Genomic DNA, 72089 nt, shown 5'->3' with positions numbered 1-72089 from the left:
GCCTCCCCAACAGACTCCACCCACTGGGCGAGTTCCTTCTGCTCTGCGGCCGCCGCGGCCTTGTCCTCCACACCGCAGGCGCTGCTGGCCTCCTTGGCAAGGTCCACCTCCGCCGGCCTGGCGGCGATGTAGTCCAGCTCCGCCCGGGTGGTGTCTTGGACGAGCCGCGGCTCGTCATGGACGTACTTCTCCTCCAGATTGTCGAAGAACTCCTGCACCTGCTCGTCCGATGGCACGGCCTAGTTGGGGACGAGGCCATGCGCGTTACAGTCCGGCATCATAGCGATGATGTCGTTCCGGCGTGAGTTATTGCTCAGCAGGATCACCCCTACCGACAACCCAAACAAGGGCCCCTTGGCAACCTTGCCGGCCCTTGTGGCCTTGTCGGACCTCTCAGCCCTGCTGTTGCGGCCCACGTCGAGATGGAAGAGCCGCTGCCAGAAGTGTGTGTGCGCCAGCACGGTGAAGTTGTGGTCGAGGCCGGAGCGAAGCCTCATGATATCGGCCGCATTCATGAAGAGCCAGGCCGGCCTCCCCTTGTTATGCAGCGGAGCGATCCGGCGGCGGATGAAATCCGCCCCGATCGATCATCTCAAGGGTGAGCCCAGCCTCGGTGAGGCGGAGAATCCGGGTGATGGAGACCTTGAGCTTGTCGTCCTGGGCGTCGACATTGCCCCAGTCGGTCCTGCCAACCGGCGGCACCTGGCGAACCCGCCAGAATTCCTGTGGGTCGTCCTCCTCGATCTAGCACCACCGGCTCCGCCATTCTTCCCACCTCTCCTTCTGGGCGCTATCTGGGTACGCGGCCCCTTTGGACCTCAGGATCAAGGTGACGCAACCAGAGATGGTGCCTCTCCTCTGGATGCAAGGGTGAAAGTAGTGGCAGAAGAGCGCCGTGTTGGGGACGACTCCGACGAAGCCCTCACAAAGGTGGGCAAAAAGAGCCATGCACGCCACGGCATTTGGGGTAAAATCCAAAAGGTGGAAGACAAATGTGTGCATGACATCATTGAAGAAATCGGAGGAAGGAGGGCAGAGGCCGCAAGAGAAGTAGTCGATGAAAAACGGGTACCGATTCGGGGTGGCCTTGGCGTAGTTTGTCGGATTTCGGGTTCCGGCAGACCCTTGAGGTTCGAACATCGGGGTGCGCACGGAGATCTCTCCCCTACCGATCTACGCCCAATCTTCTCGCATGATCTAAGCTGGAAACAACGAACAACGCATCGGACACGAGGTTTATACTGGTTCGGGCCACCATTGTGGTGTAATACCCTACTCCAGTGTGTGGTGTGGTGGATTGCCTCAGGGGCTGACGATGAACAGTACAAAGGAAGAACAGCCTCGCGAGAAGTGTTCTTGGGCTGGTGCGATGAACTGCTAGGGTGAGTTCAGTCGCCTCTCTCTCTCTGCTAGGGATCTACCAGATTTCTAGCTGTCCCTCTCTCTCGATCGGTGGATCGATCAATCTCTGTCTCGATGTCCTCTACTCTATGGTGGCTAGCTCTATTTATAGAGGCACTGGGCCTCTCCCCAAATAATGAGCGGGAAGGGCGCCAACAATTGGCCATTTTGAAGGGGAACAGCTAGTACAAGTTATCATGACCAAAGGTGTTCTTCAGCTGCCAAAAGTACTGGCGATGACGCCGTCTTGGGCTCCACGGTGACCTCCGTCCTGCCGCTCTGCTGGTCATGGTCTCGTTGCACCGAAAAGGTAACATTTGCTTGATGCCTTTGCCTGTGCTTGCACCCTTTGCACCAAAGAGGAAACAAGGACACTGCGCAGGCCGGCGCCCGTCTGGCACCTGCCTGGTCTCGGTCGTCATGGCTTGCGTCATGGGTTCCTCGCAAGGTACCCCTGCCTTGATCTCTCTGCCTCCTCGCGAGCCTTCCTGAAGAGGCTGCCTTTGAGGAAGCTTCCGGTCATCCGCCCCACGAGGCTTGGCCCCTCGCGAGGGTCTTGAGCTTGAGTTGATGAAGATGGGATGCGCTGGGCCCCCACTTGAGCCACGCCGCAGGCCGCAGGCAGGCAAGTCTGGGGACCCCCGTCGCCAGAACGCCGATAGTAGCCCCGGGCCCAAGGTGCGCCCGGGCTTGACCTAGCGGGGGAGCGGAGGGGCAAGCACGAAGCGGCGTGGGCCCCAACAGCCTGCGGCCTTGGGCGCCGCGTGGCGACTGATTGGACGTGGGTGTATGCACTTCCCCACGATGCCTGGGCGACCGCACGACTTGACAAGTCCCTGCATGTAGAGAAAACGGTCATGATTACCTGCGATCGTGGTGCTTGGCGGTTATCCTCCTCTAGCTATAAGTACGGGGCTGGGCGATCCCCTCAGTCCATCCCTTCTTGCTGCTCCTCTTCTTCTTCTTCTTTGTTCTTGCTCCTCCTTAAGGCAATGGCACCAACCCGCCGGTTCTCTGCAGAAGAGAAGGGAAAGGCCCCCCGAGAGGGTCCTGACCCACTTCCGCCAAAGAAGTGGCTAGCCCTCCGCCAACGAGATGAGGGTGCTCAGTAGGAGGCACCGAGGCCCTGGTACGAGCGGCCGCTACCTGGGTTTCCCCTACCCTTGCACGCCCGCGTCGTAGGTCCTGGGGCAGAAGGCGTCGAGCGACATCGACGGTGCCGCCGTCAACGCCGGAGAGTCACGGTGGTGCGCGTTGTTCCCCCTGGAGTCCATGTCGAGCGCTCCTCTCGCGAGCTCGTGCTCCACGCCGCCATGCCTCCAAGCTCTTGGATCCGCCTCCCTCCTTCCTTCGCCTTCGAGATGCCGCTGAGCGGGGCTCTGGAGCTCTGGCTGCAGCATGCCGACTGCGGCACCCTTTCGACCGGAGCGGAGGTCGCGGTCGTCGCTCCGAGCAAGGTCTTCATGACCCGGGTCTGGGGCGAAATCACCCAGATCTGTCGGACGGTAGGCACCATCGTAATTCATCTTCAATACGACGGCGCCTCCCTGATGTTCTTCAAGGTGTTCGATGCTGAAGGACGCCGGCTGGAATGCTGTCCCAGGGAGAGCGGCAGGGGCGACGAACTGGCGAGGACCTGGCCCGCACATCGGCCCTCCAGCAGCTCCTTAGGCGGCAGCGGAGGAGCTGGGGAATCCTGCGGCTCCCCCGAGCTCCTCGCGACTCCGGAGATGAGCGACGATAGCTACGAGCCCCCGAGCTCCCTCCGTGCTCAGAGCGGGGCAGCTGCATCCAGCCACCGTCGCCACTGATCTGGATGGGGTTGGTGCTGACGTTGGGTGGCCCACTGTTGATGATGGCGTCCCCTGCGGAGGCGCGGGCGATTAGCGTTCCTTAGGATTAGTACTTTTGTTCCCGGCGAGGAATCGAAGCAACACCCCATGGGGGTATGTAAGGTGCCTGCCATGTCTTTTGTGAACATTATATCCTTAATATGAATCAATGCGAGGTGCTTGTTCTGTCATGGCTCGGCTCCCCCTTTCTATCCTCACGAGGACTTGGCGCTCTACGCTGACAGGTCCCAGTCCCGAGGCAGGCTTCAGTCGTCGCTGGTATGCCAGGTCGTGATGCCGTGGTCAAGGCCAGGAGGTGAGCGGCCAGAGGTCCAGTAAGAGCCCCGAGTCGCGATGCTCGGGACGTCCCCTTTAGCGCTCAAGCAGCCCTCACTAAGCGAGAAAGGAAGGCAACATCGCCGTGAAAGAGCCCCACTGGGCGAGGGTTTTGCGCTGCGTTGGTCCAACTCTTGCAAGGGCGTGACTTATCTCTTGTGTTTGGTGTAGTTCCTCAATGAAGCACCTGGCTCGAGCGGTCATAGCCGAGGCGCTGCTGGGTTAGGTCCTAACGAGCTTCTTCCCGCTCCCCCGCACTTTCCTTAATGCTCTACGTCCTCAGGTCCCAGCCCTCGGGCGAGCTCAGCTGCCACTGGTATGATAGGTCGCGATGTCGTGGGTCAAGGCCAGGGGGTGAGCGCTGGAGAGCCAGTAGGAGCCCATGAGTCACGATGCTCAGGCGCCCCCCTTTTAACGTTCAAGCGGTCCGTGCCGAAGAGAGGGAGAGGCAGCTCGTGACGTCCCTAGTGTTGCTCCTGGAGAAGGTCCTACACACCAATCATAAAGAAAAACAAGACCTGTTGTTACGGTTGCCAGCCAACCTTTGGTCGCTCCGGGGGAGTGATTGGGGCACTGAGGGCCTGGTGAGGTGGTGCCTTGCGGGGCTGCCGTGGCCAGAGCTCGACCACTCAGATTTATCGGTGTTGTAGGGACGGACCCATGCGCAGATGCCGTGCCAGAGCGAGCGGCTCCATAGGTAGGCGTCAATTGAGCAGGTGATTAGGTCGGATACATTAAGCATGCAGGAGGAAATTCATTTTAAGTAGATGCGAGAAAAGCAAATGCCGCTGGTCCATGCCCGAGCAGCTCGGGAGTGATGCAGCCCGAGGGGCTCCCCCAACAATGTGAGTAAAGAGCATAGGCAAAACGGATACATGCCGCAGGGACGGACCCACACGACCTGGGAATGATGCGGCCCTGTGGGCGCTCCCAGCTAAAAACAGAACTTAGAAAGATGTCACCTGGTGTTGTTGAAGACGAAGTGATGTTGAAGAAGTGGGCGCTGCGCGATGATGACGTCGACCCTCATGAGCCTCCTAGGCCCAGGACGCTCGGGAGGCTCCGGAGGTGCAGGTGGGTCTCCGAGCACCATCTCCATCTCCGCCAGGACTGCACGATGCCTGACTTCCTGAGCCTCTTGAATGCTCCTCTGCAGGCGCTGGTGAGCGGTGACTACGTTCGGCAGGCCGAAAGGCATGCGAACGTAGTTGTGGGGTGGACCTTCGCAACGCCCCACGCACGAAGGCCAGAGGCGCTCCTGAGAGGTGGCTCGGTTGAGCCCTGGCACGTCGATGCAGACGCGCAGCCCACCATCCTCACCTGGATGTGGGGCCACGGTGGGTAAGCGGTAGCTGCCGCGCATGACTCTTGACTCCTGCAGCTCCTGGGTGTTTCTTGAGATGAACTCCTGTGGGTTCGGTCTTCCGTGCCTTGTACCTTCCTGAGGGAAACGTGCCTGGAAGCACCCCTCCAAGTGGTGCCCGAGCGCCTCCCTCGTGACCTTGGCAAGGTCGATGGCTCTCCAAGAAAGAGCCCCCAAGCCCTGCCTGAGCAGGGCGCCGGGCGCGCCTTCATATGCAAGAGAGGGTGGCGCTCCCTGATCGGGCGCAAATCTTGACGTAATACCCCAGGAGGCGCCTGCCTCCTTGTGGCTTGGGCCAGGCGAAACCTTCTTCTTCTTAAGGGTCGCCTCGGGAAGTCTTCCGTTTCTGTGGTCTGGGTCTTCGATTGCTGCAGCTTGGAACACGTGCTCAAGTGAACACACTGCGTCCCTTTCCTCACAGGGCACGGTGATGACTCCACCGCTTCCTAGCATCTTGAGGACATAGTATCCATGGTGAGTTACTGCCATGAACTTGGCCAGGGCTGGGTACCCGAGGATGGCGTTGTATGGCAAACGGATGTGGGCGACGTCAAAGTCGATGAGCTCGGTGCGGTAGTTGTTGCGCTGCCCGAAGGTGACTGGAAGGCGAACCTGCCCTATCGGAATAGTGGAACCATCAGTGACTCCTGAGAAGGGCTTGGTTGCCTGAAGCTGATCGTACATCACTTGGAGATTGTCGAACATCTCGACGGACAGGACGTTGAGTCCTCCTCCGCCGTCAATGAGGGTCCTAGTGACATGCACGTTGCTGATGACCGGGGAGCAAAGCATCGGAAGGACTCCGGCCGTTGCTGCGCACTTGAGCTGATCTGCTGAGCTGAACGTGATGGCGCACGCAGACCACCTGAGTGGGCACGTGGCCTCAACCTTGGGGAGGACTGCATTCACCTCGCGAGCGAACTGCTTGAAGACGGGTTGTGAGGCTGGGGCCTGCGCGCCACCCAAGATGCAAGCGATTGTGCGCGGCTCCTAGAAGCCCCCAACCCCCTTGTCTTGATGTTGGTCTTCGTTCCTTCTTGGTGGTGGTGGCAGAGGAGGAAGGCCTGCGTTGCCGTGTGGGTGATCCTCACGAGGCTGATCTCTCCAGCCTCCCTCACAAGGTTGGTCCTGCCAGCGATCCTCGCGAGGTCGGTCACGCCACCCTTGACAAGGGCCACGGCGTTCCCATCGTCCGCCACCTCTTCCTCCTCCTCGGCCATAGCCCCTGTCGTTGCGCTCGGGGCGTCGGCCGACACGTCCATCTCTCATGGCGCTGAGCTCTTGACATTCGTTGGTGTTGTGGGTGTGGAGGTCGTGGTACACACAGTACCGGCTGCCCTTGGATGACTGAGGCTGATCCCTGCCTTGCTTGGTGTCTGGTTCCACTACAAGCATGGCAACGCCCTTGCGCTTCACGTCCTTGGCCTTGGGTTTCTTCTCTTTTGGGTTGGCAGCCGGGAGTTTGAGGAGGGAAAGGCACCCTTCCTCAACCCTGGCGCACTTGGTCGCCAAGTTTAACAGCTCCAGGGATGTGCACAGGTCTTTGTGGATTGCTAGCTCCTCCTTCATCTTCATGTCTCGCATGCCATCGGAGAAGGCCGAGATGATGGCTTCTTCAGTCACCTTGGGGATCTTGAGGCGAGTGTTGTTGAAGCACTTGATGTATTTCTGCAGGGTTTCCCCTTGGTGCTGCTTGATGCGGCGCACATCGCTCACGGCTGGGGGCCGGTCACGAGTGCCCTGGAAGTTGGCGATGAAGCGGGTGCGCATCTCGTCCCAGGAGGAGGTCGTGCCAGGATCCAGGTTCAGGAGCCAGGTGCGGGCCCCATCCTTGAGCGCCATGGGAAACCAGTTCGCCATGACCCTTTCGTCTCCGTTGGTGGCTTCGATGCATAGCTCGTAGAGCTGCAGGAACTCCGCGGGGTCCGCCGTGCCATCGTAGCGAGGGGGCAGGTCAGGCTTGAACTTTCCTGGCCATGCGACACCCCGAAGCTCGGGGGTGAGGGCGCGGCAGCCGGCAGTGGCCACCGGTGCCCTTTGCTGGTACTGAGCTTGCTATTGGGGATTGCCGCGCGCCGCCGCTTGAAGCGGGGCGGGGTCTTGGCGTGGAGGTGCAGGGACGCGATCTTGGTGCACCGGTGCTGGGAGCGCGTGAGCACCTTCTCAGGGACGAGGGATCTCTTGGCAGCTCCTTTCTTGCTGCGCAGGCGCCGGACGCGGAGGGTCTTACCCTGGGGCTGCGCGCCTTGGAGCCAGGGCGCCTTCTAGGGGAGGAGGTGGTGGAGGCACCTCCTGATCTTTGCCTCCCGCGCAGAATGGAGGGCGAGGCAGTGAGAAGGACGGCAAGGGGGAGTCCCCTGCTGCACTGACGAGCTCGGGGATGCGGGCGAGCCAGTCCTCGTAGAGGTCGTCGACGGGGCGGTAGTGCAGGAGCTCTCTTGTCAGGAGCAGCGCGGCGTGCGCATCCGCGGGGGCGCGACGGGCGTGGCACGGCGAAGCGGCTGGAGTTGGCGGCGGTGTGGCGGTGTGGCCCTCCCGCCGTACTGAAGGATGCTGGGACGAGGCCTGCTGCTCGTTCCCCGCTGGACCGGTGGCGGCGTTAGCGGCAGGCGACGGGGAACGACAAGGGCGACCGCCGACGGGCGTCGTCTGGGCGACGCGGGTGGCGGGAGCAGTTCGGCGCTCGGCGCGAGCCCGACGAGCGTCAGCTAAGGACAGGATGGAAGATCACACGCGAACAGCGGAAGAAAGATTCCGGCGCACCCCTACCTGGCGTGCCAAATGTCAGATTTCGGGTTCCGGCAGACCCTTGAGGTTTGAACACCGGGGTGCGCGCGGAGATCTCTTCCCTACCGATCTACGCCCAATCTTCTCGCGTGATCTAAGCTGGAAACAACGAACAACGCATCGGACACGAGGTTTATACTGGTTCGGGCCACCGTTGTGGTGTAATACCCTACTCCAGTGTGTGGTGTGGTGGATTGCCTCAAAGGCTCAGGATGAATAGTACAAAGGAAGAACAGCCTCGCGAGAGGTGTTCTTGGGCTGGTGCGATGAACTGCTAGGGTGAGTTCAGTCGCCTCTCTCTCTCTGTCTCTCTGCTAGGGCTCTACCAGATTTCTAGCTGTCCCTCTCTCTCGATCGGTGGATCGATCGATCTCTGTCTGGATGTCCTCTACTCTGTGGTGGCTAGCTATATTTATAGAGGCCCTGGGCCTCTCCCCAAATAATGAGCGGGAAGGGCACCAACAATTGGCCATTTTGAAGGGGAACATCTAGTACAAGTTACCATGACCAAAGTTGGTCTTCGGCTGGCAAAAGTACTAGCGATGATGCCGTCTTGGGATCCACGGTGACCTCCGTCCTGCCGCTCTACTAGTCTTGGTCTCGTTGCACCAGAATGGTAACCTTTGCTTGATGCCTTTGACTGTGCTTGCCCCCTTTGCACCAAAGAGGAAACAAGGACATTGCGCAGGCCGGCGCCTTCCTAGCACCTGCCTGGTCTCGATCGTCATGGCTTGCGTCACGGGTTCCTCACGAGGTACCCCTGCCTTGATCTCTCACCTCCTCGCGAGCCTTCCTAAAGAGGCTGCCTTTGAGGAAGCTTCCGGTCGTTTGCCCTGCGAGGCTTGGCCCCTCGCGAGGGTCTTGAGCTTGAGTTGATGAAGATGGGCCGTGCTGGGCCCCCACTTGAGCCACGCTGCAGGCAGGCAAGTCTGGGGACCCCCGTCCCTAGAACACCGACACAGTTGGCAGGGATGACGCGCGTGGCTGGATGCCCCTTCTGCTCCCCCCCCGTCTTGCACCCCCACAGGGGTTTGAAGCTGTCTCAGAGCTTGAACACGTCGACCATCGAGGAGAAGTAGGCGAGCTGCGTCCGCTGCGCCACCAATGCACTCTCCGGCTGCTCCGTCGCTCCGGCATCCTTGGCCACTCCCTTGCCCTTGGTGGATTTGGGCGCCATGGCGGCTGGGGGAGGAAGAGACAGAAGACGGCGGAGATGTAGCGGCGACAAGCGAAGGCTAGAGCTCGAGAAGGAGGAAGGAAGGGGGCGGCGGCTCTGAGATTGGAGAAGACGCAGGGAAGGGGGTAAAGTGAGCAGCGCGCCCGCAGTTATTCCTTTTTTATGGGGGGGCGAGCCGCCTCCTTTCCCATTAACTGTGATATGACGCATGCTTGCGGAAACCGTCCCACGCATGACCCCCATGTCACGCACGACCCTCCATGTCGCGCGTTCAACGCAGGTCGTGGGGAAGCGCAACGGACGAGAAGCTACTGCGGTAAAATCCGCCCCACCTGCCCGCGCACCTTCTGGGCCTAGCCCAACAACGCGTCACGCTTATGTATGGCCCAGGCCCAGGGGCTCCTGTCGGTGTACAAAAGTAGGGGCTCTCCTTTTGACCCCTTTACTTCTGCGCGGGCGGTTAGAGCCACGCGCCGCGGCAACACTTAGCAAGGCAGAGGAGAGAAGCCGGAGAGAGGCCGAAGCACCAAGCCAAACAAGACAACGCCAAGGCCGAGAGCACAAAGAGCAGTGGGACAAAGCAAGTTCCCCTGGAAAGACTCTTGCCGGGGCAGCCTCAGCGGCCCCGACAAGACCCTTGCCAGGGCAGCTCGCCCAATGCCAGCGGAGCGCACCACCCTTGAGCCCACGGTTTCCAACACCATCAACCACGTTGGGCCAGGGCTCGGGAGGCACCTCCATGGTACCATGCAGATCTTTGTGAAGACATAGAAACACTCAGGATCATATGAGGACCAGAAGACGGCAATCCTCGGTGGGATCCTAGCCGAGGAAGTCCACAAGGCCCCCGGCAAGACCCTTGTTGTGGATGATAGCAAGGCCCCCCGCAAGACCCTTGTCGGGGATGATGGCAACGCCACAGCAAGACCCTTGCCGGGCACCCGGCAAGGCCTTTGCCGAGGGCATTAGCAGGGCCACTGCCAGACCTGTACCAACAAAGACTACCACCGTTGTTCACATGCAGCTGCCAGGCCAACCAGCTAGGCACGCACCTGCGCGGCAACATACAACTTCCAGGCCAAATCAGCAGGCACCTACGTGGCGGCGTGCGGACCTTCATGAAGGCCCTACCACCGCACCACCTCAGCTGCCTGCCTGTCTACATGGCACTGCATGCATCGCTAGCCTGGGCGCGTGTCGAAGCGAGGAGGAGCGGCGACGGACGGGACGAGCCTCCGTCCTGTCCTCGATAAAGCTAAGGGACACCTAAGTGATGCACTAAATGCGTCTTGTCCTGTAATACTGGCGATAATCTCACATTACTGTAGGCCATTCCACCTCCTATGTGACACTGTGGCAGCCCCTTTCGACTATAAAAGGAGGCCCATGCCGTACTGGAAGGGGATTCGACTCTTTTGAACTACACAGCACCGTAGCTAGTTCAAAAGCCCAACAACACTGAATACATCAACCAAAGCAGGACTAGGGTTTTACGCATCCTCGCGGCCCGAACCTGGGTAAACGATCATCGTGCTGACTGCTAATCCTGCTCTTCTCACGACCCCGCGCCCCGGCAACCGTAGTAGGGATTCTTGTGATCCCATAAGTGTCGTTTCCCACCGATAGAGAGAGGGAGTATATCGTAGGATGTGTCCCGTATGAAACAAGTCCCCTGGTTTGTCACCACGGAACATCAAGATGCATTTGTATGAGTAGTTTATCTTGTGAGAGAAAAGGATGAATGAGGGAAGGCCTCTAGAGATAGAGATAGACACTACTACTACCAATGTGCTGGCCCATGCAATGCAATGGATTCAAAGTAGTAGAATAATTCTTGTTCACGTGCTTGAAATATAAACACTCTAGTTTTGATATACATGTGTCAGCAGACATGACAGCTTGTCCATGGAAGTTGAACCACGGCGACCATAACGTTTCTTGTTTCTACCACTGCCACACCCACACGCGATTCCCACGATGCCGCTCCAACGCTACCTGTAATCACGACGTCCCCCAACGTGGACATGGATCCTCTGACGTGGCTATCACTTCCTTACCCTGCCTTTCCTTCACTGACTGGTGGGACCCACACTTGCGGGTCCCACATGTCAATGATAGAATGGTAGGATTGTTCATGTCAGGGGATCCTCATCCCCCCCATGTGCAACTCATCCCTCTCGGCCCCACCGCTCCTCTGCCTTTGTGTGCATGACATGCGGGCCAACTGAACTGCGGTGACTATCAACTTTCTACCACAGCCACACCTGATTGGACGCGATTTGCCTGCTCCGCTGCTGTGCTCCGATCCATACTCCCGCGCCATCGAATTTTCATCCAGCCTTTGTGACACATTTCATCCCAGGCATCAATCCTCAGCTGGAGTACTTCTGGACTACAGGTAGTACCCGCTGGTGTGGCTATCTACGCCTCATAACGCTCGGTGCCCAGTTGTGGCACCCTCGCCACGGCCACGCCACCACCGGCCGGTTCATCTGGAACAAGTGAGTCGCGAACCACACCACCACCATGACAATGACATGTGGGCCAGGCGCATTTAAGGACCGCATGTCATTGACTCATAGGCTGGGCACTAAGCCACTGAAGTTCGGTCCCGTGGGCCCCAAGAGGGAAATGTAAGTCCTGCGGCATGCCTTGTGGTGCTCCCGCAGTACGAGCTCGTGCCAAACCTGGAATTTCTTTCTTACTACTACCAACTACTAGTAAGGTACACGTGCATTGCACGCATGAGATTCTGGTGGTTTGTGCATTATGCTTCTACATGTGGAGTCTTCTAGATTCTACATGTGGCAAAATCTGGTGGAATGTAGATGATATCCAACGGCCAGTAGTGCTCAGATTTGCCATCTTTGTATCGTCGGATTGGCTTCATCCAATGACCAACTTTAAAATTTATGGTTTTTTTGCAGCCTAAGGTTGCCACGCCTAAGCTTAGGCATGCCACAAGTGTGTTTGGTTGCGTTCTCATGTCAGCATAGTTGTTCCCTCTTCATGCATGCTCAACTCAACACCCCTCTTCATGTATGCTCTCTTCATGCATGCTTCTAGTGTATTTGTGCTAGTCTAGTGTGGACTCTGCACCCTCCATACACTCTACCAAACACCCAAAAGTGGGTCGAGAAGGGAACTCTTGGGATCATGTACCCTTCATACACCCTACCAAACACACCAGGCATGTGTTTGGTTCATTGCTACACTTGTGGCTTGCCACGCTTTTCTAGCTACATGGTCCACATGTCATAGACTCAACTTCTTGCCACACTTGTGGTGGCCATTTTGTTAGCCACATTTTTTGTGGCAGACACACTTTGCCTAAGCTTAGTTGTGGCAAAGTTAGTCATGAATGAAGTTCAACCATGGAGTCTTCTAGATTCTACACGTGGCAGAATCTGGTGGAATGTAGATGATATCCAACGGCCAGTACTTCTCGGATTTGCCATCTTTGTACCATCGGATTGGCTTCATCCAACAACCAACTTTCAAAGTTATTCACACACTATATAGGGGGTATAGATATAGATGTACCGGCCCATTGCAAATGATCCAAAGTATATCTGTTTAGTGGAGTGCACTCTAAACACATTATCTATTTATTCTTCTCTAACCTTTCGTAGCCATGCAACCAAGCCACATAAGCTTCATGGGTGCCCCCACACCTTATTATTCATACTACATTGACTGAAAAAAGATAAATCACCCAAAACAAGATCTTCCCGTTTTTTGTCCCTACGATGTTATGCCGTGCACGTACCTACTAGTTGTATAGTGGTAGTACTAGTTGTATAGTACTCCCTCCATTTCTTTTTAGTCCGCATATAAGGTTTGGTCAAAGTCAAGCTTTTTAGAGTTTGAATAACTTTATATTAAAAATATAAACATTCACAATATGAAATCAATATTATCAGATGCACCATGAAACGTATGTTCATACTATATAGTTTTAGTATTGTAGATGTTCATATTTTTTATATAAATTTGGACAAATTTTGTGCAATTTGACTTTGACCAAATCTTATATGTGGAGTATAAAGAAACGGAGGGAGTACTAGAAACTTTGTACTAGTAGGATTAGATTAGTACGGAATGCTCCTACTCTATCAATGAGCCCCATCTGACACCAAATTTCTTGGCTTCCATGCTACAGCTAGATCTTCCCCTCGTTTCTGTTTTCCAACCCGGCTGCGGGTGGGGTGCGGTTTGCCAATAGTCGGTTTGCTCAATGACGGTCCCACATGAAAGTGAAAATGCTAGGCAACACGCCTTCCCTAAGCTATGTGTCGTGCCGGACGGGCCGTGCAGTACTCCCGATTCCCGGGCGTGTGTCGGGGGAGTGCGACGCGAAGGCGGCAGGCCTTTTCCTTTTACTAGCAATTTGCCCGTGCGTTGCGACGGATCCAAAGTAGTAGAATAGCAGTACTTGTTCACAAACTTGAAAGAAATCACTCTTGTTTTGATATACTCCTAATATATTACTCCCTCCATTCCGAAATATTTGTTTTGTTAGAGATTTAAAATGGACTATCACGTACGGATTATATAGACATATTTTGAAGTGTAGATTCACTTATTTTTCTCCCATGTAGTCACTTACTGAAATCTCTAGAAAGACAAATATTTAGGAGCAGGGGGAGTACTTTTCACTCAAAATATATTTCTCGGGCTGTTTTGATGAGGTGAGGGACGGATGTGGTTTCCTTCAAGATAATATGGGGTTTTCTGCAAATTGGAGTAGAGAAGTGGGCTATTGTTGCAAAAATGCCACAACTTACCTCACAGCCGTTAGATGCAAATCTAATGGTCAGAAACGACAGATGGCAGACACACCACCATTACCAATTGAGTCTTTTATAGGAGTATATATTTCCCAGGCTGTTTTGATGAGGTGAGGGAGGGATGTGGTTGCTTTCAAGATAATAAGGGGTTTCCTGCAAATTGGAGCAGAGAAGTGGGCTATTGTTGCAAAAATGCCACAACTTACCTCACAACCGTTAGATGCAGATCTAATGGTCAGAAACGACAGATGGCAGACACACCACCATCACCAACTGAGTCTTTTATAGGAGTAGGAGTAGAGAAACATGTATAAATTGTAACATTTTGGTTCTGCCCCTTGGCACGATCGATAGATAGAAATAACGATTGGAAATGCTAGGGCGGGGCTACTTCTGCCAGATAAGCAGGGTACGTAGTAGCTAGGTTGGCGAATCGTCGGTTTGGTCACACGCGGTCCGACATGTTCTAGTGTTTCTAGCAAGATGCCCATGCGTTGCACGAAGTTGATGGAAAAGGTAAGGTAAGCACAACTTATAAATTGACGGATGGAATACTAGTTACAGTGATGCAGATAATTAAGCAAAGGGATCGCACATGTCGGTATTGACTGGAACGAGAATGCAACAACACAATAAGAATTAAGGCCACAATGATGATGCGATCGTAGTGGTGGTTACCGAAGGCAAGAAGAAAGATGCATCCATCAATGTACGACCTCCTCCTCCTTAACTTAGTGCGCCGGGCCAACGACCGGCGGCTAAGGAGTGGCGGCTTTTGTGGCGAGGTCGAGGTGCTTCTCAGCAAAGGCATCCAAGGCTTCCAGCCAGTTGAGGAAGGCCAACGTCGTAGCATCTTCACTGGCCTTGTAGATACCTATCTACACGATTTTACTCGTACACGTGGATGTGTAGGTCGATGAATTCATACAGGGCGAGGCGCCTCACGGCGAGCGCGACCTCTAGCTAGAAATTCTTCGTGGCATCGGCAGGCAGTCGTAGGGCCACCAGTGCTTGAAAGAGGTTCCGGCCATGGAGGACGATTAGGGTGGCAGGCAATGAGGAGCCCGTGCGCATGGGCTGGAGGAATACGGTGATGTCGTCCGCGAGATTCTTGAGGACGGTGAACTTGTTGGTGGTGGCAAGGATCATCTGTTCCAACTGAGAGTCGTAGTTGGCGTCGATGGCGGCCATCCACCAGCCGGTCTCCAACACCGTCTGGAGACGATCCTCGGCGCCATGCCGTAGGCTGACGTCGTGGACCATCTGGCATAGCCGCTGGCCGCTCGCGCGCATCGCCGCCATGGGTCTGGAGTGAGCTCTTTTGCTCTTAGTGTATGTGCTTAGGCAAATGCTTAGGTGCGTACGATGATGGTAAATGCATTGGAAAGGAGGGGCGCCTTTATATGAGGGCAAACTGTGTTGCATTCACATCGTGCAGCCTCTTTTCCCGGTCCTTCTCCCATTACTTCCCTCATGAATTAATTGAAGGAGGATGCATTGGTCGTTCAACATTTCGGGAACCGCTACTCCCTCCCTCATCTTCATTAAAGACGTATCAGGAACTGCACTGCCCGCTGTCAAATGGAATAGTACTGCGCCGCCCGCTGCACGCCCGGCTCAACACGCCTCCTCGCCTCCATCAAACCCCTCCGTTAAACCCGCATGCAAACCGAGAAACCTACTCCGGCCACACGTCCATTCATGAGCGGTCCGGAATTAAACGCAACACCGGTCGAGCTCCTCCCGTCCTCCCTCGGTTTAAACCAGGCCATACGTCGGCCTCTATTTACACGAGGCCAGACAGACAGCGGTCAAGAATCACACCCCTCCTCCGCTCCCCCATCTCCTCCTTCACCATTTTCACCACTCTGCTGATGGCTTCCGAGGAGCCATTCTCCGGCATATTACTCTGTGGGTTCCACTGTTAGTACAGTAGCGAAAGAAGTATATATTAAATAAGTAATATATAATATAAAAATCTAAAGTTAAAGACAGAATTCGAACTCATGTCATCGCTTTGCGATCATCCGGCGCTAACCAGTCCAGCACATTTTTGTTGTAGACCATGCTGGAGATATATCTCCATGTCTAGTCTTATACTCCATCCGTTCCTAAATATTTGTCTTTTTCAGATTTCAAATGGACTACCACATATGGATGTGTATGTAGACATATTTAGAGTGTAGATTCACTCCATTTGCTCCATATGTAGTCACTTGTTGAAATCTCTAAAAAGACAAATATTTAGGAATGGAGGGTGTACAAAATAGAGTTGGTGATGATGGTGTGTGTGCCATCCTGCAATATAGGCCGTCGGATTTATATCTAACAGATAGGAAGAAAACTATGGCAATTTTGCAAAAATATACCCACATCCCTCTCCATGTTCGCAAATACGACCTTCCCTCGTTCATCCTTTTCTCTCACAAGATAAACTACTCATACAAAAATGTCTTCATGTTCCGTGCAATGCACAGGCATCTAGCTAGTTTCTTTTAAAATAGTTACTATGATAATTGGGTTGAAGTGATATATTTTATGCCTGCCCCGAATGATTTCAGATTCACTAGTAGTAACAAATAAAAGGTTGCCTTGTTAATTAACAGAAAATAGGGTGAAAACTATCACATGAGGCCGGTAAAAACGAGGCACATTGGGTTCAGCGTCATCGTCACTACAGCTGTGCGCACGCAAGAAGTCTACATATCGAGGGGGCTACTGAGCGAGGCATAGAGACACAATGTTCGAGCGAGAAACCAATTGACAAATTACGATTAGATCGAGTTGTCACCGTTCTGCTGTCATTGTTGGGGTGGGGAAGGGGGAGGGAGAGAAAGGCGCATCGAGAGTGTGCGCGCTAGGCGCAAAGGCACAACTAGCGAGTATGTGTGTGTGTGTTTTGAAAGAGGAGTAGATAGATTACTATCAAGATCGAGGTGCTGCCCTACTCCTTCGGTGTCGGGTAGTGTGTGTGCGTGTGTGTGTGTTTGAGAGAGAAGCCGGTCGATAGATTAGTATCAAGATCGAGGAGTCACTCTACTCCTTCGGTATTGGGAAGTGTGTGTGTGTGGGTGGGTGTGTGGGTGTGGGTGTGGCTGTGTGTGTCGAGGGGGGGGGCAGTGACACTTACATATCCCTACTCTTATAAAAACAGAGTTGGTGATGATGGTGTTCCTGCCATCCTGCAATATAGGCCATCCGATATATACCCGACGGATAGGAAGGAAACTGTGGCAATTTTGCAAAAAGATACCCACACCCCTCTCCGCATTTGCAAATAATTCATTCCCTCGTTCATCCTTTTCTCCACAAGATAAACTACTCATACAAATGCATCTTGATGTTCGGTGCAACGCATGGGCATCTTGCTAGTAGGGAGAAGGATTTTGTGTGACACATATCTGGCTATGTTAAGGGATAGGTAGATAGAATTTGTGCCAGGCATACTTAAAGCATCACGAAGATAAACAAAATTGTGTGCATGCAAGTGCCGGAAAAATGAAGCGAGAAACAATGTGTGTGTGTGTGCGCGCGCGTGTGTGTGTCTGTGTGTGTGTGTGAGAGAGAGAGAGAGAGAGAATTCTCAAAACAAAAGGTGCTCTGCTGGAATCCCATTGTGTGTATTCATATGGTTTTGGAACTCGACTTTACTTTAGGCATATGTGTGAGAGACATTGTTATACTTTGAGACATTAGTGGCTGTGGGTGGGCGGAATTAAAGGGGTGGGCGTGTTCGACAGAGAGAGCACGTGTGTTTCTATGTGAGAGACTTGTAGGACGGGGTAGAAACACGAATTCTAACCTTGACGGAGGGAGAGAAATACATGAAGTGCGCGTGTGTGATTCCAATGCCCACAGGGAAATGAGATATGTATGCGTGTGAGAGAGATTGCACAATTCATTCACGTATCACTATCTACGATCGTGGACATGCATCGCTTGAACATAAATCAATATCTAGTTCGTATCATGGCTAAAGGTACAATATCGATTCAACGCTATAAAGATTGGACACTCACGTATCACATTTTTTCTATTTAAATAAACCTTTTCAATTGTGCATGCCAAAGTTAAAGTGATGTTTCTTCAAACAACCAATGTAGCTATCATGTACATGCACCATTGTTACTCTTGCATTCAAAATCATTAGTCTTGGATGATTTAAGGTTCTATTATGAAGTAATATATGTAATATTCATATATGAATTCAACCGGTACGCAATTTATGAAATGGAGGCTATGTAATCATATGAGGTAACACTTTTAAGTTGCGGACTATAATATCCATTTCTTTTTGTGCACCTCTACACTAACACGTCAATGCATTATGTTTAAAGTAAATAACCAATTGCACTAAATTATCTATTTACATGAGAAATACATAGGCTGAGCGTTTGATCCCTTTTTTGTGAACGCGCCACTACACCCGTACGATTGGCCACGCCCGTGTGAACGTCCAAGTTATCGGCGCATCATCCCGAGTTATTGTCGTTTTTCTGGGGTGGACTTCACACCAGTTATTAATTGCTGACGCGTGCCCCATGTACACAGTCTCGCATGACCTTCCCGCTAGTACGGTCCAAAATTAGTTGAAACTGGATACGAACGATCCCGCGGGCGGCAAAATCTCCCGCCTCCTTCTAAAATTTCCGCCACCTTAGTCTTTAGCATGCAAAATTCCACTTTTTTCCTTGGTGCACGGAAACCAATAGTTACAATACTATCCTCATCTACATAATAGGTCAGGGCTGCTTTGGTAACTTCCGGTTCCCCCCACTACACGGCACCCCCATTTCCTCTCCCACTCCCGCAAAAACGACTAACTCCACAGCGCCACAGCATCTCACATCACGCCGTCCGTAGTTCATCGGCCTTTCTCTCCTCCCCTCTCGAAACCCTAGACTGCTCATCCACCGGCGTACCAGAGCCCATTCACTGCCAGCGGCGTCCACCTCGCCGGATCTGCTTCTGCAGCCGCATCTAACCCTCTGACCTCCCCTAGAAACAAGTAGACTACTCATCCAACACTGTACCACAGCCCATTCAGTGCTGGCCTTGTCCACGGCACCGGATCTGCTTCGCCGGTACTCTCGTCTACCACAATGCATCTATAGCGGCTCATTTGTACTCCCCACCGGAGACGCTTCATCCACCCCCCCAGAGCCCCCACACCGACGCCCCCGTCGACGGCCTCTGATGCTCTTCGCCAACACCTTCCTCAACCCTACTGAAGCCGCTTCGCTGACACCATCGTCAACCCCACCGGAGTAGCTTCGCCTATACCATTTTCAACCCTACCAGGGCCTCTTTGCCAACTCACAAGTCCACAGCTTCAGATCTGCTTCCTCGCACACTCATCCAACCTACTGGAGCAGCTTCTGGCGCCCTGTCCACGGCCGCAGATCCGCATCGTCGACACCATCCTTAACCCAACCACTAGAGCAGCTTCACCTACACCCTCGTCCATGGCCACAAATCCGCTTCGCCCACACCGTAGTCCACCCTACCGAAGCAGCTTCACCTACGCCCTCGTCCACGGCCACAAATCTGCTTCGCCCACACCGTAGTCCACCCTACCGGAGCCGCTCCACAAACACCCTACTCCACGGTTCTAGATCTCCTTACCGGACCTCGACAGCCAGCGCAGCATCATCACCCTTGATGTTTCTAACCTAATTCCCACCGTCTGGCAAGATGCCAAGCACCCGCCACGGCCTAGGTACTTGTCACCTTTAAACCCGTCCAGCATCACCTGCCTGATGTACTTCAAATATACTAACATGTCGATGTTACCTGTTATGAAGCTGGCAAAAACTACAAGGACGATGTTTCTTCTGGATCTAACAGCTTGGCCAACCAAGATCATGGACGAGGCATTGCTATGATCTTGTAAGCGTGTCTCTCTCTCTTGTATTGTTCTGTGCCTGCCAGCGTGGTTTGCTAGGATTTTCAACCAGTAATCCCTTTGTGCAGACAATGATTTCTACTACTGGCTGCTAAATTAGATATGTAGATGCCGTACATGATACTACCTCGTACCTCCGTTCCTAAATATAAGTCTTTCTAGAGATTCCACTATAGGCTACATACAGAGAAAAATGAGTGAATTTACACTCGAAAATACATCAATATACATCTGTATGTGGTCCGTACTGGAATCTCTACATAGACATATATTTAGGAACAAAGACAGTACATTACACAAAATCGTAGGTGGCATGTAGGAATTCCAGTACACTACATTAGGCTCCCTTAGATTGCCTGCTAGTCCAGCACACAGAGTCATGGATAGTTTATGTTACGCACACAATCATTAATTGGTGGTTTAAATATGCGCAAGGGATACGCAATGTATTATCATATAGAGATGTCTAAAATTAGCCATGTCAACTTGCAGATAGGGTTACACAATTAAAAAGTACAAGATGTATGTGGCAATTTCATGGAACATCGCAAAAAAGGAGAGCCAGCGGTGAGCCTATACAGTGTGCTATGGTACGTCACTCCTCCATTTCAATCATCGTTACGTGTTCTTTGTATGTCAGTTCTATTGGCCAAGTGTCTTAGGGACAGTTATTATGAGTTATCCTAAGAAAATAAGGACGTGTGAATATAAGCTCCATGTAATAGGCCAACCCGTTATTTTCATTGCATTTTCAGCTTATATTTGTTATTATCAGTGAAAAGTCTAGATTGCATTATATTTTTCATTTTGCTGCCCATATGAAAGTTAATTTGACTTGCAAACATCACAAATTGAACCCAGTGCAGTAATTAATATGATAGGAAAACAGACCTTCACTATTTGCTCAAAATGCAAATACAAAGATACCATCTACTTGGCACAATCTACTTTGGTCAATGTTTTCCATAGAGATCCCACTGCCTAATTTAAACAAAAAACGCATGACCTACATTTAAATGAAGAACAATTATTTATTGAAATTCGATGGTCCAAGTGGCTGGTTATTATCATATAGCAGCACCACCTGAAAGCATCATATAGCAGTAGCAGCTCATAGCAACTCATCATACAGGAGCAGTAGCAGTCTGCAATTCATCATATACCAGCAGCAGGTCATAGAAATTCATCATATGGGAGCAGCAGGAGTAGCTCATAGCAATTCATCATATAGCAGCAGCAAGAGAAGCTCATAGCAATTCATCATATAGCATCAGCAGGAGTAGCTCATAGCAATTCGCCATACAGCAGCAGCAGGAGCATCTTATAGCAACACATCATATAGCAGCAGCAGCTCATAGCAATTCATCATATGGCAGCAGCAGCTCATAGCAATTCATCATATAGAAGCAGTAGCTCATAGCAATTCATCATATAGCAGCAGCAGGAGCAGCTGATAGCAATGCATCATATAGCAGCAGCAGAAGCAGCTCATAGAAATTCATCGTATAGTGGATCAGAATGAAAATTTGGCAAAAAATCAGAGGAGATCCTCACCTTGTTGGATGAGCTCATCCTTCAACAGCGCCTCAAGGCCACGGCCTAGGAGGTGGGGAGGGGTAATAAGGTGCCTTCTGCCGCAGTGTGGCATAAGCCGTAGTTGTGAAGGCCTGTCGGAGTAGTGCGTTGGAGGAACCACAGTGGAGCAGCTGCTAGAGACCATGAGAATGAGTGGCGGCACCAGAGGGAGGAGCAGCCAGGGAGATTTGCCCCTACCCGCCGGCCATGTAGCCTAGCTGGACAGAGCATCGTCGATGACCAGGCCAGATGGGACTAGTGGCGACGGCTTGCTGGAGGAACCCTAGTGCGGCAGGCAGGGTATCGAGGTACAGGGAAAGGGGAGAGGAGATGCAAGCAGGCAGGGCAATGAACGCTTGCGTGTTTGTTTTTACTTGAGGGTGAGGTGTGACGCGGGCGTCACCAGTTGCATTTTGAGTGTAATATAGGCAGACAACAGAGTCATTTCACAATTCCCCTTCCCTTCAATTTTTAGTGAGGTTCTACCCGAAACACCCCCCTCCAAAGTGAAATTAGTTAAGCCCAAGCCCATAACTCAAAAATGATTTCTTTACATCTTTTATTGCTTATTTTGAAAATAAGCCCTGAAAAGGTGGAATAGAACTGGCCCTTAACCTGCAATTCAATTGTGCGTGGAATGATGAATCACGCCTGCCTACTATAGTGTACATTTAGGCATCATCATACATGGCATAACCTAATACATGTGCATTCCATTGTAGAATCTGGATTATGCAATGTTTGTGTTAGTTCATACGTTGCACATGATGTTTAAATGCCCTTTAAATCTGGTCAGTGAAGTGATGGCCTTTAAGCCTCCTTCTTTGCTTCTTTTCTTGATATGTAAGATTTGCTCACACGTCTGTTCAATTACTTGTTTGCATCAGCCAGCCATACTAGGACGATTTGCTTTGATTACTTGTTTTTCTTGACCTAACACTCTAACAGAGCTTGTAAACAATTTAAACACTAAGGGCTGCTGTAGTGGGGCCTTTTCTAACTCATCGGTGACATAAAAGGTTTGGCTGTACACTAAAGTAGGCTCTCCAAGAGTACCTGGAGATCCAGTTCGAAGGTATGCCTAGTTTTTACATAGTGCAGACATAGTAAATAGTCATATCGTTGTGTGCAAGTGCAAGAGATGCGGCATGTTTCATTATGTGGTGTTGTTTTGTTATAATCTCATCCTTTTGTGTTCACAGACTGGAAAGTATGCATATTTATCTTCCAAGGAGACGAGTAACTAGTTTGTGTCACCTTGCAGAGGGGGTGCAATGAAGATAAGATTGAGGATTTCCAAGTACGAGATGTAGGAAGGAGCCTTGCAAGAGAATTTGGAGCTGCGCTGAGCCTCTTCAACCTGTTAAGGTAAGTCACTGTATCCAACTCAACAATTCAATTCCTTGTTTGTTTCAGGCATAGTTAATATTCTCTTTTCAATTGTTTTATTTGTCCTCAGTTAATGAGATGCCCAAAGAATGGTGCCTGATGTTGGGTACTTGTATAACTATTAGTTGACATAATTAAAGGCCTTACCATTTAATTACTCTGCTGAAGTGTGCCTGAAGCTTTGAAGTCTATTAACCAACTATTATTGAATGAGGCTCACAATCTAGTTTATACTAGGCTAATGATTGCATAGTTTTGCTTGCTGTAGTATGTTTGTATGAAATCCTCTGTTGTTCATTATGCTCCCTAAGACTTTAATTGAGCTACAGAATGGCCAACTACTTGCTTACTTCTACGCAATGTGTTGTCTAAATTTGTAACTTGTCTGTATTTTGGATTGGTCCCCAACATCATGCTCCTCTGGTGAGCTAAGAGAGATTTATGTATGCAGGCTGCACATACTACCTTTTTTATAATTTTTAAAATATCACCAGCTTATGCTTCATGACGTGTAACATTATTGTTAGTCATGTTTTGCCATGTACAAAATAGTCTGTCTTGCTCGCTTCACTATTGTAACTATATTTTTTCCCTAGTCATGTGTACTTACAGAAACATTTCAGGATGAAGTGACATCAACACAAAGATCTGCGAGCAGTGCGGCATGGCCGTTACCGAATGATTATGGATTGGAATTGGAATGTGTTGATGTTCTCGACCATCAACTAGAGGTGGCAAGACAACGTGTACATGATTCTAGACGTACAATCAACAAGTTGAGACTGGACATGCAAGTAATAGATGCAGGAGTGAAAAAAATGAAACAAGACACTGAGGTATCAACAAAGGAATTGGAGACTTTGCAGACTAAAATTTGTGCTATCTAAATCCGGCCAATCCTATTTTCTAAAGAGATAATAGTTCAAATGGTAAGTTATGTTGATGCGCGTACATGATGTATGAGCTGAATTTGCCTAGTGTATGTAATTTTCTGTTTGTGTATGCTTTATTATCACTGGTGCCGAACCATAATGCCCAGTGGGTATAATCGGCTGTAATTTCTTCCTTATATAGTGTAGTATTATTCTACATTGCTATGCCTCAGTCTCTTTATTATATAGTGTATGTCTTTTAGAGGTGATAGTATAGAGTAGGATAATTCTTTGAATATGCTATGTCGTTCAAACGGGGGCCAACTCGCCCAAACGCTGTAGTGACCACGGCCGTCCACATGCCGTACGATCCATGGGCCATCTACGTGATGGACGATGCATGGCCTTCTATGGGCTGTCGGATCCGTGGGCCTTCTATGGGCTGTCGGATCCATGGGCCTTTATGGGCCGTCGGATCCATGGGCCTTCTATGGGCCGTCGGATCAATGGGCCTTCTATGGTCTGTCGAGTTAATGGGCCTTCTATGTCACGAAGGATCCATGGGCCTTGTACGGGTCGTATAAGGGGCCGTAAATGGGCTAGAGTTGAAATCGTCCGTTCATGGGCCGACCATAGCGGGCCGTCGTTAATCGCCCGTATTTGATGACGCTATGAAAACGGCCCAACGTATTAACGGGCCACAAACGGGCCAACTGTAACCACGGGCAGAATTTGGCCCACAAGCAGAAAATGACAGTAGCGGACCGAAAGTAAATGAATGCTGGAAATGAGCCCAAGAATAAATGGGCCCTGAGAAGGCCAAAAGTTAACATGGGCTGGAAACGGCCAACGGTATAATGGGCCGTTAATGGGTATAAAGTGATACACTGTTCATTATGGGCCAGTTTTACCACGAGCCGTTAATGGGCCGAGGGTCACTAAGGGCCTCATATGCGCCGAAAGACGTCATGGGCCATACATTGGCCGGAAGTTAAAACGGGCTGGAATTATATTGGACAGCCCAGATGACGCTACTGGTCCTAATTCGGATAGGCCGTAAACGGGCCCTGGGTTAGCGGGCTGTAAATGGGCTATATGCGGACAGGCCGTTAACAGGCTTGCCATGGGCCGGGCCGCCACCATTTGACCAAGTCAAACGGGCCGGCCTTTTCACAGGAATGGGCCTCTGTTGGGCCGTCCCACGTGTCGACGTATCATAGGTGCTTTGGGTCCAATGAGTGGATGACATCTGTCCCAGTGGCGAGCCGACACGTGTTCCCTCCAGCCAATGATGATTTTACACGTGGAAAATCCCCATTGGTCGGGGTTGTTAACGGGTTACGGATCCAAAACCGGACCCGATAGCTTAACGACATTCTGTTACGGTGGATGCCACGTGTCGGTCACCCTTGACGAAAGCACTTTTGTGACACGCGATTTATCATCATGGAAGTGGACACTTCTGTGATGATAATTTTGGTAATGGCATGGAACACTTCTGTGACAGCACAGGTATGACTATCTTGATTCTTTCATAAAATTGTCATGGATGTACATGCATGACATAAAACGTGACCTACTTTGACAAACACGTATCATCACGGAAGTGTATTTTTTGTAGTGTTTCCGTAAAATGCTTGCTAAGTATGATGTTAACCATAGAATTGCATCACCTTATCATCCTCAGTCTAGTGGTCAAGTTGAACTTAGCAATAGAGAAATAAAATTAATTTTCAAAAAGACTATTAATAGGTCCAGGAAGAATTGGTCTAAGAAATTAGATGATGCACTTTGGGCTTATAGAACAGCATATAAAAATCCTATGGGTATGTCTCCTTATAAAATGGTTTATGGAAAAGTTTGTCATTTGCCTCTTCAGTTAGAACATAAAGCTTTTTGGGCCGTCAAAGAGCTCAACTATCATTTCAAACTTGCTAGTGAAAAGAGGTTATTTGATATCAGATCATTAGACGGATGAAGAACCCAAGCATGTGAAAATGCAAAGTTATTCAAAGAAAAAGTTAAAAGATGGCATAAAAAGAATCCAAAAGCGAGAGTTTAAAGTTGGAGAATATGTTCTTTTGTACAACTCCCGTTTTAGATTTTTTGCAGGGAAGCTCCTCTCGAAATGGGAAGGCCCATATGTCATCGAGGAGGTTTACCGGTCTGGTGCCATCAAAATAAATAATTCTGAAGGTACTAACCCGAAGGTTGTCAATGGACAACTAATAAAGCATTATATCTCGAGTACGCCTATTAATGTTGAAAGTAATATTATCCAAACTTTGACACCGGAAGAACACATAAAAGAGTCCTTCTAGAACACTCTAGAATCGTGAAAATAAGGAGGTACGTGATACGGTAAGTAAACGGACTCCAAAAAATCTGCAAAAATATTTTTTATCAGTTTGGAATATTTTAGAATTTTGGAAATAAATAAACTCCAAGGAAGCGTCCCCTGGTGGGCACAAGAGACCAGGCATGGAGCGCCCAGGTGGGTTGTGCCCACCTGGGACACCTCCCGTACTCCATTTTTCTTCCATGTACTTGTCCTCCAAGATAAAAATTTATATATACTCCCCGAACCTATTATACATCGTATTGCAAATAAATCCTCTATTCTCTTTATCCCTTGTTGTTTTCTGTCAGGTCCCATCTACCATGGCTGCTTCAAGCTCCTCCAAAGACCTATATTTTTGGGAGGTGGTGCAGCACCCTCAAGTCATTGAGATGCATAAGAGGGTGCTTCACCTCCGCGATGTGCCTTGTCCCAAGGGGACGGGAACCGTGGAGGTCAGGCTTGAAGTTGTGGAACAAGACGTCTTCCGGTGCAAGGGGATGGTGGAGTATGGGATCAATGCCAATCACCTCATGATCGCGGACCATTCCCGTGATCTCAAGGTGGATGTCAAGCCTATGAAGGACATCATCTTCACCCTCAACAAGAAAATCAACTTTCTCCAAAGCCGGATCTATGATCTTCAAAACCAAGTCTTTGAATATGAGGCGAGGTTCAAAGGTATGAGTTTGGCTGTTGGTTGCAGGACTCGTGAGACTCACTCCTCCTCTTATGATGGTGGGCCACTACCATGGAAACCCGAGCACAAGATCTCTTCTTCATCGCCAACATCAACTTCTTCAACACCAAAATAAAATTGAGTATCGGGTATGGGCACTCCCCTGGGCTTCCACCAAGCTTGGGGGAGGTGCCCAGGTATCGTATCATCCCACTATCTTTTTGCTTTTACTTATCTTAGTTCAATGTTTTTGGTTTAGATGAAATAAAAGTTTAGTTCAATCCTTTATTCTTTGTGAGTTTGCTTAGTGATCTATCACTGTAGTCATGTGCAAGTTATATAATAAAGTATAGATTGAGTTTTTGCTTTCTTTACTTTCATGTTGCAAATAAAGAAAAGAAATAAGAAAGAAAGGAAACGAGAAAGGAAAACAAACAAAAGAAAGGAAATAAATCAATAAGATTATATACTAATCCTATGGTAGGTGACGGCACCACATAAGGAAAAGTATAAGTAGGAAGTTCTATTAGAGATTGACAAACATAGCATCAGTCAATGATGCAACTCATGAAAGAATTAATAAGGGAAGAGAAGATTCACATATAAATATACTATCCTAGAAATCTTTTGTGATTGTGAGACCTCATCAAAATATTATATGCCAAAATTGTTGACATTGGACAAGGAAGAAAACTTAATGGTTTATGTTTGTTTATATTCACACAGAAGTCATATTGTCATAGATCCTTTAACATGTGATGCTTGCCCCCTATCTTTGCTAGCCAAAAATTCCGTACTAAGTAGAGATACTACTTGTGCATCCAAAAACCCTTAAACCCAAATCTTTTTCAAGTGTCCACTATACCTACCTAGGGATTGAGCAAGATCCCTCAAGTAAGTTGTCATTGGTGCAAAAAGGCAACAAAAATTTCTTTTAAATGTCTAAGATCATTTAGTGTAAGAGAAAATTGAGCGTTGTACGAACTTGGATGACAAAGAATAAAAGCGACAGACTGCATAATAAAGGTTGCCATCTTAAGGGGCAATACAACGTGACATTCTCTTGCATTAAGGGATTGAGCATACAGAGAAATAAGCGCATGGCAACCTCTGCTTCCCTCTGTGAAGGGCCTATATTTTACTTTTATGTATTTACTTTTATGCAAAGAGTCAAAGTTTTCCTTCTATTCCTTTATATTTTTTTCTCTTTTGGCAAGCATCATGTGGTGACGAAATATCTAGGCACATATGTCCAGTTGAATATAGATAGCATGAATTATTATTGTTGACATCATCCTTGAGGTGAGTATTTTGGGATGCGAAACTATAAGCCCCTATCTTTCTATGTGTCTGGTTGAAATGTTTTGCTCATGGGTACAGGGTGAGTGTTAGCAATCATAAAAGACTATATGATGGTTGAGTGTGTGGACTTTCTTAAAAGGCTCCGACATGTGACTCTTCCTGAAAATATGATGAATTGTAACTGCAAAGTTGACTAAGAACAGAGTTTGTTGGTTTCTAATAGAGTTTTTGCTTTATACTTAGATTATGTGATGAACTGTTACTTATTCATAGGAAGTATATGATGCAAGTTCTATGATAAAGTTCTTATGTTTAAAAAATTTACTGTTATAATAATCAACATGATGCTTCTCTGTCCGTATTTTGTTTTTAACGACACCTCTCTCTCAAAGCATGTGGACATGTTTTTCGATTTTGGTTTTCGCTTGAGGACAAGCGAGGTCTAAGCTTGGGGGAGTTGATACATCCATTTTGCATCATGTTTTCTTACTGTTATTTATAATGTTTTTATCCATAATAATGCTTTTTGGAGTAATTCTAATGCATTTTCTCTCATAATTTACAAGGTACACACAAAGAGGGAGAATTCCGGCAGCTGGAAATTTGGACCTGGAAAAGCTACGTCAGGCCACCTATTCTGCACAACTCCAAACAAGCTGAAACTTGACGGGCATTTTCTATGGAATATATAATAAATATTGGAGCCAATAACTACCAGAGGGGGGCCACTAGGTGGGCACAACCCACCTGGGCGCGCTAGAGCCCCCATGCGCGCCCTGGTGGGTTGTGGCCTCCTCGGCCCACCTCCGGTGCCCATCTTCTGGTAAATAAGTCATTTTGACCTAGAAAAAATAAGGAGAAAGCTTTTGGGACAGAGCGCCGCCGTCTCGAGGCGGAACTTGGGCAGGAGCACTTTTTCCCTTTGGTGGAGCAATTCCGTCGGGGGAACTTCCCTCACGGAGTGGGAAATCATCGTCATCATCATCACAAACAATTCTCCCATATTGGGGAGGGCAATCTCCATCAACATCTTCAATATCACCATCTCCTCTCAAACCCTAGTTCATCTCTTGTGTTCAATCTTGTTACCGGACCTATAGATTGGTGCTTGTGGGTGACTAGTAGTGTTGATTACATCTTGTAATTGATTATATATGGTTTATTTGGTGGAAGATTATATTTTCAGATCCATTATGCTATTTAATACCCCTCTGATCATGAGCATGTTTATCATTTGTGAGTAGTTACTTATGTTCTTGAGGTCAAGGGAGAAATCATGTTGCAAGTAATCATGTGAACTTGATATGTGTTCGATATTTTGAGTAGTATGTATGTTGTTATTCCCTTAGTGGTGTCATGTGAACGTCGACTACATGACACTTCACCATATTTGGGCCTTAGGGAATGCATTGTGGAGTAGAAATTAGTTGGTGGGTTGCGAGAGTGATAGAAGCTTAAACCCCAGTTTATGCGCTATTCTGTAAGGGACCGATTGGATCCTAGATTTTAATGCTATGGTTAGAATTTATTCTTAATACTTTTCTCGTAGTTGTGGATGCTTGCGGGAGGGTCAATCATAATTAGGAGGTTTGTTTAAGTAAGAACAGCACCGGTCCACCCACATATCAAATTATCAAACTAGTGAACACAAATCAAACCAACATGATGAAGGTGACTAGATGAAATTCCTGTGTACCCTCAAGAACGCTTTGCTTACCATAAGAGACCGTTTTGGCATGTCCTTTGCCTCAAAAGGATTGGGCTACCTTGCTGCATACTTGTTACTATTATTGTTACTTTCTCGTTACAAATTATCTTGCTATCAAACTACTCAACTACTTACAATTTCAGCACTTGCAGACATTACCTTATTGAAAAACTACTTGTCATTTCCTTTTTCTCCTCGTTGGGTATGACACGCTTACATATCAAAAAGAGATACAATTGGTCCCCTATAATTGTGGGTCATGACCGGCTGATATTTCTTCTGGGTCAAGCTCCGCCTGCCACGCCTTTGCCCGGCTTAAGGCAGTAACAGCACCGGCTCTCGCGGCTGATCGTTTCAGTTCTTCCACCCTTTGTGGTAGCACAGACAGCCTCTCCAATACTTCCTTAATGAGGGAAGGTTCTTGCTTCTTATACAAATTTGTAGTAATAGCCCGTTGAGGGCCAGTGTACACCTGCTCCACAACGATATATACCGCTTTCAACTTTATGCGCATCTCATCGCCAAGCTTGGAGCTTCTGGAACCTGTATTAGCGCATATGATTATAAACTGGCTCCAACGGTTGTTCCAAATTGATGAAGAAGTATTGAAGTATACTATTACTTACCAAAGATGGTCGCTGTCATGCTGTTGATTTTGCTGCTTTAAACCAGACAATTCATCAGTCACCGGTTGAAGGGTGCTTCGACATCTTCTGCTCTTTTCAATAGAGTTGCTGTCGGTGTCAAAACCGGCGGATCTCGGTAGGGGTCCCGAACTATGCGTCTAAGGCAGATGGTAAGAGGAAGCAGGGGACACGATGTTTTACCCAGGTTCGAGCCCTCTTGGTGGAGGTAATACCCTGCGTCCTGCTTGATTGTTCTTGATGATACGAGTATTACAAGAGGTGATCTACCACGAGATCGTAGAGGCTAAACCCTAGAAGCTAGCCTATGGTATGATTTTATGTTGTCCTACGGACTAAACCCTCCGGTTAATATAGACACCGGAGGGGGTTAGGGTTACACAAGGTCGGTTACAAGGGAGGAGATTTACATATCCATATTGCCTAGCTTGCCTTCCACGCCAAGGAGAGTCCCATCCGGACACGGGACGAAGTCTTCAATCTTGTATCTTCATAGTCCAATAGTCCGGCCAAAGGATATAGTCCGGCTGTCCGGAGACCCCCTAATCCAGGACTCCCTTAGTATCCCCTGAACCAGGCTTCAATGATGATGAGTCCGGCGCGCAGTATTGTCTTCGACATTGCAAGGTGGGTTCCTCCTCCGAATACTCCATAGAAAATTTTGAACTCAAGGATAGTGTTCGGCTCTGCAAAACAAGTTCCACACCCCACCGTAGAGAGAATAATATTTCCATAAATCTAATTTGTTGTCACGTTTTGACAGCACAACATCACGTCATGGCCCGGTCTTTATATGAACCGTTTTTTCTCAACCAGCGTTGCGCATATTGCGAGGCGGTTTTTCTGACACGTCTCGTCAAAGCAGAGATCGTGTCCCCCTTATTACGGGATTCTCATCAATACGGACGTGGGTAATCCAATCGTGTCTGTTGGTATGAGTCCTAGATCTTAGGTAAGTCCCAAACGGCCACAAGGAGGACGCCTGATATTCACCTGTAGCGACCCGACCTCAGATGGTCAAGTCTCTGTGCTTCAGTGTCATCCCTGGATCGGTAATGCTGACACACACAGTACTCGAAGGATTTATAACAGAGTGGCAATCACACAGTTATTACATCGAATGTCTCAAGAGAGAACTTATTACAATAATGTGGCTTCAGGCCATCTAGCAAGATAACAGCGGAAGGCTTGGAAGATAAAGTGAGTCCATCAACTCCAACGGCATAGCTGAGCTGCATGGCAACGACCTAACGAACCTTACTCCTCGTCGGAAAAGTCTGCAACATAATACGTCGCAGTCCAAAAATGGGTCAGCACATGGAATATGCTGGCAATACAACACAGTAGAGCAAGAACAGAATAATGCTATCACTACATGCATATTTGGCTGGTGGAAAGCTCTATGGTTATAGTTTTTGCAAAAAGCCAATTTTTCCCTACAACAAAGGAATAGATTTTAATTTAACTATCATGGTAGTTGAAACATCATTGAGAAGGTTCCTCCAACTCAATCCCAATTAAAGTGATTAACATCCCAACAATATTAATTAAGAATGATGAGATACATGTGATAACCCAAATACTAGATACTCAAGTATTGTCCATAACCGGGGACACGGCTAACCATGATTAGATTGTATGCTCTGCAGAGGTTTGTGCACTTTTCCCCACAAGACTCGATCACCTCCGTTGGATTTCTCGCACTACAAGGTGTTTGAGAAACGGATGACCGAGACACAGTTTTTCAGAAACATTAACTCTCTACTCCGGACAGACCATACCAAACCTACATCCCACTACCTGCTGATCTGCCTCTTCAAGATCTTCACGTAACTTACTCAACTATGCTAGAGCCCATAATAGCTTGTGGCTGCACACGGAAGTTTCTAGTATGAATCATCTCAGTTCCCTTTGAGCATGGGTGGCGGTCCATAGGAAGATCACACGGTTACTCCGGGATTTCGAAAAAAATATAGACAACACTGGGTACTCCAGGTGCCTCAATCCACCCAGATGTTAATTTAAGTTGCCAACTCAAGTTGAACCATTAATTCACAATCGCACATCTGTCATGGATTTCACTCAAACCCAAACCATGTCTACGAGCATAGCATAGTATAAGCAAATGTAGAAGTAACTCCCAGGGTTTGAATGTAACAGGGCAATAGGTTCTACCTCATCAACTACTTCCCAACCCACATGTTAAAGACATCCTAATCATGCAATGTTTGAGGATTGGACGTAATTCATAAAAACTGGGTGATAAAGGGATATGATCAAAGTGTTACTTGTCGTGTTGACGGTCTGCGAAACCTAGGGACTCGTAGTGGCACGCTTCGCACTCCGGGTGTTCTATCGCAAACAAACAATAACATACATAAGCAACAAGCAAAGATGCGGAAGCCAAACTCAAATTAAAGAGGTTGACCAGAAGGTTCAACATAAGAACTTCGGTTTGCAAAAAGAATCAAAACAAATGGAGCAACGAATCTCAAACGGCGAAAGAAAGAAGCTTCGTTTACTAATCTGAACCTAGGTCAAAATTTTACAGTAGCAAAAACTTATTTCAGTTGGTTGAATGGAAAGAGGGTATCGAGACGAAGATCTAGGCATTTGAATCGCCTGATTCTGACTAACGAGCGAAAAGATAAACAGAAACTAAGATCGGATCAGAAATCACGATCAGAAAACTCGCGGAATAATCCGGAAAAAAGAAAACTGATGAACAGACTAACGAACGAGCGTTCGTTAGCTGTAACTAACGGGCGAAAAACCGTTCGTTAGAATGAAAATACGGACGAACGTCCGCTAACTATAAGAACTGAGAAAAACCGGCGATCCGAAAAGAAAACAAATCCAGGGTTTCCTAAAAAACCGAACGGTTCTTAAAAAAACCGGCGGCTCGGATCCGGCGGCTACCTCCGGCGAGGGGCTCCGGCGAGGCGAGGTGGCGGGGCGGCGGCGGCGCTGGGCGCGGCAAGCGGCGGCGGCGGCTAGCGCAGGCGGCGGCGGCTGCGGGCGGCGGTGGTTGGTGGTGGTTTGGGGTGGCTGGGGTGGCGGCTATATAAAGGGCGGGGCGGGGCGGCTCGGAGGAGGGGCCAAGGTGGCGGCGGCTTCGAGTCCGGCTCGGACTCGTAGTCCGAGCGGCGGCGGGGCGGCGCGCGCGGGGGTAGGCGGCCTGGCTCTGTTGGGCCATAGGCCCAGTCGGGCGCGAAACTTTTTTTAAAAAATATTCCGGCGACAGAAAAAAAATCCTAGAAAAAAATCTAAAAATTCCAAAATAAATTTCCACTGTCTAAATAAAATATTTAGAACAAGATGAACATTTTCTTGGCCCTAAAATGCAACTTTGAAAACATGCAATTTTTTTCTAAATGCAAATAAAATCCAAATAAAACAAATACTTGATTTTAATATTTTCCTCCTGTGTTTCATTTATCTTGGAGAAGTCATATTATCTCTTCTCATATATTTTAATATGAAATATTTTCGGAGAGAAGAAAATAATTAAAATCAAAAATCCTCGTTTCAGTATTTGATAAAATCAATTATGAAAACCGGGAAATCCCCAACTCTCTCCAAGGGTCCTTGAGTTGCTTAGGATTTCGAGGATCGCAAGACGAAATGCAATTAAAATATGATATGCATGGCTGACTATGTATAACATTCCAAATTGAAAATTTGGGATGTTACATCACCTGTTTTATAAAGAGGGCGAGGCCTGTCCTTTTTTCCCTCTCGTGCTCAATCGAATCCTTCCCCTGGCCTCGAGTTCTAATACCCAAAGCTCAGGTCAGGCGCTTCGGACCTTCAACTATGTACGGATCCAACCTTTAAGGTCGGTGGATGCCTTCCTCTGTCATAGAGGAGGACATCAAGAAGCTGAGAGAGGCCAGATATCTGACCGCCGAAATTACGCATAGGCTGCCTGCCCGAGGGCAGGTCATCCCTACTCCCGAACCCACTAAGAGTGTCGTGTTCATCTCCCACTTCCTCCGAGGACTAGGCCTCGCTCTGGATCCCTTTGTTATGGGTCTTATGTTCTATTATGGGCTGGATTTCCATGATCTGGCCCCGGATTCCCTTCTTGACATCTCGTCATTTATTATCATATGTGAGGCCTTCCTCCGTATTACCCCTCACTTCGGCCTGTGGCTCAAGACCTTCGATGTGAAGCCGAAGATGATCGAGGGGCGGCACGCAGAGTGCGGAGGTGCCTTAATAAGCAAAATCGCTGATTTTCCATGGCCAGAGGGTTCCTTCCCAGAGGTGTCCAGATTGTGGCAGTGGGAGTGGTTTTACATCACAGCTCCCCGAAGTGCCAAGTGGGTAGCCGCCCCCACCTTTCGCTCGGGCCCCCCATCGCAACTGATGTCATGGATCAGTAGGGGGCTGACTTGGGTTCTAGCAAAGGACGTGCCAATATTGCAGAGCCGTATCCGAGATCTCTTTGAGAGAGATTTCATTCTGGTTATGGTAATGCAAGTTATGCTAGTTCGTCGAGTCCAGCCTTGCAAATGTCAGCCCTCCGTATGTGGGAATTCAACCCGGAAGGACCGCGAGCTATTCAGCATTTCCTCGGCATGACGCTCGAAGAGATGTACAAATCGTTCTTCGGACCCCAAATAGAGTGTCCGGACACCACCGAGGATGTGGGTTTGAGCTGCAACCGCCCTGCTACCCAAGTAAGTAATCCCATGGCCGAACACGTTGTCCTTTTGTTTATCATGGCATCATTCTAAAGAGTCGCTCTTTGACCAGGACTGGATAAAAGCCGAAGATGATCAGGTGTTCGGCCCCCTTCCTGAGGGCTTGGACAATTTGGTACTGGACAAGATGCTCGAGCCGGCACTTTATCTAGTGCCCTCGAAGGAAGATGAAGGGCGGAATAAAGAGGGAGAAAGTGGGCCTCACTCGCTACTCATTCCAACCGGGGGAATGAGCCCCTCCGCGAGGGAGGATAACCAGGGGGAAGAATCTGACATTGTTTCTCCCCGGGGAAGGAAGAGGACTACCTCTGAAGATCCGGAAACTAATGTTTCCAAACGGGAGATGAAATATTCGCCAGAGGGGTCCTGCCTCGGAGGGTATTCTTGCCGCACAATGTCCGCGCGGGGATCAGCCCTCTACCGAGCTGTAAGTAATCTACGCGCGAGTACCTAGTACCTGCACAAAACAAATAAATCCTCGCAACCAACGCAAATAGGGGTTGTCAATCCCTATAAGGTAATATTTTTGGTATTTTTATGATAAAAGATGCAAAGTAAAATAAAATCAAAGTAAATAGCAACGGAAATAACTAAGTAGTAGGACATTAATATGATAAAGATAGACCCGGGGCCATAGGTTTCACTAGTGGCTTCTCTCGAGAGCATAAGTATTCTACGGTGGGTGAACAAATTACTGTTGAGGAATTGACAGAATTGAGCATAGTTATGAGAATATCTAGGTATGATCATGTATATAGGCATCATGTCTGAGACAAGTAGACCGACTCCTACCTGCATCTACTACTATTACTTCACTCATCGACCGCTATCCAGCATGCATCTAGAGTATTAAGTTAAAAACAGAGTAACGCCTTAAGCAAGATGACATGATGTAGAGGGATAGACTCATGCAATATGAAGAAAACCCCATCTTGTTATCCTCGATGGCAACAATACAATACGTGCCTTGCTGCCCTTACTGTCACCGAGAAAGGACACCGCAAGATTGAACCCAAAGATAAGCACTTCTGCCATTGCAGGAAAGATCAATCTAGTAGGCCAAACCAAACTGATAATTCGAAGATAATTGCAAAGATAACCAATCATACATAAAAGAATTCAGAGAAGATTCAAATATTATTCATAGATAGACATGATCATAAGCACACAATTCATCGGTCTCAACAAACACACCGCAAAAAGAAGATTACATCGAATAGTTCTCCACAAGGGAGGGTGAGAACATTGTATTGAGATCCAAAAATAGAGAAGAAGCCATCTAGCTACTAACTATGGACCCATAGGTTTGAGGTAAACTACTCGCACTTCATCGGAGAGGCTATGGTGTTGATGTAGAAGCCCTCCGTGATTGATGCCCCCTCTGGCGGAGCTCCGGAACAGGCCCCAAGATGGGATCTCGTGGATACAGAAAGTTGCGGCGGTGGAATTAGGTTTTTGGCTCTGTATCTTATCGTTTGGGGGTACGTAGGTATATATAGGAGGAAGGAGTACGTCGGTGGAGCAACAGGGGGCCCACGAGGGTGGAGGGCGCGCCTAGTGGGGGTGGGCACGCCCCCCTACCTCGTGGCCTCCTGTTTCTTTTCTTGACGTAGGGTCCAAGTCTCCCGGATCATAATCTTCCTAAAAATCACGTTCCCGAAGGTTTCATTCCGTTTGGACTACGTTTGATATTCCTTTTCTTCCAAACCCTAAAACAGGCAAAAAACAACAATTCTGGGCTCGGCCTTCGGTTAATAGGTTAGTCCCAAAAATAATATAAAAGTGGATAATAAATCCCAATAATGTCAAAAACAGTAGATAATATAGCATGGAGCAATCAAAATTTGTAGATACGTTGGAGACGTATCAAGCATCCCCAAGCTTAATTCCTGCTCGTCCTCGTGTAGGTAAATGATAAAAACAGAATTTTTGATGCGGAGTGCTACTTGGCATAATTTAAATGTAATTCTTCTTAATTGTGGTATGAATATTCAGATCTGAAAGAATCAAGACAAAAGTTCATATTGACATAAAAATAATAATACTTCAAGCATACTAACAAAGCAATTATGTCTTCTCAAAATAACATGGCTAAAGAAAGTTATCCCTACAAAATCATATAGTCTGGCTATGCTCTATCTTCACCACACAAAATATTTAAATCATGCACAACCCCGATGACAAGCCAAGCAATTGTTTCATACTTTTGACATTCTCAAAACTTTTTCAATCTTCACGCAATACATGAGCGCGAGCCATGGACATAGCACTATATGTGGAATAGAGTGGTGGTTGTGGAGAAGACAACAAGGGGAATATAGTCTCACATCAACTAGGCGTATCAATGGGCTATGGAGATGACCATCAATAGATATCAATGTGAGTGAGTAGGGATTGCCATGCAACGGATTCGCTAGAGCTATAAGTATATGAAAGCTCAAAAAGAAACTAAGTGGGTGTACATCCAACCTGCTTGCTCATGAAGACCTAGGGCATTTTGAGGAAGCCCATCATTGGAATATACAAGCCAAGTTCTATAATGAAAGATTCCTACTAGTATATGAAAGTGATAACATGAGAGACTCTCTACTATGAAGATCATGGTGCTACTTTGAAGCACAAGTGTGGTAAAAGGATAGTAACATTGTCCCTTCTCTCTTTTTCTCTATTTTTTTATTTGGGCCTTTTCTCTTTTTTCTTTTTTATGGCCTCTTTTCTTTCTCTTTTTTTTCGTCCGGAGTCTCATCCCGACTTGTGGGGGAATCATAGTCTCCATCATCCTTTCCTCACTGGGACAATGCTCTAATAATGATGATCATCACACTTTTATTTTTCTTACAACTCAACAATTACAACTCGATACTTACAACAAAATATGACTATATGAATGCCTCCGAGGGTGTACCGGGATATGCAATGACTCATGAGTGACATGTATGAAAGAAATATGAATGGTGGCTTTGCCACAAATACGATGTCGACTACATGATCATGCTAAGCAATATGACAATGATGGAGTGTGTCATAATAAATGGGACGGTGGAAAGTTGCATGGCAATATATCTCGGAATGGCTATGGAAATGCCTTAATAGGTAGGTATGGTGGCTGTTTTGAGGAAGGTATATGGTGGGGTATGATACCGGCGAAAGATGCGCGGTATTAGAGAGGCTAGCAAAGGTGGAAGGGTGAGAGTGCGTATAATCCATGGACTCAACATTAGTCATAAAGAACTCATATACTTATTGCAAAAATCTACAAGTTATCAAAGCAAAGTATTACGCACATGCTCCTAGGGGGATAGATTGGTAGGAAAAGACCATCGCTCGTCCCCGACCGCCACTCATAAGGAAGGCAATCAAAAAATAAATCATGCTCCGACTTCATCACATAACGGTTCACCATACATGCATGCTACGGGAATCACAAGCTTCAACACAAGTATTTCTCAAATTCACAACTACTCAACTTGCATGACTTTAATATCACCATCTCCATATCTCAAAACAATTATCAAGTATCAAACTTATCATAGTATCCAACACACTCATAAGAAAGTTTTTTTATTAATCTTGTGTACCAAGCATATCAGGATTTTAAGAAAATTACCATGCTATTTAAGACTCTCAAAATAATCTAAGTGAAGCATGGGAGATCAATAGTTTCTATAAAACAAATCCACCACCGTGCTCTAAAAGATATAAGTGAAGCACTAGAGCAAAATTATATAACTCAAAAGATATAAGCGAAGCACATAGACTATTCTAACAAATTCCAAATCATGTATGGCTCTCTCAAAAGGTGTGTACAGCAAGGATGATTGTGGTAAACTCACAAGCAAAGACTCAAATCATACAAGACGCTCCAAGAAAAACACATATCATGTGGCGAATAAAAATATAGCTCCAAGTAAAGTTACCAATAGAAGTAGATGAAAGAGGGGATGCATTCCGGGGCATCCCCAAGCTTTGGCTTTTAGGTGTCCTTAGATTATCTTGGGGGTGCCATGGGCATCCCCAAGATTAGGCTCTTGCCACTCCTTGTTCCATAATCCATCAAATCTTTACCCAAAACTTGAAAACTTGACAACACAAACTTAAAGTAGAAAATCTCGTGAGCTCTATTAGCGAAAGAAAACAAAAGACCACTTCAAGGTACTGTAATGAACTCATTCTTTATTTATATTGGTGTTATACCTACTGTATTCCAACTTCTCTATGGTTTATAAACCATTTTACTAGCCATAGATTCATCAAAATAAGCAAACAACACACGAAAAACAGAATCTGTCAAAAACAGAACAGTCTGTAGTAATCTGTAGCTAGCGCAAGATATGGAACCCCAAAAATTCTAAAATAAATTGCCGGACGTGAGGAATTTATCTATTAATCATCTGCAAAAGAATAACTAAATAGCACTTTCCAAATAAAAATGGCAGTAGTCCAAATGAGCGCTAAAGTCACTATTTTTTACAGCAAGTTCAACAAGACTTTCCCCAAGTCTTCCCAACGGTTCTACTTGGCACAAACACTAATTAAACACAAAAAAACTCAACCAAAGCAGAGGCTAGATAAATTATTTATTACTAAACAGGAGAAAAAAGTAAGGAATAAAAATAAAATTGGGTTGCTCTCACAGCCCTAGAATTATTTGCAATAGTTGCATAAGAGAGCATCCGTGCATCATGTCTAATTTTTGAAAGTTGAATTGAGGTTTGTTGAAACCCTCAGAAATCAGTTCAAAAATAACCAACTTTAAAAATCTTCTCAAATGAGTCCAATAAAATGTTCCTGTTATTCCATAGAATTAGTGGCAAGAGCTAAAATTCAAACCAATATTTTTATGAGCTCAGAAACATTTATTTTGGCCATTTGAATTAATCCAATAATTATTTGGTTTGGATTTATATTTAATATATATTAAATATAACTTCAATAATTCTGGAAGTTTGTGAGTGGCTCTGTATATATTTTAGCAAGCCATATAATAACCTACAGAATTTATGAAAATGATTTAGTGGCTTAAACTAAATCAAAACAGAGAGGAAATAAAATAGAAAACAATAATTAAAATAGAAAACAGAGAAGGAGGGAGTACCTGTAACTTACCTGGCCCACGAGAGAAGCCAGCCCACCAGGCCCATGTGCCAGTCATCCTCCTCCTTGCGCTAGAAGGACGCCGGGCACGTGCCCGACGCGCGCCGGCCACCTCCACCTTGCCTGCCTGCGTCCTCGACGCCCCGAATCACCTAGAGGACGCCACGCACCCCCCCCCGGACCGCTCTCACTCTCTCCTGCGCTCTTCCCCCTCCTCTGCTCCCTCTCCCTCTCGAGCCCGAGCACAGCCGCAGCCGCGTCGTCGTAACGCCGCAAGCACAGGCCTTACCGCGCCTCACCGACGTGTCCATGACCTCCGCCTCGACGCCCTCGTCCTCCTCGTAGACTCGCTCGACGCCGGATGCCCCAAAACGCCACCATGACCTCGTCTTCATCATTCGGCCGCTGACATCCCCGCCGACCTCCCGTCTTCATCAGCTCCTCCCCGACCTCGCCGACCCGCGCGTCGTGACCGTGGTGAACTCCTGGCCATTCCCCCCTCTCCGTTCTCTTCCTCGCATGCCGTCGCGAACGCTCCAAGCTTGACCGCACCCGCCGCCGACGTGGCCCCGGCAACCAAATGGCCCGGGCGTCGTGTCCAACATGCTCGCCGCCTCGCATAGCTGCTGTAGGTGCCATGAACGCGCTACCACGGCCACTGCAGCCCCATAGCCACAAACACCCAAACGCCGGCGCCGCCCCGAGCTCGTTTCCGACAAGCTCCGGTCGTCCCCGCTGCTGCCGCATGCCGCCCTGGATGCGAGCGAGCCCCAGCTCCCCGCGCGTGCCCTCCGCTGCTCGATTGGGGGCCGGAGGAGCAATTCCGCGCCCTCCGCCGCGTCTGCTGCCGACGGCGGCTAAACGCCGGCGCGTTAACCCCAGTTGACCAAGGGGTTTGACCTCCCCTGGCTCAATGACACGTGGGGCCGCCCTGCTAACTAACCTAGATTAGGATTAACTAACCTAGCTAATTTAGCTTAGCTACTGATATGCGGGCCCCGTCCGGCTAACTAAGTTAGTTAGGGCTAACCCTATTTAGGTTAGTTAGGTTAGCCGCTGACATGTGGGCCCCGGCCCCACTGACTTTTTAGTTAGGCTTAACTTATGGTTAATTAACTATATTAATTAGCTGAGTCAATGACATATGGGTCCCACTGTCAGGTTTGACTCTGGTTAGGCGTTGTTGACCAGCTGACGTCACAGTGACGCAGTGCTGACGCAATAACTCATTTTCTGGATTTATTCCTTTTCAGGAAATTCCATAAAATGTTCTAAACTTCAAAAAATCATAGAAATTCAACTGTAACTCCAAATGAAATAATTTATATATGAAAAATGATTAGAAAAATCCAAAGAATCTGTTTATGCCATGTTCATGCATGTTTGAGCAAGTTAACTCCACTGATTAGGATAAAACATGATTAAGGTAAATTTGAAAAATAGGTTTGGAGTTGGAATTTGATGTAGTTTGAATTCCACTTCAATTAAAATGACTTGCTATTGCATTAGCTCAATTCAATACCCTAATATGTCATATCATTCATTTGCTTGTGCATTGCATTAATTGAATGTTGTTTATGCTCCCTTGCCGGTAATTGTCCCCTCTCAGTAGACGTGTTTCGACGACGAGTTCGATGACACCGATGAAGAGTTATATTATCTTCAGAAGTGTCAGGCAAGCAAAAACCCCTTGTTCATTCCGATACAATCCCACTCTCTCGCTCCTGCTCTCTTTTACTGCATTAGGACAACAACGATTCAACTGTTACATGTTGTGGTAGTTGAACCACTTTCCTCTGCATGACCTGTCATTGCCACAGTAAATAGATGAAACCCACTAGCATGAGTAGGAGTTGTTTGAGCCCTGATGTGCCTACTCATTCATGTTTGTTTGTCATGCCTGCTATTGCTTAGGGTCGTGTCAGGTCTGATTCATCGGGGATGAATTGGAAAGTTGTGAACATGTCCTACTATGTGTGAGCTAAATGTGTTGAACACGATTTGGTAAAGGTATCGATGAGAGGCCATGTAGGAGTACATTGTGGGTTTTTTCATTGGAACCATCCTTAAGCACCGAGATCTGTATGTGTGATTTAAGAACCAGCTACTACCATGCATTGGGCCCAAAACCAATGGACCCTCTCGGCTTCTTAACCACTCTAGTCCTCTGTCCAGGAGTTGCAACTAGTTTCTGGTGTTTATAGGATATGTGTTGGCGGCCGTGCGTAGCGCTGACCCTAGGGGTGGGCTATGATGCGGTAGATACACCGTGGCCGGGCATGCCAGGCGCCCGTTTGGTGTCTCGGAACCCTGTACACATCGTTCGGGGCCGTATGTGGAAACCTCGGCCGGACTCCCTGCAAATGGAACCTGGATAGGCGATAAACCTGGACTAGAGACTTGAGTGTTTAGGTAGGCCGTGGCCAACACCCTCGTTGGTCTTCCGCTTGAAGGTTGCTGAGTACATGTCGTGTAAACGGCGGTAAGTGGTGAGAGCGTGTGTGAAGAAGTACACCCCTGCAGGGTTAACATCATCTATTCAAATAGCCGCGTCCGCGGTAAAGGACTACTTGGTTGCCTATACAGTTCATAGACAAGTGAAAGTGGATACTCCAAAATGCGCAAGATAAGTGTGAGTGCTATGGATGGCGTTCTCGTAGGGAGACGGGAGCGGATCCATAGTGGTGTATTGATATGGTGAATATGTGGACTCGTGTGCGCCACCTCAAAAGAGTTACTTGCAGTCGTAGTTTAAGATAGCCACCGAGTCAAAGCTGGCTTGCTGCAGTTAAACTCCACCACCCCCCTGTTGATATCGATGCATATGTAGCTAGTTCTGATGTAAGTCTTGCTGAGTACTTTTGTACTCACTTTTGCTTAATTTATGTTTTGCAGAGAGACTTCATTATCGCTAGTAGTTTCGTGTGGACTTCAACGTTTAGCTTGATACCTCAGCTATGATCTTGTGCCCTCGGCAGGATCTGGTAGATAGTCAGGCTTCTCAGCCTTTTTCATTTGTAGATGTCTGTACTCAGACATGTTAAGCTTCCGCATGTGCTTTGATTTGTATGCTATGATTGTTGGGTCATGAGACCCATGTTTGTAATATCTCGCTCCTCGGAGCCTAATGAATAAATACTTGAGTCATAGAGTTATGTTGTGATGCCATGTTGTATTTGCACATATTGAGCATATTGTGTGTATGATTGAAATGCTTGGTATGTGTGGGATCTGACAATCTAGTTGTTTATCCTTGGCAGCCTCTCTTATGGGGAAATGTAGTCTAGTGCCCCTTGAGCCACAGTAGTATGCTACAGCCCGGGTTCACCAGAGTCCTGCTAGCCCAGCACTACTGCTCAGGACACTTGACTGGCCAGCATGTGTTTCACTTCGTTCCTATGTCTGTCCCTTCGGGGAAATGTCACGCGGTGACATCCGGAGTCCTGCCTAGCCTGCTATAGCCCGGGTTCCCTGGAGTCCTGTTAGCCCAGTGCTACAGCCCGGATTCACTTGCTGATGACCGACATGCTCGATGTGATTCATGTATGCCTGTCCCCATAGGTTAGTGCCACTTTGGGTTCATGACTAGCCATGTCAGCCCGGATTCTCTATCATATGGATGCTAGCGACACTATCATATACATGAGCCAAAAGGCGCAAACGGTCCTGGGCCAGGTAAGGTGGCACCCGTGGGAATACCATGCGTGAGGCCACAAAGTGATATGATGTGTTACATGCTAGATCGGTGTGACTCAGGATCGGGGTCCTGACAGTTGCCTCCCAACAAGCGCTATCGTTTAACGCCACTAGCTAGGCATAACAAGCAAGGATAAATCTAGGTATTGCCATCTTTGGTAGGCAATCCATAAGTGGCTCTCATAATAGATTCACAAGGTAATTTAATTTTCTTTCCAGGAAAGTGTTCCATGCCTTTCCTTAATGAAAATTTGAATCTAATATTTCCTTCCTTCATATCAATAATTGCATAAATCATTCTAAGGAAAGGTCTACCAAGAATAATAGGACATGAAGGATTGCAATCTATGTCAAGAAGAATAAAATCTACGGGCACATAATTCCTATTTGCAACAATAAGAACATCATTAATTCTTCCCATAGGTTTTTAAATAGTGGAATCCGCAAGGTGCAAGTTTAGAGAGCAATCATCAAAATCACGGAAACCTAACAAATCACACAAAGTCTTTGGAATCGTGGAAACACTAGCACCCAAATCACATAAAGCATAGCATTCATGATCTTTAATATTATTTTTAATAGTTGGTTCCCACTCATCATAAAGTTTTCTAAGGATAGAAACTTCCAATTCAACTTTTTCTTCATAAGATTGCATCAAGGCATCAACGATATGGTTAGTAAACGCTTTATTTTGACTATAAGCGTGAGGAGAATTTAGCACGGATTGCAACAAGGAAATACAATCAATCAAAGAGCAATCTTCATTGTTTAATTCCTTGAAATCCATAATAGTGGGTTTAGCAACGTCTAGGGTCCTAATTTCTTCAATCCCACTTTTATCAAATTTAGCATCAAGATCAACAAATTCCGAATTCTTAGAACGCCTTCTAGGTAAAGGTGGATCATATTCAGTCCCATCATTATCAAGATTCACATTGCAAAATAAAGATTTAATAGGGGACACATCAATAACTTTTAGATCTTCATCTTTATTTTCATAGCAACTAGAAGAACACGCTCTTATAAAGACATCTTTCTTAGCACACATCTTAGCAGTTCTTTCTTTGCACTCATCAATGGAAATTCTCATGGATTTGAGATACTCATTGATATCATGCTTAGGTGGAATAGATCTAAGTTTCAAAGAATCAACATCAAGAGCAATTCTATCAACGTTCCTAGCCAAATCATCAATCTTAAGCAATTTTCTTCAATCATAGCATTAAAATTCTTTTGCGAAGTAATAAATTATTTAATATTAGATTCAAAATCAGAGGGCATATTATTATAATTTCCTTAAGAATTGTTGTAGGAATTACCATAATTATTAGAGGGATTACTAGTATAAGGCCTAGGATTGAAATTTCCTCTATACGGTTACCAAAATTGTTCCTACCAACAAAATTCACATCCATAGATTAATTATTATTCTCAATCAAAGTATACAAGGGCATATCATTAGGATCAAAAGAAACACTCTTATTAGCAAATAATTTCATAAGTTCATCCATCTTTCCACTCAAAAACATTAATTGCTTCTATCGCATGCACCTTTTTACTAGTAGATCTTTCAGTGTGCCATTGAGAATAATTAACCATAATATTATCTAGGAGTTTAGTAGCATCTCCTAAAGTGATTTCCATAAAAGTGCCTCCCGCGGCCGAATCTAAAAGATTTCTAGAAGAAAAATTCAATCCAGCATAAAATATTTGAACAATCATCCACAAATTTAAACCATGACTAGGGCAATTACGTATCATTAATTCATTCTCTCCCAAGCTTGTGCAACATGTTCATGATCAAGTTCTTTAAAATTCATAATATTGTTTCTAAGAGAGATGATCTTAGCGGGAGGAAAATACTTAGAGATAAAAGCATCTTTGCACTTGTTCTATGAATCAATACTATTTTTAGGCAAAGGCGAAAACCAAGCTTTAGCACGATCTCTAAGCGAAAAAGGAAATAGCTTCAATTTAACAATATCAATATCCACATATTTCTTCTTTTGCATGTCGCACAAATCAACGAAGCTATTTAGATGGGTAGTGGCATCTTCACTAGGAAGGCCGGAAAATGGATCTTTCATGACAAGATTCAGCAAAGCAGTATTAATTTCACAAGATTCAGCATCGGTAAGAGGAGCAATCGGAGTCCTAATAAAATCATTGTTGTTGGTATTGGTGAAGTCACACAATTTAGTATTATCTTGAGCCATCGTGACAAGCAAGCAAACTAACACACAAGCAAACAAAAAGCAAGTGGGCAAAAAGAGGCAAATAGAGAAAGAGAGGGAGGATAGAGAGAGAGGAACACTACTAGGGAAAAGCCTATACACAGAATCTTACCAGTAGCGCTGTACAAAATCAAACGCTACTGCTACTTAGTAGCAGCGCGCTTAAATAAACCGCGCTACTGCTGTGACTTTTGCAGTAGCGCGTACTGGCGAAAAGCGCTGCTGCTATGTTTGAACTGGGCGCGCATGGCTAGCCCAACCTAGCAGTAGCGCGTATACTGGCCCAGCGCTACTGCTACTCTCTTTAGCTGTAGCGCGCTTACGTGTAAGGCGATGCTGCTACCGGAAATAAAATAAAGTGAAAAACAAGTAGAAAAGTAAATGAAAATGGAAGAAATAGAAAAAGGAGAAAGGAAAAAAAATAAGATATAAAGAAAAATAAAAGAAAAAAGGGAAAAAAGGAGAAAGGAATAGCAGTAGCGGGTTTCAGGAAACGCGCTATAGCTAACTTAGCTATAGCGCGTTTTCAGAAACGCGCTACCATTATGTTTCACTTAAACAGCGGTTTCCCCCCCGGCCCCCCGACCGCCACTTCTTCCCCAAATCCCTCGCCCTCGCCGCCGTCTCCCCAATTCGCCGTCGCCCCACTTCGCCGCCGTCTCCTGCCGGCGTGGACGCCCGCAACCTCACCGTCTCCCCCCGAGGCCGCCGTCATCCTCACCGCCGCCGCCCGAGGCCGCCCTCAGCCTCACCGCCACCGCCCGAGACTGCCCTTGACGTCACCGTCGGCGCCCTCCACCTCATCACCGCCCGAGCCCGCCCAGGACCATTGTTGCCCGTGCCGGAGCCCGCCCTCTCCGCCCATGCCTCCATCACCGAGCACCTCCCCGCCACCGTCTCTCCCCTCTCTGTAAGTCCCCCACCCCTCCCCCCACTCATCTCTCTTTGCATTCTAGAGAAAAAATTAGTAGAGCAAAAGTTTGTTTATAGCAAAAAATTTAGTTTAGAGCAAAGGATGTTAAGTAGTAGATGTTAGAGCAAAAATTAGTTTAGAGCAAAAAATTTGGTTTACAACAAAAGTTAGTTAGGACAGTAGGGTTTAATTAGGGTAGATGCTGCTTGTATAGTGTATAGTGATACTAGTAGATGTTAATTAGGTTAGGGCAATAGTGGTACTAGTAGATGTTAATTAGATGTTTTTCAGTTAGGGCACTAGAGTTTTGCTAGGTTAATTAGGTTAGTAGTGCTGCTAGTAGTATTGGTACAGTAGGTTAATTAGGTGATGTTAAATGAATAACCTAAATGAATGAAATTAGTAGTTAACTGAATTTTTTTTCCTTTCATCATTATAGAGCACTAAAGTTAACTGAATTTTGTTCTATTAGTAGTTAAATGAATTTTCTTCTACATTGTTTGCACATGTGGTTGCTCGTGTATATTTGGACACTGTTTGCAGGGAATGATGCTTAGTGGCCTATGTTTTGCCGGAATGTTGATTCATTTCTTTTCCGGCAAATTTCAGGTTCTCGATTTGTCCACTTTTTAGCAAAGCTCATGCCGAAATTTTTCGTGAATTTCGGCATGACTTGTGCTACAAACTAGGACATATCGAGTGCCCGCGATTTGCTGCACCAGGAAGGAGTCAACATTCCTGCAAAACAATAGGCCTTTTTATGTCATTATTCATTTTATTAGGTCTAGAATTAATTGACTAGATTTAATCATAGGAAACATGGCTAGCAATGATAAAGGACAGGGTTCTGGTGATTGCGACGACGCCTACCGGGCGGCAGACGAATTTTTTAGCCTTACCGATGATCAACCGATGTTATTGCCGGGCCCACCGGTGGCATCGGGGACTGAGACCGACACGCAGACCGGTGCAGAGACTGATACCGGCGCTCAGACTCAGACCGGCATCGAGACCGGCGCTGAGACTGAGACCGGCGCTGCCTCAGGGAGCGGAGCCGGTGTAGAACCGAAAGCAAAGAGGCAACAGGTTCCTAACAAACTCAGGACTACTAGAGTGGTGGTCACGGAGGTGAACGATGCCAATTTTGAGCCAACGGCGCCCGAGGAAGCGCGTCGATGCTACGGCAATCAAATAGGCTGCATCGTACGGACAACCGCCACCATCAACGATGAGAAACTACAGAAGATAGAAAATATGAGGAGCTCCCTCCTAAAGAAGTTTCACCAGATATTCTTGTTCCTGGGCCGGAATGAGAAGGATTATAAAGATCCAGATGAGGACCCGGTAATGAAGAAGATAAACAAACACGCCATGACCAAGTTTAGCGACGCGTTGGCCGCCTGGAAAAATTGAGTGAAAGCAAGGATCATCGACAAGAAGGAACCCTACTCCGAGATTGTAAAGGATAATCCGACAATCACGGAAGAGCAGTTTCAAATATTCAAGGAGGCTTGCGAGGCCGAAGATGCCAAAAAAAAGTCGAAGTACATGAAGGGGCTTCAAGAGAGGAACATTGGGAGCCACCACCTCGGAAGCCGTGGTTACGACGAAAAGATGTCCAAATGGGCCATGGAGGATGCGGAAGCCGCGAGTCTGGGCATCCCAGACCCCTTGGCGAAGTTCACCGTCCCGCAGGAGCGTGATGTCCTCAGGGCCCGGCACCGTTGGGACCCAGTGAAAAAGGTTTATGAGACAACACCGGTCATTACGGAGTTCATGAGACTGCTGGTAATTTTAGTTTCTGATCAATTCGACTACACATGTTAGTCATATTTGTAAACGATCGTTGTGCCTTTTGCAGAGAGAGCAGCACAGGATTATATTTTTGCCAAGTCTGTCTCTTTCTGTTGCTCAACTATATATGTTGCATATCATCGACTCATGTGATGATGCAGGTGCATAGATCATAGATGGAGAAGAAGTGCTATGCTAGGAGTATATATATGACAAGTGGCCGGAGTGTCAGGCCCTTTCGGTTTCTGAGCGACAGGCAGTAGTTAGTTTAGAGGTTCACGCTAATGCGAAAGAGGGATATGAACTCATCTTCTCAAAGTGATAGCTCTTCTCGCGTATATCATTGTTTAGATGGATGACGATATATTTGCATATCATTCGAGACTTGTATCGCTATTTTCGAGATAATGACGAGAGACCACTTTGTGTTGGATGATGATTATGATGATTACATGATTTGATGAGACTAATTGTATGTATATGTTATGGTTACATTTGTATGTGTATGACATTCTAAAGATTATTGTATAAAGCCTATTCAAATACAAAACAAATACAAAACAAATATGCAGGAAAAAAACTAATAAATAAACTAGTAGTAGCGAGGGGGGGAATTTAGCAGTAGCGCCGCATTGTCAGTAGCGCGTCCCAGCAAACAGCGCTGTAGATAATATCAGTAGCGCCCTTTCCCAAAGAGCTCTACAGCTATTCATGTATAGCAGTAGCATGGGACAACCGGCACTACTGCTATACGTTAGCTGTAGCGCCTTATTAGTAGCGCCGGTGCCCGCGCTACTAAGAGGCCCAAAACCCTCGCTGCTGGTAGGCTTTTCCCTAGAAGTGGAAGGGCGAATAAAACGGCAAGGGTGAAGTGGGGGAGAGGAAAACGAGAGGCAAATGGCAAATAATGTAATGCGGGAGATAAGGGTATGTGATGGGTACTTGGTATGTTCACTTTTGCGTAGGCCTCCCCGACAACGGTGCCAGAAATCCTTCTTGCTACCTCTTGAGCACTGCGTTGGTTTTCCCCGAATAGAAAGGGATGATGCAGCAAAGTAGCGTAAGCATTTCCCTCAGTTTTTGAGAACCAATGTATCAATCGAGTAGGAGGCTACGCGCGAGTACCTCGTACCTGCACAAAACAAATAAATCCTCACAACCAACGCAAATAGGGGTTGTCAATCCCTATAAGGCCACTTACGAGAGTGAGATCTGATAGATATGATAAGATAATATTATTGGTATTTTTATGATAAAAGATGCAAAGTAAAATAAAAGGAAAGTAAATAGCAAAGGAAATAACTAAGTAGTAGGAGATTAATATGATAAAGATAGACCCGGGGGCCATAGGTTTCATTAGTGGCTTCTCTCGAGAGCATAAGTATTCTACGGTGGGTGAAGAAATTACTGTTGAGCAATTGACAGAATTGAGAATAGTTATGAGAATATCTAGGTATGATCATGTATATAGGCATCACATCCGAGACAAGTAGACCGACTCCTGCCTGCATCTACTACTATTACTGCACTCATCGACCGCTATCCATCATGCATCTAGAGTATTAAGTTCATGAAAGTAGAGTAACGCCTTAAGCAAGATGACATGATGTAGAGGTATAAACTCATGCAATATGATGAAAACCCCATCTTTTTATCCTCGATGGCAACAATACAATACGTGCCTTGCTACCCTTACTGTCACTGGGAAAGGACACCGCGAGATTGAACCCAAAGCTAAGCACTTCTCCCATTGCAAGAAAGATAAATCTAGTAGGCCAAACCAAACTGATAATTCGAAGAGACATGCAAAGATAACCAATCATACATAAAAGAATTCAGAGAAGATTCAAATATTATTCATAGATAGACTTGATCATAAACCCACAATTCATCGGTCTCAACAAACACACTGCAAAAAGAAGATTACATCGAATAGTTCTCACCAAGAGAGGGGGAGAACATTGTATTGAGATCCAAAAAGAGAGAAGAAGAAGCCATCTAGCTACTAACTATGGACCCGTAGGTCTGAGGTAAACTACTCACATTTCATCGAAGAGGCTATGGTGTTGATGTAGAAGCCCTTCGTGATCGATGCCCCCTCTGGAGGAGCTCCGAAACAGGCCCCAAGATGGGATCTCGTGGATATAGAAAGTTGTGGCTGTGGAATTAGGTTTTTGGCTCCGTATCTGATCGTTTGGGGGTACGTAGGTATATATAGGAGGAAGGAGTACATCGGTGGAGCAACAGGGGGCCCACGAGGGTGGAGGGTGCGCCTGGTGGGGGTGGGCGGGCCCCCCTACCTCGTGGCCTCCTGTTTCTTTTCTTGACGTAGGGTCCAAGTCTCTCGGATCATAATCTTCCTAAAAATCACGTTCCCGAAGGTTTCATTCCGTTTGGACTCCCTTTGATATTCCTTTTCTTCGAAACCCTAAAACAGGCAAAAAACAACAATTCTGGGTTGGGCCTCCGGTTAATAGGTTAGTCCCAAAAATAATGTAGAAGTGGATAATAAACCCCAATAATGTCCAAAATAGTAGATAATATAGCATGGAGCAATCAAAAATTATACATACGTTGGAAACGTATCACCACCGTGGAGACCCTTTGGGCGGAGCTTGCCCGAGCCCAGAAACAAGCAAGGAGTAGCAATGCGGCCGCTCTAAAGGCGAACGAAGAGTTGAGGACCGAACAGGCCGCGCATTGCGAGAGCAAGTAAAGAATGGCCAAAATGGATGTAGAGTTAAAAGATGTCGCTAACTGTTACCAGCTTCTTGAAGAAGAAAGCTGAGCGAGGGCGACGGACCTGGAGAAGGCCCTGGTAGCTGCCAAGGAATCCCGCTCCAAAATTAGAGTGACGAAGGAGGAGCTGCATCAAGCTGCAGATATCGTGTCTGGGAAGCCCTTCTTATTGTGGACTAAATTCGGAGATCCAAAGTATGTTCCTCTTGACCGACTATGGAGTTCTGCGGACGCCTACGTGGATTTGGCTGCATGTACTGCTGATGCGGCCGAGTACTTCAAGGATCAGAAAAAACTAGAAGTGGAAAAGTTGTTCTGTTCACAGTTTCATGCTCCAGTCCGTCCGTTGCTATTGAATGAGCAAATGGCCGAGTGGGCCGAGCTCCGTAGGTTGTCCGGACTTTCCATGAGGTCTGTTGTGGATCATCTGTGGCCGGGAGGGCCAAGGCCGAATAGCTATTTTAGTTTAGTGCAACAATTCCTTGGTGTTGTGCCGCACATCGATGCTATGAAGAGATCGGCGTGCATAGAGGGTGCGCGGATGGCCTTTGCCTGTGTCAAGACATACTGCGCGGAGATGGAGGCCACCACTGTTGCGACACAGGGTTCGGCCGTAGGCCGAGTGGCTGCGGAGGACTACTTTGAAGAAGTTCTTGAAGGCGCTCGTTCGATAGAGGCTCAGTGCTCGAAGAATATTATGTTCTAGTGACATGTACTTCCATTGTAAAAACAATGTTTTATTGAGTTATCAAGGTTGTATTTATACTTTTGCCCGAAAGTATTATGATGCCTCATGTGCGGCCGTTTATGTACATATGTATATAACCTGAAAGTTTGCAGTCGTCGGCTTCCGCCCCCATGCATATAATGCGGGGGTGTTCGTAGAAAACGCGAATCCACACTTGATCCAACGTCTTGGTCCATTAAGGAGGTGGTAGCGCGGTGAACGAGGCAATCAGACTATATTGCTTTAACACTTTCACTTAGCCATAGGAGTTTGACGGTGGGGCTACTATATAGCCCCTGGTACTTCTGCGCTCGTCCGAATACAGGGCGCGTACATACATGACCGGGAAACGTTCCTTTGTTAATGCGGAATCCCGAAGATTCCGTTGAGTCATCGAGTGGTTGACCAGTCTCTCGCTATATCATGACAGCCAGTTTTCGGCTTTCTCTACTGAGGTGCTCATCCGGATGAACCAGGGCACAATCGCAGTAGTTCTCCCAGTGCTACCTTAGCCGATATAACAGAACGTAAGGTACCAAAATGTGGAAGTCGGGCAAACCCAACATTTGACCAAAGACATGATTCGGAGCTGATGCATATAGGGCCAAACTCGCGACGCCGAACACTCCCTAAGGTGTTCGGTCTTTATAACATATATTGGGCTAAACAATGCCCTTAATAATAAACCCCATGTGTCTAGGTACGTGCAATATCCTGATGTGGCCACATGCCAATAACGTCAGCATCCTTCTCGATTGTGTGGAGTATCCGGAGGATGTGAGCAACAAGAGACAGTAAAAAAGGTTGACGCAGGGTCTGAATCTAAAAAGAAACCTTTGGGCGGGTCCCTGCTGCACGTCTGCGCCTGTGTCTCCGTTGTGCCGTGTCCTGGACTGGTGTAGCACGATTGTCATCTGTAAAAGGAAAGAACTTAGGTGAAAGTTGTCGTGCCAAAAAAAGAATTGGTTATTATCAATGAACTATCAAAATTCAAGAGAAGTCAAGTTGAATCGGGCTGGTCCTGATTACATACGGGAAGCCCCTGGTATTGTCTATGAGGGTTTGACCATCAAACCAATCTCATGTATATGTGGTGGAGAGCCGGACTCGTCTAACCGTGTCCGTGGTCTTGACGACCTGTCATTTTTTCTAGTTGGTGAGGCCGTCTAGTTCGCGGATGTTAAAGCCGACGCATCCTCTTCCGCACGTAAAACAATTTTGGTATTTCCACTAACTGTGATGATGCCATGTGGACCAGGCATCTTAAGCTTGAGAAAAGCATAATGCGGTATTGCATTAAAACAAGCGAAAGTCGTTCTTCCGAGTAGTGCTTGATAACCACTTCGGAATGGAGCGATGTGGAAAGTTAACCTTTCGCTTCGGAAGTTATCGGGAGAACCGAATACAACCTCTTGCAGTAGAGAGCCCGTACAGCGAGCCTCTTGGCCTGGTATTACTCCCTTGAAGGTAGTATTACTGTGGCTTATTTGTGTCGGGTCTATCCCCATTTTGCGGACTGTGTCCTGATGTATCAAATTTAGATCACTGCCGCCGTCCATGAGGACTTGTGTGAAATGGTACCTGTTTATTATTGGGTCTAACACCAAGGCCTCCAGTCCTTCGTGCCGGATACTTGTCGCGTGATCCCTACGATCAAAAGTGATCGGGTAGGCCAACCAGGGGTTGAACCTAGGGGTGACGGGCTCTATGGCGCGTGTGCCTCAGAGTGCATGCTTGCTTCTCCTCTTCGTCACATGGATCATGTTTACCGTTTTAACCTCTGGTGGGAACTTTTTCTGGCCTCCGGTGCTTTGCTGGCGAGGTTCATCCTCGTCTTCGCTTGGTGTCTCTTCCCCTTTGTGTTTGGCGTTTAGCTTACCGGCCTACTTGAAGACCCAACATTCTCTGTGGGTGTGATTTGCATGTTTGTCGGGGGTGCCGAAATCTGACAGAGCTTGTCAAGAATCTTGTTTAGGCCAGATGGTCCTTCTCTGCTGCCTTTGAAAGGCTTTTTCCGCTGACCTGGTCGAGATCCTCTGAATCCGGTGTTTACCGCCGTATTATCTGGGCTACCTTCTTTATTTCGACGCTTGTTTTTGTTGTGTCGTCGTTTTCCAATGCCATCCACGACTTCGTATGTGCTTGGGTCACTGGTGCTGCTACGGGCCAACCAGCTGTCTTCACCCGCGCAAAAGCAGGTCATGAGGCTTGTTAGGGCTGCTATTTTCCTCGGTTTCTCTTGGCCGAGGTGTCTGACGAGCCATTCGTCTCGCACATTGTGTTTAAAAGCTGCTAAGGCTTCGGCGTCCGGACAGTCGACGATTTGGTTCTTCTTGGTGAGGAACCTGTTCCAAAGCTTTCGGGCGGACTCTCCGGATTATTGGATTATATGACTTAAATCGTCTGCATCCGAAGGTCGGACATAAGTCCCTTGAAAATTTGCCCGAAAAGCGTCCTCGAGCTCCTCCCAACATCCAATTGAGTTTTCGGGGAGGCTTTTCAGCCAGTGCCGAGCTGGCCCTTTAAGCTTGAGGGGCAAGTATTTAATGACATGGAGATCGTCTCTGCAAACCACATGATAAATGGAGGATAAAGTCCTCGATCCAGACTCCAGGGTCTGTGGTCCCGTCGTACGCCTCTATGTTCACTGGTTTGAATCCTTCTGGGAATTCATGATCCAGCACCTCATCGGTGAAACATAGGGGGTGTGCGGCACCCCTGTGTTGGGATATTCCATGGTGTTCGGATGGTTGTAGTATTCAGTTTTGATTTTGTGCCGGAGCGCACTTCCTAGATCCATAGATGGATCTGATCGCGCCGGATTTTTGGCGCAAGTTCTCATGTAGATCGTGTGTTGACTTATGTGCGACTTTTGTTAGCCGCTCTATCACGGTCACAAGGTGGTGGATCCGGCCGGTTGGCCGTATCATTTTTCGCCTGTGTGGGCTCTAAGGCCTCATCGTCGAATTCAGGTAATAGCTTGCGCTTTGGATAGCTATTTGTGTGGTAACTTCCGCCATACTTTGTTTCATTGTCAAGCACTTTGTTCCACCTGCTGTTGAGCATATCTTGTGCGGCCTTAAGCCTTTGCTTCTACTTCTTCAGACTCCTCATTGTGGCAATAAGCCTTCTGCGGAGGTTTTCTTGCTCCAAGTGCATTTCCGGGATGATGTGTGCATCTTCGTCCGGACTGTTTTCTTCCCCAGACGGGGTTTGATGAGGTTTATCCTTGGCGTCGTCGTGTTCGGACGCCGGATCCGCACTATGTTCGCCGTTTGCATCTTGATCGTGCTCTGCCACCGGGGCAGTGCAGCCATCGTTTCTTCTAGAGTCGACTGGATTGTTATTTCCTCTTGCACTGTTATCGCTGTTTTTGCTATGGCGGGACTTAGAGCGGCGCCGCTGACATCGGCGCTTGGGTTGCTTGGAGGGGGCATCCTCCGCTGTCTCTTCGCCATTGCCCTCTTTGGGTGTATCCACCATGTATATGTCATGTGATGAAGTGGTTGTCCAGCGCCCTGTGGGCGCTGCTTCCTGTTCGCCTCCTGCATCTTCGTTCATGCCGTAGATGTCTTCGGAGTCGAAGTTAAGCATGTCGGATAAGTCGTCGAAAGTGGCTACCAAGTGGGTGGTGGGTGGGCAGCGAATTTCTTCGTCGTCCGCATCCCATTCTAGCCGAACATAGTTCGGCCAAGGTTCTCCTGACAGGGAGAGAGACCTTAATGAATTTAGCACATCACCGAAAGGCAAGTGCTGAAAGATATCCTCGAAGGTGAACTCCATGATCGGCGCCCACTCGGGTTCGACGGGCATGGATATAAGCAGCTCGGAGTCCGTGGCCGGGGCTGAATCCAGTGGTTTGGCAACACGGCTCTTGTAAGGGGTGAAGTCGGCGTCTGGCTCTATCACCACTGAGAGCGTGGCCTCTGTGGCGGGGTCTATCCCTCCGTTCTCGGATGGCGTGATTTTCTCCGGATTGACGGCCAGAGTAGTTGCAGAAGCGATCTCCCGAATACTGTCCGACGGCAAAGTTATGTCATGCTCGTCGTGACTGTGCGGCACACCTGACATGGGCTCGAATCCGTCGAAGATCAAGTCTCCATGGATATCGGCCGTGTCGTTCAAGTTTCTGAATCTGACCTGATGGCCAGGGGCGTAGCTCTCGATCTTCTCCAGGTGGCCAAGCGAATTGGCCCGCAGTGCGAAGCCGCCGAATACAAAGATCTGTCCAGGGAGGAAAACCTCACCCTGGACCGCATTGCTACCGATGATCGAAGGAGCATCAAACCTTATGGTGACGACACAGTGGAACTCTCAATGAAAGCACCAATGTCGGTGTCAAAACCGGCGGATCTCGGGTAGGGGGTCCCGAACTGTGCGTCTAAGGCGGATGGTAACAGGAAGCAGGGGACACGGTGTTTTACCCAGGTTCGGGCCCTCTTGATGGAGGTAATACCCTACGTCCTGCTTGATTGTTCTTGATGATACGAGAATTACAAGAGTTGATCTACCACAAGATCGTAGAGGCTAAACCCTAGAAGCTAGCCTATGGTATGATTGTATGTTGTCCTACAGACTAAACCCTCCGGTTTATATAGACACTGGAGGGGGCTAGAGTTACACAAGGTCAGTTACAAGGGAGGAGATTTACATATCCGTATTTCCTAGCTTGCCTTCCACGCCAAGGAGAGTCCCATCTGGACACGGGACGAAGTCTTCAATCTTGTATCTTCATAGTCCAATAGTCCGGCCAAAGGATATAGTCCGGCTGTCCGGAGACCCCCTAATCTAGGACTCCCTCAATTGCCCTCTCGGTCTCCCAGACGGTTTAATCAGCACTGAAGTCTTGTTTCAGCTTTTCAATGTTTTCCAATGAAGTCTTCAGCTCTGATTTGGCTTTTGCGGTCTCAGATTGTTGGGTTTGAATGTTGGCCCTCAGATCTTTGACATGGTATTCCTTCATATTTAGTTCAGCCTGCAACATGAACAAGGTGGAAGGTATTATGACCATATTATTTTTGAAGTCCCAAGCACAATACAAGTATTTTACTTGGCACTTGGGGGCTAATGCATATTGCTCTTTTTAAAGCCAGTTTTTATGATAACCCGGACAAAATGATATGATTTAATTCGGATCATGGAGGCTATACATATTTGGATTTTCTTCATGATTATGGTGAGAAGTCCTGGTTTAGCTTGTCAGCTTAAGCCGGCCCTTGGAGGCTACAGGCGCAAAGTTGATCATCACTATTTAAAGGCCTGGCTTAAGTTATCAGTTTAAGCCAACCCTTGGGGGCTACTTGTTTGATTCTACAATGAGTGTGCCATGACATGAATGAAAGACTCTAAAGGTTATTTAAACTCTACAACATATTCAATTCTCATATCCAGTAGACTTGGCAGCTGATAGAGATATGTTTATATGGAAGATTGCAGTGCTTACCTCAAAACACTCCTTCATGAGGTTGACCAAGCCGGCTTCAAAGTCACGGCTGGTATGAAGGCGGTTTCGATAGCCTGAATGAATTTCTTGAGCATTGAAATGGGCATAGCTCTCCAAGTCTAATTTCCGCTTCCCTTATCAGTAGCAAAGAATTCTTCTTATGCGTTGTGCTTCGATAGGGCGGTAGGGTTGCCTGGAGCTATATAAGCCATCCCAATGATTATTACATCTTCAGTTTCTTGAACGGCGTGGGCAGGACTGGGCGGTTTGGCTGGTTCCGGGTCAACATACATGGGGTCCACGGTGACCAGGTGTTCTAGTGGCGGATCATCCATGGTTGCCTCTAAAGTTTGATGGAGAGACTTAAAAGTTTGATGGAGATATGGTTTTCTCTCCGGGTCAGCATCTTTGGCCGGCTTATCAACCTTTAGTTTCTTGCTGGGCTTGGCAACAGCGCTGAAATAAGACATAAGGCAAGGTTGATATGACAATTGAGTACGTGATTGAGAGCAAATAGGCTTAAAAGTGTTTCTTACCCAGGCACAGTCTTGAAAAAGAGGGACTTGAGTCCCAGTTGAGTCGCCAGAGGAAGAATGAGAAGTCCCCTGATAGTTTGAATCGGAAGGGTTAAGAGGTTGTCGAAAAAGACCCGCCTTGTGATAAGCTAAGTGGGAAATATTTGAAACCTCTGGTCGGCGCTTGCGAGGATCCGGCGTGTTTGGTAAGCCGGAGGAAAGAATCCCGCCACCGACGTTCCAGGTCATACGGCGAGCTTCATGTTGCTGCTTCTTCAAAATAAAGTTGGGATCCAAGTAAGCTAAAGGGTGAGAAAACCTTACTTTCCGGCTCGCCTGTTGCCATTTCTGTCTGATCGGAGTTTCAGAATCGGAGGAAAGGATAGTTACCTCTTCAACATTGGCTTGGCTTCCTTCCGCATCATCTTGATAGTGATCGTTATCAATAAGATGTACAAAAAATGAGCCAAGGGAGTAAAGTTTTACCTCCGGCTCATCTTTATCATCCAAGTCAAATAGTTCAAAAGGGTTGGTCTTCCTCTTTGCAGGCTTTTCAAGAGCCTTGTTATTCATCTGGGTTTTCTTGGCCGGCTTATCTTGCAGCTTCTTACTCCAAAAAGGTAAATCGGCCTAAAAAATGAAATGGGTGTAAAAGGGCAATTTAAGTGAACATATGATTCAGTTGAGAATTGGTTAAAAGCTTATAGCTGGCAGCTTGTTAAGAGCGCAGAAAGGATTCAATCTAGTTCTGCTGCAATCTGCCAAGCTCTCGTTCAGCAGAGACTTGGTCATGTCGTTGATGTCATCATTACTTAGCTGAATCTGGAAGTGGCGCTGTGGATCTTTTAAATCACAGGTGTACTCACACATCAAGCCAGAGCGGCGGCTTAAGGGCATAATCCTCTAGGCGACCCAGCATCGAACCAGGTCGATTCCGGTCAAACCATTAGACATTAAGGCTCTGATCTTTGAAAAGATGGGCATATACTTAGCCCGTTCTGCAGTGCTGATCCGATCAGGGAGGGGGTGCCTATTGCTAAGCTGGCTCTCATGATAACCTGGCAGAGGATTTTCCCCTTTAGGAGAGGTGCCTTGGCAATAAAACCATGTTTGGTTCCAACCCTTGGGGTGACTAGATAGCTTGGTGGCTGGGAAGGTGGCGTATTTTCGCCTCTCAAATGAAATGCCTCCTAATTCTAGGTTGGGCCCGTCGGTAAATTTAGTCTGGCGGTTTAAGTAGTAGAACTCTCAGGATAGTTCTACAATGGGTTCTTGCTGAAGATATACTTCGCTAAACACTTGAAAGTTGTACTCCCTCCATCCGAGAAAAGTTGTTATCAGCTTAGTTCAAATGTAATTTTTCAAAAAGCCCCTTATCCTTTTAAAACTGGTGCTAATAAACCCAGTCTGCTTCTTCCACCTCCCGTCGCCGCTGCACCGCACGCCCCAGCCACCGTCGCCTGCGGGCATCGCGCGCCCCAGCCGCTGTAGGGCTTAGCCGACGATGAAGGCCCACATGCGTCGCCGCCCACCTGCACTGTGGCTGCCAATTTGCGTTGTCCCTGCTTACCTGCTCCACGGTTGATGGGCGGCTCCACGGCTAACGGGCGGCGACACCTCGACGGGCGGCGGCTCCTCCTTGGTGTGCTGCTCGCGTCCTGGGCCCCTTGATCGCACCCGCAGCGGCCACCCACTCCAGTGCAGGAGTTGGGCAAGTTCCGGGCCGTCGCAGCTCCACCGCTGACCGCGGAGGTGACCAGCGCATCCATCGTCAAGCCCAGCGCCGCCGCACACCTGCATAGCTCCCAGGACGAGTGCCGCCTCCCACGTCCGCTACTGCCTCTGCTTCTCGCCTCCTCTCCTGCCTGTGCTGGTACCACTCCATGTTTTCCTCCCGCCTCCTCTGTTGCCTCTGCAAAATTGATGTGAAATTACTCTCAAAGTGTATCATTGATGTGAAATTGAGCAGTGGAACAGGAATAGTTTGTTCAATTACTCCTCCTGTGAAATTGTGCAGTGGATCAGGAATAGTGTGTAATGATGCAATACCTGACACTAAACTCAGATGTCGGTAATGATGCAAAATGTTTGATTTCGATAATGCTCATTCAAGCCAATGACAAGATTGAAAGATTTGGTATACTGTATAGATCAAACATAGCATAAGTAAAATGAAACTGACAGATGAGAGGTCAGTTGATTTCAGAGAAGCTGTAGTAATACTCAAGTCGATCTAAATTTGGACTATTTGGAGCAAGATCCGACAAATGATCACAAATAAATTTCAAAGATGCGGGGATGAAATGCTAAACATAAATTTGAGAAACTCTACTGCTGCAAGCAATGATTTGAGAATGTGTATAAGTAAACTAAAGCACAAAAATATGTATAGAGATGGCAGGATCTGAGAATGATTTGAGAATGTGTATAAATAAACTAAAGTACAAAATGCCAGCATATTTAATTGCTTCAAATAATCACCACTTCATGACTAAATACTTAATTTAGTTCCAAACAAAATGCCTGTACAATCAGACTGCAGAGTTGCTAGATGCTAGATGGAGTAGGTGTTACAAAATGCATGTACAATCAGAAAATCCCACTTCAAACATCCAATTTTCTCTGTTTTACAAACTAAAAATCAACTTGATATTAAGATGGGTCAGTTCCAAATATTCCTATTACTTTTGCTAGTTGCTAGATGGAGTAGGTGTTAAATGGAGATGATCCAATAGGTGTTCAGTCTATATAGAAATAAGTTTGTCCTTAACATTACTTTTGCAAGTTGCTAGTTTTTCTCTAACTGGAAAAAAATGCAAATGACACAGTAGTACAGTAGGATACCTTGCTCAAGGTCCTAGTTGTGCTACCTAGAGAAACATCTCTGAAATCATTCATGGTCTATAGCATTTTCAACATTAGATTAAGAAGTACAACAAATCAAAGAGCAATAGTGGTAACTGAATTTTCAACACTTCTCTGTACTGCATAAATATTTAGTTACATTTTGATTTTTGCGGCAATTCGATGGACGGCTTGCTCACCCATTGGAACACAGGGAACAACTTCTATATGATCATAAATGATTTGATGGATGGATCGATCACCTATTTGGAACACAGGGAAGAGCTTCTATGGATGGCTCGCTCACCACTTCGTATAGCAGGAGAGCTTAAATGATTCCTAGATGCACTACTGTACAGAAAATTCTATTATGAACCTATCCAAATACAGTGCCAGTTAGTAAATGCAAATTTGTAAAGATTTGTGTCATTGCACAAACTAAGTGCTAAGTGGAGGGGCATCAACCTTGTCTTCTTTTCTCTATGAGTTTCCTTAGTCTTCCCCTTGATAACTGGAGGGGCATCAAGTTTATTTTCAGTAAACAATGCCCAAGTTTATTTTCAGTAAATGTAGAGCTATTTCTACAGGAACAACCTTTAGAAGAAGAAATATAGAGCTATTTTCAGTAAATGATCTGTTTTGTTACTAGGAGTGTCCTTTTCTGAATAATTGTGAGCAAAAATGGGAGCAGAGCAATCAAAATGGGAGCAGAGTAAAAATGGGAGTGGTGCAACCTAAGAAATCTCATCTTTGTTATCAACTTGTGTATTGTAGAACTTAAGAAATCTGATATTCTGTTCTAACCACTGAACATACTAACAACAATTCATTTTGAAGATTTACACTGAATCTTGTGCACTATGGAATCTAATCTTTGTTACACTGATGATTTTTGTAAAATCTAGTTAATTATAGTCAGCAGCACTACATATAGCAGCAGTACCTACAACAAAAATTCAGAATTTGCAATGGTCATCCTGGCTGCACTAGTAATCAATTTGTTTAAAACTTACAAACTCCACAGCATAAATTTGCCTTAGCCCTGCCCGCCGACAAAGAAAATGAATAAAGGGATTATTAAATAGTTCATATCAGGAAATGACGAACTAAATAGGCTGAGATATAGTTAATAATGATTGAAATTACCTGTTGACTATCCCAAACAAGATGGTGTAGTCACTTGCTTTTTTAAGTAGTGAGTCCAGTATTTCAACTGTTCCTTCATCAACTTTAATGATTAACGAGATCCAATGAAATCTGCATGCACACACGTTTGCATGTCTTAATTAAGCGGGCATATGTAAGCAAAAACATGTAGCTAGCTAGTAGGCAAAAACAGAATTTGTAGTACAAGACAGTGTGACTCACTCGAAGTTTTAAGGAAGTAGTATATCTTCATTGGTATTGAGGCGCTTGAAGAACTCTAGCATGCTTTCCTCTACACTTTTTTCATAATTTGCATCTAATTTCCATGTGTATTCATTAATAGTATTTGGGTCAATGAACCCAATGCCATAGCGTCCACCTTTTTTCATTTCATACATCTTCATCCTGCATAATACCACAGAAAAGAATATAGTGAGGATAATTACAGATAATGATTGATCAAAATGATCACTACAGCTAGCTTGAGACTTAAATTATAGAAAGAAATCACTTACAGACAATAGCAACTGACGATAGATTTGTCGAGTGCGTCTTGATTGTATAACTGAAATAGTTCTGAATACTCAACGGACACAACTTTCTCATGGAAGTAATGATCCTTCTTGACATTCACCATGAGGGACTCTGGATTGGAAATCTTGGTAATGTCCATGTACCATTGATGCAATTCATACATTCTCATTGGGAGCTTCTTGACCTCGTCTGGCTCGACCAAAGGTTGGCCCCGGACATATTTCCGTTTTATTTTTTCCTCTCTAAGCTGAGACATGGGCTCGATATCGAGGAGTTGTCCAACAGTTATCATGAGCCTTTCAACCTGCTCAATATGCTCCTCAGTTATTACCACATCGCCCAGCCCGGGAACGTTAATGGTTTGCCCACAGTAATATTGGGCGCACATACTCTCATGTGTTGTTGGCACAACAAGCGGGGGGGTTGATTGCGCCACATGTTCTCCCAGCTGGGGAATGGTTTTACCGCTCCTTTTGCCAGCTGATTTTCTCGAGCTCGAGCTCGCCTCTTTCTGTAGACATGCTCGATTTAACTTCCTGAGGTGGCGCTCATAGTCTGTGTCAACAGGCTTGGGAGCTGGTGGTCTAGCCATATGAATGAAGTGGTCAATCTTTTCCCCAGGCACTTTCTCCCTTGGCGGCGGTGGTGGTTTCGGTGCAAAATGGGCTTCCACCTTGGCCTTCGATATGGCTGCGTTTTCCTCCTCGGACTTGTCGTAAGGCCTTTGCAGAAGAGGCGCGAGGCTGCTTGGACCATATTGAAATCGCTTGCCTCCGCCTGTACCTCCAGTACTACCTCGACTTGTACTGCTACGCACCATAGCTGAGGCGGCTCTCTTCCGTGAATGCTGAGGCGGCGGAGGCGGCTGACGTGGCTGAGTTGGAGGAGGAGGAGTGGTCTGAAGTTGTGCCGGACTTGGAGGAGGAGTGGCCTAAAACTTTGCCGGACTTGGAGGAGGAGGAGTGGCCTGAAGCTATGCCGGACTTGGAGGAGGAGTGGCCTGACGCTTTGCCGGACTTGGAGGAGGAGGAGTGGCCTGACGCGTTGGTGGACTTGGAGGAGCGGGAGTCTGCTGACTCGGTGGCGGACTTCGACGAGGAGTCGGCTGACGCGGTGTCGGTGGCCTTCGAAAAATGATGTAATCCTTTCTCCATAGGATGATACGATGGTTGGCCTCTCCCAGTGTGTGCTCCTCGTCACCTCCAGGAATTTCAAGCTCTAGCCCCGGATATTGGTCCACCACCACATCAACCAAGACACGAGCATAGCCCGCTGGAATAGGGTTGCAATGGAAGGTTGCCTCGGGGGATTTGTAAAAGCAACGGCGTCCACCACCTTCATGGATATGTTCTTCATTTTGAAGTGTAGCTCGCAGTTAGTGTTCTCCATGATGTCATCCACTGGGTAGCTATCCAGCAATGCGTCGCCCGAGGTGGAACCCACGCTGCTTCTCGGCATGGATGGGACGGTGCTATCCAATGCTGGATCATCCGCTAGCTGCTGCAGCTGCTAAGACCCCCTTTGCTGGCTAAGTGAGTCGATCTGCTCCTGCTGCCGCTGGAATTTCACTACAAGAAATATGTCAACTACTGACCTTCTGTCAGTGACCCTGGAAGAATTGGTCATAAATTTATGACCATTTTAGACCAATAGGTGAAAAGCTGTTGGGGGGCTCCAAACCCTAACCTATAACGACCATTCTGGTCAGAAAGGTCATAATGCCATTAGAGGAAATGGTCCTAAAGCAGGAAGCATTGTCCACTGCCTCACGCCTAGCTGATAACGACCAATATAACATGCTCACTACACTTGAGTTTGAATGTATTAGGATGATTAGGCAGCCACCTCAGCAACCTCGCTTATGTGTCACTGTCTAGGTGTCTTTTTTTGCTTAAATGTTAATATTCAACAACAGACGGGGCACACACTGACATGCAGGACCCATTTGACAGGTGGGGCCGAGTGCTTAATTCACCCAAAAAAGAGGCGCGAGGCGGGAATCGAACCCACGACCTCGCGCTTGCTTCGCTCGCTTGCTACCGCTAGGCTAGAGAGGGACAGTTGTTCAGGTATGGGAATTTATCTATACATTATATAAAACTACGGCTCTCTCATTGCATTGACAAGTGGGACCTTCCGACCAGGTGGCATTGAACAGAGCAACACTGACAGGCGGGAACCATTTGACAGGTGGGTGAGCCACTGACAGGTGGGTGAGCGAGCGTTTAATTCCCTAAAAAATGTGCACTTTAATTCCTAAAAAATGTGCGCTAGCGGGGACTCGAACCCACGACCTAGCGCTCGTTCGCTCGTTCGGTGCCGCTAGGCTAGAGAGGGATTGTTGCTAATGTGTGGGTAATTCTCTATATACTATACAAAACCAGGGCTCTCTCGTATCGTGGCGGCGGAAGCAACCAGCAGGGGTCGCTCGGACGAGGGCGGGGCCAGTGGGCGGCGGCGGGCGGGGCCGACGGCCAAAGCAACCAGTAGGGGCCGCTCGCCTTGCCCACGACCTCGCTGCAGGTGACCTCGCCCACGGCCTCGCGGCGGAAGCAACCAGCACGGGCGGAGGCGGGGGCGGGGGCGGGGCCCACGACAGGAACGGCGACCTTGCCGCTCGCCTCGCCCACGCATGGGGGACTCGCCGCCGCCGAGCATGGGGGAGTCGCCACCGCCGCAAGCAGACCTCGCCCACGTATGCACCCCTCTCCTTCCCCCCTCCTCTTCCCCCTCTCCTCTCTGTTGATGTCAATGATTTGATGTATATTTGTTAGGAGAATCTCCACACAAACATAGAGTGATTTGATGTAGGTTTGTTGTAAGCTTGGAAAAATCTCTTGGAAATGTCATTGATGAATTTGGTAGAAATTGTGAAGAGAATTTCTGTTGATGAAATTATTAGGAGAATTGTTGTTGATGAAATTGTTAAGAATTCTTTTGGAATTCAGTCAATTGTTACTGGTAAATTATGTTGTCAGCAATCAATAGAACAGAGCTCGAGTTGGTCTTTCCTTGAAACAGGATCCTGGGGTTGATGTAGATTTGATGTTACACCTCTAAAATTTGAGCCTCAAATCTGTGGAAGGCCTGAATATTGATGTAGATTAGATGTAAACTAGGAAAACTCTCATTGATGTAGATTTGATGCAATCTTGGAAATGGCATTAATGTAAATTGACAGTGGTGTTATTGTTGGTGGTTTAACCAAAATAGTTCTTAGTGGCAGCATATATTGTTATTGTTGGTTGTTTAACCATCTCTGTTTTTTATGAAACATCATGTTTTAGTTAGCTTTTCTTTTCTCCCATGTGAAATCTGTATTTCCATTTGAACTACTTTTTATTGCTCCCATGTGAAATCAGTAAACCATGTGAACTGGACTAAAGTAGTGAGAAATTGGAAATAGTTGAATGTTGTACTTAGGCAGTTAGCATATAAAGTTGGGTGCCTACCTTATTTTCTGGAATTTTAGCTTCCATTACTTCCATCCATTTTCATTAATTAATGTTGATGCACTTAAATTGATTTGCTAAGTTGCAACAATTTGTTGTCTTTGGCAGATAGACAGAAGCTGGATTAGAAAAGGAGTTAGAAAGTTTTCGAAAGAACATATGAAAGGAGTTGATGATTTAATAGCATTTGTTCGGGCAAATTTTGCCAAAGATGCTCACATTCTTTGCCCATGCTGCGAATGCCTCAACCGTCCAAGAATGGCTCAAGGAAGAGTGGAAGATCATCTGCTTCTTAATGGGATGTCCAGCACATATGATAGATGGATATATCATGGAGAACCTTTAGACAGTCAACCTCAACATTTTGAAGCTGATACAGAGGCCCCTCATAAGATGGGTGGTGGTGATGCTGGCATTGATTTCATGGAAAAGGTTTTGCGAGATAATGCTGTTTTGGAGGAAGAGGATGGGCATGAAGATGATAGGATTCCTGACCTATTGAAGGATTTGTACGATGCTGAAGATCGTGCTGATGGACAGAAGTCGTTGTTTGCTGAGGTGTTAGAGGAGGCGAAGCGCGCAGCTCATGAAGGGGGTAAATTTTCAAGATTTACCTTCACCGTGAAGTTACTCCACATCAAGTCTTTCTACCGGATTAGCAATGCCACATTCAACGCAATACTCCGTCTTTTGAGCTTGCAATTCCCTGATAGTTGTGTTCCTAGATCTTATGATGAAGCATTGAGTATAATCCGCAGGCTGGGGTTAGGTTATGTGTCAATACATGTGTGCCCAAATAACTGTGTCTTGTTTCGGAAGGATTTAGCAAAGCATGACAACTTTCCAAAATGCAATGCATCAAGGTGGAAAGATGCTGATGGGAAGAAGTCAATACCGGAGAAGGTACTGAGGCACTTTCCCTTGATACCAAGGCTGCAGCGGATGTTCATCTCAAAGAAATCATCGCGTGAGGAACAGTGGCACAAGCTGAAGCGGAAACCTGTGGACAATGAGCTGAGCCATCCAGCGGACGGAGAGGCATGGAAAGAGTTTGACCGTATACATTTAGATTTTGCTGCAGATCCAAGGAACATAAAACTTGGCATTGCCACAGATGGGTTTAATCCGTTTGGGAACATGAGCACGTCTTATAGCATGTGGCCAGTTTTTGTGGTGCCGTACAACCTGCCACCATGGGCATGCATGGATCAGTCCAACTTCATGATGTCATTGCTTATCCCCGGTCCAGAGTCTCCAGGAAAGGATTTTGATGTCTTTATGGAGCCCCTTGTAGAAGAACTGCTCCAGCTCTGGACTGGTGTACCTACATACGATGCCTTGAGTCCGGAAGAAAAGTTCAATCTACGTGCTGCAATCATATGGTCCATCCATGATTTCCCATCTCTGCACACTCTGTCTGGGAGGATCACAGTGGGTTATAAGGCTTGTGTCCATTGTGACAAATACCCTTGCTCAAAGAGAATAAGGAGCAAGATCTGCTATATTGGGCACCGCCACTTTCTTCCCCGAAACCATCGCTGGCGAAGAAGCAAAGATTTTAATGGTGAGAATGAAACCCGTGACAAGCCAGCTGAATTCACTAAAGAAGAGCTGGAGCAGCAACTTGAAAAGGTGAAAGCTGTGAGACCAGGAAAGCTGCGAAGAAAATAAAGCGTGAGGAACGTCAATGTTGGGACCGGAGGTCTTGTTTGTGGGACCTGCCATACTGGGCTTATCTAAAATTAAGGCATAATCTCGATGTAATGCACATTGAGAAAAACATATGCGAGAATCTGCTAGGGACGTTTTTGAACATTAAAGGGAAGACAAAGGACACGGTTAGTTCTAGGCTTGATTTGGAGGACATGGGCATAAGAGAAGATTTTCATCTACAGCACAATGAAGATGAAGATTCATTTGAAATGCCACGAGCATGGTATACAATGAGTAAAGAACAAAAGCTTGCATTCTGTGAATTCCTAAGAGCGGTGAAATTTCAAAATGGTTATGCTGCTAACCTAGCAAAGTGTGTTACTTCTGATGGATTCAAGCTTTCAGTACTGAAAACCCATGATTGTCACATCCTCCTCCAAAGGATTTTACCGGCGGGCCTCCGAGGAATCATGGACAAGGATATATATGAAGCAGTTGCTGAGCTGGGAAATTTCTTTAGAGAACTGTGCTGCAAAACACTCAAGTTAACTGTCATGGAAAGACTTGAAAAAGAAATCCCAATTATTCTTTGCAAGCTCGAGAAGATTTTCCCTCCAGCTTTCTTCACCGTGATGGTCCATTTGGCGGTGCATTTACCAAAAGAGGCAATGCTTAGAGGCCCTGTGCAATACGGTTGGATGTACCCAATCGAAAGAAGGCTGCTTACTTGTAAGCGTTATGTGCGGAACACGGCAAGAGTGCTTGACTTTTTGCTCTAGATACTTTCGCGATGTGGAAACAAGATGGAACCGGCCGGGCAGAAATAGAGAGCGGTCTGATTCGCAAAGTGGTGATGTCTCTGTTTTCAACCATGGTGTGAACTTTCTTGGAGCCTCACAATACTTGGGGGCTGGTGATGAGTATGACAAGATGGTTTGGTTTGTGCTCAGCAATTGCGCCGAGGTTCTACCATATATCGAGTACGTTATATCTTGTCACTCATTATATATATTTTTTGCTTGGGTTGGCACCAGCCTAATGTTTTAATTCACATGTTTTGTTGGCATTGCAGGAAATGCAAGGAAGAGTTAAATCAGGAAGAAAGCAATATCCATGTTGATAAAAGGGTTGCCAAGGGGTTTGCTAAGTGGTTTAAGAATCATGTGAGATCTTTAGACACATGTTTTATGTTTTTTGTGTTATTCACCAATTGTTAAATACCATTGTTTGCTAAATGGTTTATTTGTGCAGATTAGAAAGTTGCGTGAGGAGAAGAAGGTCAGTGATGATCTATTTGCTTTGGCATGCTTACCGGATAAGCGAGTGAGAGTGTATTCAGCATGCATTGCTGACGATGTCCGATACCACACCGTTGACCAAGAGGAAAAAAGGAAGACACAGAATAGTGGAATCGTCACTGAGGGGTCACATGATCGTGAGATCATTGACTTCTATGGTCAGTTGAGAAGCATCGTAGAGTTGCAGTACAAATCTAGTGGAGGCATCCATCGCTCGGTTGTCTTATTTCGCTGTGACTGGTTTGAGCTTGGTAGCAAGAAGAAGAGAGACTCTTTTGTCAAATATGATGGCCACTTCAAAAGCATCAACACTGCAAGGTGCTAGTATAAGAGTGATCCCTTTATTCTAACAACACAAGTAACAATGGTGTTTTATCTACCAGACACTCTTTTGCATGGAAAATGGCGAGTTGTGCAAAACTTTGAGCACAGACACTTGTGGAGTGTGACTGAAACAGAAGTGGAAAAGGGCCCCGGTGATGGTGAAATAACATACCAAGATGATGACTCTACGGAAGTTCTGTTGCAAGCTGATGATGACTCTATGGAATTTCCGGTGCAAAGCAGAGTGCGAAGGGACCGGGAACGTGTGATCGTTGGTGCTGCAACAGTTGAAGGCATCAAGAAAAGAAGAAAGGTGGTAGCGGATGGACATGAGAGCGAGGATGAGGAAAACCGGACTGATCATACTATGCTGCAATATTGTAGTGATGATAAGGAAAACAGGAGTGGGCATAGAGTCCCTTGTTTTCGTATCAACGACGATGAGTAGCGAATGGATTGGCAAAGGTAAATAATATTACTTAATGTTCTTTGTTTTGGTATCTATGGGACTGGTGACCTGATGTGATCAATCTTCTCTCCAGGTAGAAAAATCCTTGAAGATTCTAGGACTAAAATGATGATCCTGGTGGTTGTAGCAAGATGATGATCCTGATGGTTGTAGCAAAATGATGATCCTGATGGCTGTAGCAATAGTGATGTAGTTATCCTGATTTACAATGCTTTAAGATTCCAGCAGCAAAATTGAGATGTTATCCTGATTCACAATGTTCTTTGTTTTTGGTCACAAAATGGTCACAAATTGAAAACAGTGACCATTCAGTGACCAATAGTGGTGGTCACAAGTTGACATATTTCTTGTAGTGTTTGACTGCCAAGTCCGCGTGTGCTGATTTTAGGCCTTGAAGGCGTTCATAGTCCAGCTTCCTCTGCTCCTCCTCCATCTTTGTCTTCTTCTCCTCCGCAATCTTCTTTCTCGCACGGGTTCTGTAGTCGATGTTCCAGTCCGAAAACCCTCATACCATGGAATAGCGCCCTTGCCTCGTGTTCTTCCCGGGTGTTCAGGATTTCCCAAGGCACGGGTAAGCTCGTCGTTCTCTCTGTTGGGCTCGAACACCCCCGATCGAGCCTCTTCTATTGCAACAAGTAGCTTATCTTCGGCTCCGTCCAGACATGCCTTCTCTGAAACTTTGCCTATCTTCGGGTCCAACTCCCCCCCCCATACGCATAGAACCAAGTCCTGCACCTGGGGGGCCAGCTCAGTGTTTCTGGAGTGACACCTGCATCCTCCATCTCTTTCTCAGACTTATCCCACTTAGGCATTGCCACCGCGTAGCCACCTAGCCCTAGCTTATGGAACTTATCCTTTTTGCGGCATTGGCCTTGTTTATTCTCGACCGTTCCTTAGATAATTCCGATTCCTTGAATTTCATGAAATCGTCCCAATGAGAACTTTGCTTCTCTAGTGTTCCCTTGAATACTGGAGTCTTCTTTCCTCCCTTGACGTACTTGTCCCATACACGATTCTTGTGGTTGTTGAATGCAACCGCCATCTTCCTAAGAGCAACGTCCTTGACTTTCTCCACATCTGCATCTGTGAAATGATCTGGTAGGGTGAAATGTTCCATGGGCGTTTCCCAAAGCAGAAGTTTTTGTCTGTCGTCGACAAAAGTAAGATCTGGACGTGGCTTTGCTGGCTCTCTCCATTCTTGAAGGGAGATCGGGAGTTGGTCCTTCACAAGAACTCCCACTGATGAATGAACTTGTCCGCAATCTTCTTAGGCGCTAATGGTTCGCCATTAGGTTTGATGGCCTCGATATTGTACTTTACGCCCTCCTTCAACTTTTTGTTCGGGCCTCGTACTATCCTGCTGCCTGAAGATTTGCTCGATCCGGATGGCTGAAAGAAGAAAGATCGATTCATTAATATATATCTTCAAGTCATTTAAAACATGTGATGATCACCAGATGCCTGGTTATATAAATATACCTCGCCAGTCTTTGTTGTTTCAAGATCAACATTTTCTTCGTCATGTTCATAGTTCATGACTTCATCAATTTGGTCGTCGCGATCGAATATCATATCACCCTCCCCGGTGTTGTTTAGATATTCGGAGCCGTCGTAATCTTCTTCAATCTGATCATCATCTGGCCCGCGAGGATTGCGTATGATACTAAACAGGGCCTCTTCTCCCTCTCTGCCGGTATTGTCTGCCATAGGTTTTATTTAACTAATCCAAAAGAAATATATTCAAATTACAATGCATGGATGCAATCAATTAATAAGGAAAAACTGAATCAATCATAGTACATAATAAGCATCATCGAATATAATCTCGAATACGTCGTCTCGAATAATAGTTATAATCTCGAATATATCATCTCGAATAATATATATAATCTCGAATAAATCATCTCGAATATTATATATCGAATACATCACTAGCTAGTTAGCTAGCTAATAAAGATCGAATACTAGAGAGTAATCTAGGCCACTCGCGGTTCCTGAGGCGCGGGCGGTGGACAACCAAAGTGAAGGAACCAGCACTGGATCATAGCTCGGGTGATCTCCCGAAAGAACCTGCCAGATATTGGAGAACTTGACGTCCATAGCAGCCATGTAGCGATGGACGTGCTCGTCCTCCTCCCTGACAGGGCGACGTACCACCTCCGGCGGGGCCGGCTCCCTCCGCACCGAAAGTGGCCCACGCGAACGCCACCAAAGGAGATCAGGGTCGACGACGGGACCCGGGGCCGGGTTCCTCACAAAGCGTCGCGCCCCTGAAGGTAGCACCTCCCAGTGCCAGCCCGGCGGAGCCCAGTCCCGGACATGGGTCCTCTGAAGCAGGACGTCGTCGTGAACTGGTCGACGGCGAGGATGCGGGCCGGGCATCGTCGACAACAAATACTATATGCCG

At 46.9% G+C, this 72089-nt stretch overlaps 2 protein-coding genes across 2 annotated transcripts; one reads left to right on the top strand and one right to left on the bottom strand.

Moving 5' to 3' along the window:
- Nucleotides 1–56832: 56832 nt before the first annotated feature.
- Nucleotides 56833–58754, bottom strand: LOC147972266 (uncharacterized). Its single transcript, XM_087524280.1, has 4 exons — nt 58669–58754; nt 58134–58593; nt 57984–58052; nt 56833–56979 (listed from the first exon to the last, which is right to left on the bottom strand). The coding sequence occupies exons 1-4, from the start codon at nt 58752–58754 to the stop codon at nt 56833–56835; spliced, it is 762 nt and encodes a 253-aa protein (XP_087380406.1).
- Nucleotides 58755–65118: 6364 nt separating this feature from the next.
- On the top strand, nt 65119–67609 carry LOC147972265 (uncharacterized). The gene is made up of 2 exons (XM_087524279.1): nt 65119–65181; nt 66047–67609. The coding sequence occupies exons 1-2, from the start codon at nt 65119–65121 to the stop codon at nt 67607–67609; spliced, it is 1626 nt and encodes a 541-aa protein (XP_087380405.1).
- The last annotated feature ends 4480 nt before the right edge of the window (nt 67610–72089 follow it).

Source organism: Triticum urartu, chromosome 5A, assembly GCF_056163025.1.
Source record: "Triticum urartu cultivar PI428250 chromosome 5A, HENAU_Tu73, whole genome shotgun sequence".
NCBI lineage: Eukaryota > Viridiplantae > Streptophyta > Magnoliopsida > Poales > Poaceae > Triticum > Triticum urartu.
This window is presented reverse-complemented; position numbering and strand designations above follow the sequence as displayed.

What these genes read in the sequence shown, in the direction of transcription:
- LOC147972266 (XM_087524280.1), bottom strand. Translation starts at nt 58,754, where the DNA reads ATGACCAAGTCTCTGCTGAACGAGAGCTTGGCAGATTGCAGCAGAACT. An exon ending in GCTCTTAACAAGCTGCCAGC is followed by an intron (nt 58,594 to 58,668) that starts TATAAGCTTTTA and finishes TTTCATTTTTTA; the next exon opens with GGCCGATTTACCTTTTTGGA. An exon ending in TTTTTCAAGACTGTGCCTGG is followed by an intron (nt 56,980 to 57,983) that starts GTAAGAAACACT and finishes TTCATGTTGCAG; the next exon opens with GCTGAACTAAATATGAAGGA.
- LOC147972265 (XM_087524279.1), top strand. Translation starts at nt 65,119, where the DNA reads ATGGGGGACTCGCCGCCGCCGAGCATGGGGGAGTCGCCACCGCCGCAA. An exon ending in CGCAAGCAGACCTCGCCCAC is followed by an intron (nt 65,182 to 66,046) that starts GTATGCACCCCT and finishes TGTCTTTGGCAG; the next exon opens with ATAGACAGAAGCTGGATTAG.